The sequence below is a fragment of the Phyllobates terribilis genome, unplaced genomic scaffold (assembly GCF_046119375.1).
Source record: "Phyllobates terribilis strain yellow unplaced genomic scaffold, ASM4611937v1 Scaffold_2__4_contigs__length_985480577, whole genome shotgun sequence".
Lineage (NCBI taxonomy): Eukaryota > Metazoa > Chordata > Amphibia > Anura > Dendrobatidae > Phyllobates > Phyllobates terribilis.
This window is the reverse complement of record NW_027362762.1, coordinates 319,588,986-319,661,074: the sequence shown is the minus strand read 5'-3', so window position 1 is coordinate 319,661,074 and position 72,089 is coordinate 319,588,986.

Below are 72,089 nucleotides of genomic sequence, written 5' to 3'. Positions count from 1 at the left end.
AGGCGTGCTGCACAAAGTCTCCTCTTAACAGTTGTTGAAGAGATGTGTCTGCTGCTAGAACTCTGTGTGGCATTGACCTGGTCTCTAATCTTAGCTGCTGTTCACCTGCGATTTCTGAGGCTGGTGACTCAGATAAACTTATCCTCAGAAGCAGAGGTGACTCTTGGTCTTCCTTTCCTGGGGCGGTCCTCATGTGAGCCAGTTTCTTTGTAGCACTTGATGGTTTTTGCAACTGCACTTGGGGACACTTTCAAAGTTTTCCCAATTTTTCGGACTGACTGACCTTAATTTCTTAAAGTAATGATGACCACTTGTTTTTCTTAACTTAGCTGATTTTTTCTTGCCATAATACAAATTCTAACAGTCTATTCAGTAGGACTATCAGCTGTGTATCCGCCAGACTTCTGCACAACACAACTGATGGTCGCAACCCCATTTATAAGGCAAGAAATCCCACTTATTAAACCTGACAGGGCACACCTGTGAAGTGAAAACCATTTCCGGTGACTACCTCTTGAAGCTCATCAAGAGAATGCCAAGAGTGTGCAAAGCAGTCACCAAAGCAAAAGGTGGCTACTTTGAAGAACCTAGTATATAAGACATATTTTCAGTTGTTTCACACTTTTTTGTTAAGTATATAATTCCACATGTGTTAATTCATAGTTTTGATGCCTTCAGTGTGAATGTACAATTTTCATAGTCATGAAAATACAGAAAAATCTTTAAATGAGAAGGTGTGTCCAAACTTTTGGTCTGTACTGTATATAGTTACTAAGCTTTCACCACTGTCTCAGAATTGGTCAGATTGACCAATTAAGACGAATGTAGAGGACGACATTCAAAAAGGAGGGAAGAGTGTGACATGCAGAAGTAGTGCTGTTGCTTCCAAAGCATCCAGCAACTAGAGGGGTTAACAGAGTCACAGGAGACAGGGAGTATTTTAGCAGAGCCCCAGGGGGATTATGGGGAGCTTCTTATTGTATTCTGACAGCAGCCAAAGGGAGGAGTGGTGTGTGTGATCTGTATCTCACAGAAATGCAGAAAAGAGAACAGGATTCAAGTGCAAAGTGAAGCTCATCACAGTTCAGATACCCTGCACAGTTAGTTCAGGAAGTTTATCTTCGGGCAGGAAGATAAGGACTGGAATGAATTGTGTCACAGGGATCATCTCCCTCATAAAACCCTCCCCCTCTCCATCTCCATGCAGGATAAAGATTGCTGTGTACTATTGTGTCCTTGTGAAGGAAAAGCCTGTGGTTGTGCATGCATAGAAGTGTGCTGCTAAGAGATCTAATCTATGCTGAATTATGCTACTGAAGAGACTGTAATACTGTGCCTTATGAAGAAACTACTGTATTGTTACTGGAGCCGGTTGCTCAAGGAACTCAGACTGTACTGTAATGAAGATTGTTGCTGTAATATCCCTGAATTGCACTGGCCATGCTTTATATTAAACTCCACTGTTAAACTGTTGAAAAAGACTCATGTCAGATGTGTCTGGTCAGCAATTGAATCTATCGTGTGCCTGAGAGAAGCAGCAGCGTATGGTCGCCCAGAGTAACGGTACTCCCAGGATTCCAAAGAATTCAAGAAACCCGTCTCGTCCTATCTGAACCTAGCGGCGTGCGCGTAACACTTTCTTTATGCTAAAAAGTCCCGAACCTGTTCTACATGTCTTTTCACTTGTTTGTCTATCTCTAAGTGCTCTTGGACATACAGTACATATCCATTGACTTCTTTATTGACTTTCTATCAGGGTGTAAAACTGTGATCTTGGTGGCTATAGACTTTTTTAGCAAACTCTCATTTTGCTCCATGGTCCAAACTACCCAGATCCCAGAATTTGTTCATTATATTCGTAATTCGTAATGGGCGAGCACTAAAATGCTCGGGTGATCGATGCTCGGGTCGAGCAAATTGAAATGCTTGGGAGCTTGACCCGAGCAACGAGCCCAATGTAAGTCTATGGGAAACTCGAGCAATTTTCAAGCGGCTACCCCCGGCGGTCTGCAGAGGGCCTAAAAATTGCCCAAATTGATGGGAACAATGCTCAAATGACATGGGAACAGCATGGGGAATACCCCAAGAAGCATTCTGACTCCCGGGTCACTGCTGTCAACAACATTGTCAGAGGTATTTCGTCACTTTTAAGGACTCACAATAAAATGTACAAAAACGAAACGAAAAATGGATTTTCCTGGGAAATATGTTAAGGAACATCCTTTCAAGGGTAATTGTAACATACCTGGCGGCGTCCTTGCATGGTGGTCCATTTCCCAAGAGGGCGCACTTGATCTCCTGTCCAGAGTGTCTCTCTGGCTTCCCTCCATGCTGTCTGTTTGTGTCTGTCTTTGCTGCTTAAGGGCGGCGCCCGATCACTTCCTGCTTTTTGTACCTGCTGTGGGTCACACCCCTTGTGCGTCCTCAGCCTATTGCTGTCTTTCACTTGGTATATAGCTCAGCAGCTCCCTTCTATCCCTGCCTGAGCATAGTGTTTTCCTTCAGTGTGTGCTTGCACTCTGAAGGTGCCAGGTCTCGTCTTTGTTTCCTTGTCTGCCTTTCCTGGAGGCTGTATTTCCAGGCCTGTCTGAACTTAGTCCTGTATGTCTCCTGCTTTGCGGTATTAGTTCCCGTGTCTGAACTAAGTCCTGTATGTCTCCTGCTTTTTGTATCAGTTCCCGTGTCTGAACTGAGTCCTGTATTTCTCCTGCTTTGCGGTATCAGCTCCCGTGTCTGAACTGTGTCCTGTATGTCTCCTGCTTTGCGGTATTAGTTCCCGTGTCTGAACTAAGTCCTGTATGTCTCCTGCTTTGCGGTATTAGTTCCCATGTCTGAACTAAGTCCTGTATGTCTCCTGCTTTGCGGTATTAGTTCCCGTGTCTGAACTAAGTCCTGTATGTCTCCTGCTTTTTGTATCAGTTCCCGTGTCTGAACTGAGTCCTGTATTTCTCCTGCTTTGCGGTATCAGCTCCCGTGTCTGAACTGTGTCCTGTATGTCTCCTGCTTTGCGGTATTAGTTCCCGTGTCTGAACTAAGTCCTGTATGTCTCCTGCTTTGCGGTATTAGTTCCCGTGTCTGAACTAAGTCCTGTATGTCTCCTGCTTTGCGGTATTAGTTCCCGTGTCTGAACTGAGTCCTTTCTGTGTATCTTGTCTGTCCTGTCTGAACACGCTCCTTGCCTGTTCGTCCCGCCTCTCTGGGGGCAGTATTCCCAGACCCGCTCCTGTATCCCGCTGCAGTGTCGGTCTCCTCCGTACACTCAGTTCCAGTCTGAACTCTCTCCTATCCTTTACCTGTTTTGCCTCTATGTCCGTTCCCTTCCTTTTTCTGCAGAGTCTGAACTCGTACCTATCTCCTGCTTGTTGTCTCTGCAAGTACTGTGTGTGTATCTGGCTCTGTCTTTCCCTTCCTGTCTGTTCCGTGTGAACAGAGTCCTGTCCTGCCCTGCTTCTGCCCGCTGCTCCGGCATTCCTGTCCTGCCCTGCTTCTGCCCGCTGCTCTGGCAGTCCTGTCCTGCCCTGCTTCTGCCCGCTGCTCCGGCAGTCCTGTCCTGCCCTGCTTCTGCCCGCTGCTCCGGCAGTCCTGTCCTGCCCTGCTTCTGCCCGCTGCTCCGGCAGTCCTGTCCTGCCCTGCCTGTACCCCTCTGCCTGTAATGTTCCTGAGTCCCAGTGTGTACTGGGCCCTATCCCGCCTGTGTTCCTACCTGCTAGTGCCTCCCTGTCTGCACTCTAGCTGTGCTTGCCTTTACCCCCCTGCCTGCATACCCGCCTGCCTGCATACCAGTCGTGCCTGCCTATACTCTCCAGTCTGTGTGCCAGCCTACCAGCCTGTTCCTGTATTCCCCTGTGTGGGTCAACAGCCGTGTCCGGGGTCTGTCCTGGAGTAGCACCTGGTCCCTCTGCTCGGTTCCTCCTTGGTGCACTGGCGTCGTATGCCGTCGTGCGACCCTGGTCGGATCGGGTGAATACTTAGTCACGCCCCTCCAGGCATTCACTCTCCGGCACGGTCCAGTGGAATCACTACCAATCACACGCACACGCCGCTTAGCCCGGGCGTGTGCATAACAGTAATGACTTGTACATAAGGCAAATAAATAACCAAAAACAAAAATACTCCTCCACACCTTGGACTATGTTCACGCATAGCGTTTTTGATGCATTTTTGCACTTTTGCATTGCTTTCAACCGTGACAAATGCATTCACCGGGAAGTGTCATTTTAACATTTTACAACCTTATCTGACCATGTGGTGTGTGAGACATGATCAGACACATCCTGTTTCATTTATGAAGGAGGGACTCTGAAAGTCACAAAGCCTATTTTTATAGGGCCATCAGTCGGCCCTCACTATTCTTAGAGAGCAATCAGCTGGCTAAGCTTTGTTGTTCCCATTGCTAAATAGACTTAGAGGAGGGCCTCCTGAAAAAAAATGTTCCCATTATTAGGAAGTAGGTCTCCCATTATGTGTGCCTATGCAGTGAATGCAAGGGTTGCCAAAAATTTGGAGGCACTCCAATACCCCTTGGAAAAGACGTGGAAGTCAGAGGGCCTCCTGAAAACAATGTTCCCATTATTAAGAAGTGGGTCTCCCATTCTTTTTGCCTATGCAGTGAATGCAAGGGTTGCCAAAAATTTGGAGGCACTTCAATGCGCCTTTGAAGAGACATGGAGGTCAGAGCGCCTCCTGAAAACAATATTCCGATTATTAGGAAGTGGGTCTCACATTGTGTTTGCCTTTGTAGTGAATGCAAGGGTTGCCAAAAATTTGGAGGCACTCCAATGCCCCTTGGAAGAGACGTGGAGGTCAGAGGGCCTCCTGAAAACAATGTTCCCATTATTTGGAAGTGGTTCTCCCATCGTGTTGGCCTATGCAGTGAATGCAAGTGCTGCCAAAAATTGGGAGGCACTCCAATGCCCCTTGGAAGAGATGTAGAGGGTCTCATGAAAAAATGTTCCCATTATTAGGAAATGTTGGCCTATGCAGTGAATGCAAGGGCTGCCAAAAATTGGGAGGCACTCCAATGCACCTTGGAAAAGACGTGGAGGAGGGCCTCATAAAAAATTGTTCCCATTAGAAAGGAACAGGTCTCCTATACTTGTAATGCCCATGCACTAAGTGTATGGGCTGACAAACATTTACCCCTGGGGTATACATGAACATACTGTATAAAAAAAATGTTTTACCGACATCATAAACACCCTTTAAAAAAATTATGTGGGTGTGGCATCACGGACCACGGTCACCCTCGTGATATGGTGGTGGAGGATAAGGATGAGGAGAAGGAGGAGGACAAGAGCAAACAGACAAAATCAGGAAGCGTATATCCATGTGTGGGTGTCAAAAGGTGCAAGGGAATACACTCCAAAAAAAGACACTGGATTTGAGTTTATATTACGCTGATATCATTCGGTGGTGTTGAGAAGTCTGGCCCAATCCAGCCCTTGTTCATTTTTATAAGAGTCAGCCTGTCAGCATCTTCAGTTGACAGGCGGATGCTCTTATCAGATATAATTCCACCAGCGGCACTAAAAACCCGCTCTGATAAAATTCCCTCAGCATCTTCTCAAACTTTGCACTCTTTGTGAGAGTATCCTCGCCTCAGGGCCTATGCGATGGGAGGGGCTGAGAAAACTCTCCCAGAACATTGACAATGTTCCCCTGCCTCTGCTGGATTGGAGTTGTGTCTCTCCTGGCTGTACTTTTTGGTTGTCCAAGAGCTGTGACCTCTGCCGCCAGTGTTTTCAGATGGGAATTTTTTTAATAGTTCCGCAACAAGGGCCTTCTAGTACTGCCCCATTTTAGTAGACCTGTCCGCCTCAGGAATAAAAGATATAAAGTTCTCCTTGTAGCATGGGTCTAGAAGTGTCACCAACCAGTAATAACTGTCACCCAAAATTTTGAGAACGCGAGGGTCACGGGAAAGGCTGCGTAACATAAACTCAGCCATGCGTGCCAGACTGCTAACAGGCAAGACTTCCGTGTCCTCACCAAGAGGACGACTGACCATGCTCTCCTCCTCCTCCCTGTCGTCAGGCCATTCACGCTGATCAAACGGTATGACAGTTGTGCAGGTAGTACCGTCTATAGCGTATGAAACTCCTGTTCTTCTTCCTCCCCCTCCTCTTCCTCATTGTCACCCAATCCATGTTGGGATGAGATGAGGCTGGGCTGTGTTATCACCCTGTATGTACCTCATTGTGCTCCGCCTGTAATGCATCCTCTTTGATTGTGAGCAGAGAGCATTTCAGAAGACAGAGAAGCGAGATGGTGATGCTAATTATGGCGTCATCGCCGCTCACCATCTTGGTGGAGTCTTCAAAGTTTTGGAGGATGGTAGATATGTCTGAAATCCATGTCCACTCCTGAGGTCTTATGTGTGGAGTCTGAACTGAATACCGATGGCCTTGTTGATGCTGGTAGTCAACAACTGCCCTCTTCTGTTCACAAATCCTTCCCAACATCTGCAGTGTAGAGTTCCATCTTGTGGGGACAATACTCATCAGTCTGTGAGCCGGAAGCTGCAAACACCGCTGAAGCACGGCAAGGGCGGCGGAAGCTGTAGCTGACTTTCTAAAATGGGCACACAGGCAGCAAACTTTGACAAGGAGATCCGGCAGCTCGGTGTAGCTTTTGAGAAACTGCTGAACCACGAGGTTAAGTACATGGGCCAGGCATGGTACATGTGTGAGCTCGCCTCGCCTAAGAGCCGCCTCCAGGTTCCGGCCATTGTCACACATGACCATGCCTGGCTGTAGGTTCAGCGGTGTGAGCCACAGATTTGCCTGCTCTTTTAGAGCTGTCCACAACTCTTCAGCATTATGCGGTTTGTCACCTAAGCATATTAGCTTCAGCACAACCTGTTGCTGCTTGGCTGAGGCAGTGCTGCAGTGCTTCCAGCTTGTGACTGATGTGGTCATTTCAGAGATGGAGGCTGAAGAGGAGGAGGAGGCTGAGGAGGATGAGGTGCAGGAGCTGTAGACTGTGGGGGCAACCCTGATTGATCTAGGGCACACAATCCTCGGCGTCGGAAGGATGTGGTCCCGGCTTCCACTATGTTAACCCAGTGTACTGTCAGCAAGATGTACCGTCCCTGCCCACAAGCACTCGTCCACGTGTCTGAGGTTAGGTGGACTTTCCCTGTAAGTGCATTATTGAGGGCATGGCTAATGTTGTGGGACACATGCTTGTGTAATGCGTGGACAGCACACTGGGAGAAATAGTAGCGGCTGGGGACAGAGTACCAAGGGACGGCCGCCGCCATTAAATTGCGGAAAGCTTCCATCTCCACGAGCCTAAAAGGCAACATTTTGAGCGCAAGCAGTCACGAAATGTGGGAATTTAGCAGTGTGGCCTGTGGGGCATTTCGGGCACTTTTGTGCTTGCATACTAAGGACTGGAATATGGACAACTGAACGCTGCGCTGGGACAAGGACATGCTTGTTGATGGTGCTAGTTGAGAGTGTTCAACGACAGATGTAGGGCAGGAGGAACCTTCACATGCCCTATAGACAGGGGATTGGCTTTCACGCTCAACAGCGGAAGACGCAGTGTTGTCACACGCTGACACTGTTCCTGGACCCTGGAGTTCGGCCTACAAAGTCGGGAGCTTTGCTGCCATATGCCTGATCATGCTGGTGGTGGTCAGACTTCTAGTTTTGCCACCCCTACTGATGCTGGCCTGGCAAGTGGTGCAAATGGCCCTTTTGGGGTTATCGGCAGAGTCTTTAAAAAACAACCGGACTCGGGAAGACATAACAGTTGTACTGGCAACTTCCGTCGTGTTGGTGTTACGTGGAACTGTTGCCCGCCTTCTGTCTGCGGCCAAAATACTGCTTCTTCCTGCCTGTTGGGGTGCTCTGCCTCCCTCCCCCTGTGTGCTGGGGTCCTCACTCATCATGACCTTCTGCCAGGTTGGGTCAGTTACTATATCATCCACCACCTCGTCTTCCACTTCAGCACCCTGGTCCTCCTCCTTACTTTCTGGCAATTGTGTCTCATCATCGTCCACTTCTTGTGACACTTTCCCACCGTCACCTTCGTATGACCGTGGCTGCTCAAATATTTGGGCATTGCTACGTGCGATCTCCTCTTGTCTCGCTTCAAGTGGACCAGGCAAGAGGCTTGAATCTATAAATGGAAAGTGAACAGCTCTTCGGAGTGTCCAAGTGTGGGATCAGTTGTTTCTGGGCACTCGGCATGGCGGGAAGAAGGAGGATTGGCCTCTGAATGCACCATCACCATCACGTCCAGTTCCCCGTCCCTTGCCGATTTTAAATGGAGGACAATATCTTCCACGCTCACTACAAATGGCTGAATTTGGAGTGAACTTATATGTGATCCGTGTGACAGACAAACCACAGTTTTAAATAGCTGGCCTGTAGGTAACTATTTTTAACAGCGCCGACCTCGTGTCAATAAGTTCAGTGACACACTGCAACAAAATTTCAATGGAGGCCAGAAATGGCAATATTTTCAGCGCAATTATATTTGATCCGTGTGATGAACAAACCACAGTTTTAAATAGTTGGCCTGTACGTAACTATTTTTAACAGCAAACTGGTGTCAATAACTTCACTGACACATTGAAACAAAATTCTAATGGAGGCCAGAAATGGCAGAATTTTCAGTGCAATTATATGTGATCCGTGTGACGGGCAAATCACAGTTTTAAATAGCTGGCCTCTAGGTAACTTGATTGGCCAGCAAACTCGCCTGACCTTAACCCCATAGAGAATCTATGGGGTATTGTCAAGAGGAATATGAGAGACACCAGACCCAACAATGCAGGCGAGCTGAAGGCTGCTATCAAAGCAACCTTGTCTTCCAGAACACCTCAGCAGTGCCTCAGGCTGATCGCCTCCATGCCACGCCACATTGATGCAGTAATTCATGCAAAAGGAGCCCCGACCAAGTATTAAGTGCATTTACTGAACATACATTTCAGTAGGCCAACATTTCTGATTTTAAAAACATTTTTCAAGCTGTTGTTATAAAGTATTCTAATTTACTGAGATAATGACTTTTGTGTTTTCATTGGCTGTAAGCCATAATCATCAACATTCCAAATTAAATAAAAAAGCGGTCTATAGGGCGCTAAACTAATGAACACTAGAGGTTAAAAATTTTTTAGAGCTAAAAAATAAATTTAATGAGCCCTTTCCACAACGTGTTTCGATAGTGAACTATCTTCCTCAGGTGGTGCAAGGGTATGAGCACAAACATAAAATATATATAGACAAAGATTCACAATGATTGGTTGATACTAATTATATATTTTATGTTTGTGCTCATACCCTTGTACCACCTGAGGAAGATAGTTCACTATCGAAACGCGTTGTGGAAAGGGCTCATTAAATTTATTTTTAGCCCTAAAAAATTTTTCACCTCTAGTGTTCATTCATTTAGCGCCCTATAGACCGCTTTTTATTTAATTTGGAACACTGTCAATCCCCCTTTGGGGGTTAGCGGCAGGAGCAGCTTCTAGTTAATCATCCTAAATCCCCCATTATAAATTTCCCCTTTGGCTGCTCAACTCAGGACCTGCGGTTGGGGGCTGCACTCTCCTAACTTTCAGGACCTGTGGTGATGCACATCTGATCCTGAGTCACGTGATCTGTGGGCGGACACGTGGCCTGCAATTTTGGAACCGGCAAGCAGTGAGCACGAGCGGCGGTCCGCAGCACACGGCATGTGGTGTGCCAAGCTACCTGTACCTTGCGGTGAGACGTGCCTGCTCCTTCCATCCTCACACTAACACCGGAGTTGTGCAGGGGTGCACAACTCCAACAGGTGAGTGGCCTTTTGGCTGTTTCCGTCACATCTACCTATCAGGTCCTTCACATAGCGCGCTTTTTCTCCCTTTCTCTTCCATAATCATCAACATTAACAGAAATAAACACATGAAATAGATCACTGTTTGCAATGATTCTATATAATATATGTTTCACTTTTTATATGTTTTAATGAACTGAAATAAATTAACTTTTTGATGATATTCTAATTTAGTGAGATGCATCTGTACCTTTTGTGAGATGCACCTGTACCTGCACCATGCACCTATAACTAAATGTCTTTTTGCTATTGTAGTTTTATTAAAAATTCATGTTTCAAAGTTTCATATACTTTTTTTTTAATATGTGACAACACAAATTCCTACAGCAAGCCTAAAAATGCACATTCTATGGACTATAAGGGCAGGAGATTCTAGATATGCTACCAGTATGCTGCCTGACTTGTTAAAAGTTAGAGCTAAAAGTTTCAGAGCAAAGAGTGCATGCTTTTCAAGAATTCATTACAGAAAAAATGAATGACATTTCTTGAATAAATGTATTTTCTTTTCAATCTAAAAAATATTGCAAGCTTTTTTTTGCTATGCAGGCTTCCCTCATAGCTTTTCATTCTGTCTGTAAAATAGTACCTGACAGTAATCACAGCTCGTAAGGATTTTCAATCTGATGTGTCCTATTTTATCATGGTAGTTAAATGCCTATTCTTGTTCGTTGTGATAAATGCTATAGCCGTTTAGCAGTACAAAAAAGAGCGATATGTTAAACCAAATATTGCTTCAGATTGTGTCTTTTATTCTCCTTTATCATCACATCTTAATTTATAGTATAATCATCATTATCACAACTGTCAGCCTCATTTAACCTTCCCTGATCTCCCATGATTCTTTGCTGTCAGGTCTGATTGCCTGCCTTCTGCTGACTGACTGATAATGGCTGACTGATTAGCCCTCCCCAAGAAGAAGACAATGATATATAGAGCAGTGTATCCTGCTGTATATATTAATGAGGAGCTGGCAAAGCTTTGATAAGGACTTGGAATGATCCATCAGCCAGGCAAGGAGCCTGTAAAATTGGTGGAATATTTTATGGAAACAACACCAGGGAAAAGTGTAATGACCCAATGCTTAAATACTTCTCAGCTGTCACCTTGTGTTGTAATGAACATCAGATAGCTGAACTGTGTTTAGCACCAAGAGTGGATCACATCCCAAATCCAGTTTGCACTCTCTTGCTCATGATTCCTGGGCTCAGCTTACAATGACGTTAGCAAGCATGCAATTAATTGTTCATTTTCTTTGGCTGCGAGAAATGTTTATCTTTTAAACCGGCTCTTATTGTATAGTATTACCTATAAAAGGAAAGAGCCATTGGCATTTTTGTACTGTGGTTGTTACTTACTCAGCAGAGGCCTGCTTCACCATTAGATACAATGCTTCTGATGGCTACTTGAGTTTGAATGCTCTGTTATTACAGGTATTACATGAAATTGCTTGTGTTATGTGAAGGGGATTATAGAGGTTCTGGATCAATAACTTCAGAGGATGTTGGGAGTGATTACAGTGCTATGTCAATTTTCCCATTTGGCTGTCACTACTGATTTATAAGAGCCCACCTTCTTTATTCACATGAAAATCACTCATTTTATTCGCAAATTCTGCACATCTCTATTTACTTAAAGAAGCTGATTTGTGTATAATACAATGACATCCTATCTCTTTGTGTGAAATAAATGCAATCGGAGATGCCGTAACTAAAATAAGCATATTCTGCAATGCATTTCCTAGTAAACAGACAGAATGCAATGCACATTTGGCAAAATATAACATCCCTGCACAGACTGTTTGCTGATTCAGTCAGAGCTTCACGAATCCTCACTACATGGAGAAAAGCTGTAGCATATTAAATATTAAGGCCACATGCACACGTTGAGTATTTGGTCAGTATTTTACACCAGAATGTGCACGTGGCCTTAAATAGACAACAGAAAGGCCACTCTGTTTGATTTCCAGACATATTTATATTCTTTTTCTATTCCTATATATTTAATTCCAGCAAGCTTTAATCATGTCACCAACAGATAGCAGTGGAGCAAAAAAAAGGGGAGTATTTTTGAAGATTGGCACAGGTATGCCACTTGGAATCCCAAGTAGTCAGCTGTTATCAATAGGGTAAACTCTAACTGTCAGTTCTACTACAGTGGTGACAGCAGAGAAAATGCAGCATTGCAAGCCTGCCTTACAAATTAGTAATCATGATTTATTGATGTGTCAGGTCGCTGGAGCAAAAGCTCCTCTTAGCATCTTCATACTCATATATATTGAGGTTCATGTATGAAGAATCACTCACCATTATGTCCATATATATTAGATAAGTGAATCTTTAGAAATTTCAATTCAAAATCTTCGACAAAATTCACCATGAAATTTGATTATCGGCTAATCGATTCACCATGAATCAAAATGACTGCAAAGTCTCCAATTGCCCTGAAAAGATGTGTATGACACTGTGAGATCTAGTAACACCATATCCATCCCCTTTGCTGCTCTTTAACACAAATATGGCCTTAGTCATGTCAAAGTGACCTCAACATACAAATTCATTCTTGAGGAGTGTAACACCAAGAAGAACAAATCAACCGTTATACGTTACGCAGAGAGACCCAGCAAGACTGGCACCAAACTAGCAAAGGCGCAGCCACAGACGCACTTGGTACAAGCCTCCCAGCTATGCAAGCACTTGAAGGCCGGGAATACTCTTTACTCAGCTCCTAGTAAATTGAAGTGGGACTTTGGCAGAGCCCTTCCCAGGCCCCCTGTCGCCGGACAGCTGGCGTCTGGTGACGCGGTCGGTGTCTAGTCAAGGACCAGGTGAGTACCTCTGCAAGAACCACAGGAAGTGTAACCAGAAGAGAAAATGAGAAAACCCCTGAAACGATAACAACACTAATGCTAGTACCACTCACCACCACAGCACATAGGAACTGCAATAAACAGCAAAGGACTGAGCAGGGAACAGGATTACAAATCCTGCTTAATGATCAAGTGTTGAATACCTTCCAAGCATCCCCAGACAAACACTTCCTGTTAGCTTGCACAGCAGAATGGACAACATCCCCCCACTGCCTAGTGCCAGACACAGCAGAGTCCTGCGTTGCCTGGTAACCAGGGACATCAATGAGAGACACGGCATCCCACGTCCTTACACATCCTACAACACTAGAATGCAATGCTCCATATGATTGTGATGGTTTCCCTGCACGCATAGTATGCAGGGGTCAGGACAATGGCAGCGCCTGTGACTGGAGTAGCATAACACCGGACCTGCTCCATTCCCAGGTGGGAGCACAAAACCACGATTCCTAACACCAACAATCGTGGATATGTAAATCTACAAAGTGGCAGGTGTTGTTAAGATTGCCAAATGATCACATTTAAAAGCTCTTATCTTAAATATGTGGCATGTAGAAGGGCATAAAAGACAGCTTGAAAGTAAACTTTATTTATCCACATGAAACCTGAAAAATCATATCAAGTCTTGTGGGATGATTTTGCAATGGCTCTTGTGTTTGATGTTCCTCTTTTGACCATTTGTCACAAACTTTGAGGAACATAATCATTGAACTTACAGACCTGGGTTTATCACACCAGTAGAATGCTATACACATAGGGTGAGATATTAGCAGTGTTCAAACACTGTATGTCTTATGTGTACTTTGCATGCACAGACAGATCATCAGCTTAGAAGAATGGAGCATAATGAACCATTCTGTATTGCAATTGAAATTGGATGTTGCAAACCAAGCTTAAGGCATCAACAGTGTCGGCACAAACAATAACAAGGCATTTGCACGACACTGGGCTATGATAAAGGCATCCAGCTATGGGGGTTCCATTGATCTCATACTACCACTCTGAAAGCCTATCAATGGTACAGAGCAAGATGCCTATGGCGGCTGGACTGGAGGTCTATCTTCTGCAATATTGAGTCGCACTTTTGTCATGGATTTAATGATAGCCAGGGTTAGGTCTGGAATCCACGAGGGCAACACCATAGAAAAGCTTTCATGAAGGGACATCACTAGAGATGAGCGTTGATCTACTCGAACTGTTCGCCAATCTCAAATTCGAGCTGTTTTGGGTGGTGTTCGAGCCGTTCGGCGAACACGAACAATTTGAGAAAAATTCGGCTGTTCGAGGTTATGTTGAATAACTGTTCGTGCACCAAAATCATAACTGGATTTTTTCTCAGTAATGATGAAAATTAATGTTAATACGCAGTTTGAGTGTACAGCGGGGTGGGGGGAGGGGCAGGGGATGGATCTCTGCAGGAACAATGAAGATCTCCATTTTTTTTTCTCTTTCCCGCATTTGCAGTGGGGAGGTGCAATCTGTCAGCCTATCAGCAGCGCACACACGGAGCGAAGTGCTTTTTTTCACACAAGCAAGGGCATGTGTCATTGGCAGTGTATGTCACATGTCCTTGCCCTATAAGACCAAGCCATTTTCCCCGTCGCCACCATTTTCTCACTGCTGCAGCTGCGTGTTAGACGGCACCGCTGTTGCTGTGTGCGCTATACCTTGTTAATTTCAAGCCAATTTTCGCACAAATATACAGATAGCTTGGGAGTAGGGAATAGTTGTGATTGCAGTCCTTTTAAGGACTAGGTTACAGCATTTCCTACGACTTTTATCAGGGAAGTCTGTGCTCTTAAATAGATAGGTTGTGGGAGTAAAGACTAATTGTAATTGGAGTCCTTTTCAGGACTAGGTTACATGAGTTCCTATCAGTTGTTGCCAGGCAGGTCTGTGCCAGTGCTGTGCAAGTTTTTTTCACAGCATTTGGCTGAATCTAGCAAAGCTAATCCTTTTTGGCCTATTGCAGAGTGTGTTAGTCAGTGGAGTAGCCTATCTGTGTTGCAAGATATAACACCTGTGTATAGAATACCAATTTTTTTACTGCACCTAGTGAAGTAAAATCTTTTGGGCATAGCATCATTCTATTAGTCCATCTATACTGACCTCCATCAGGTTGCAAACGGAATATAATTTTTTTCTGCATCTAGCTCTGAAAAAATATTTGGGCTTCTAGCAGTGTGTGGGACTTGGTCTATTAGTCCATCTATACTGACCTCCATCAGGTTGCAAATTAAAAATAATTTTTTTCTTCATTTAGCTCTGAAAAAATATTTGGGCTTCTAGCAGTGTGTGGGACTTGTTCTATTAGTCCTTCTATACTGACCTCCAGCAGGTTGCAAATTGAATATAATTTTTTTCTGCATCTAGCTCTGAAAAAATAGTTGGGCTTCTAGCGGTGTGTGGGACTTGGTCTATTAGTCCATCTATACTGACCTCCATCAGGTTGCAAATTAAAAATAATTTTTTTCTGCATCTAGCTCTGAAAAAATATTTGGGCTTCTAGCAGTGTGTGGGACTTGGTCTATTAGTCCATCTATACTGACCTCCATCAGGTTGCAAATTAAAAATAATTTTTTTCTGCATCTAGCTCTGAAAAAATATTTGGGCTTCTAGCAGTGTGTGGGACTTGGTCTATTAGTCCATCTATACTGACCTCCATCAGGTTGCAAATTAAAAATATTTTTTTTCTGCATCTAGCTCTGAAAAAATATTTGGGCTTCTAGCAGTGTGTGGGACTTGGTCTATTAGTCCATCTATATTGACCTCCATCAGGTTGCAAATTAAAAATAATTTTTTTCTTCATTTAGCTCTGAAAAAATATTTGGGCTTCTAGCAGTGTGTGGGACTTGTTCTATTAGTCCTTCTATACTGACCTCCAGCAGGTTGCAAATTGAATATAATTTTTTTCTGCATCTAGCTCTGAAAAAATAGTTGGGCTTCTAGCGGTGTGTGGGACTTGGTCTATTAGTCCATCTATACTGACCTCCATCAGGTTGCAAATTAAAAATAATTTTTTTCTGCATCTAGCTCTGAAAAAATATTTGGGCTTCTAGCAGTGTGTGGGACTTGGTCTATTAGTCCATCTATACTGACCTCCATCAGGTTGCAAATTAAAAATAATTTTTTTCTGCATCTAGCTCTGAAAAAATATTTGGGCTTCTAGCGGTGTGTGGGACTTGGTCTATTAGTCCATCTATACTGACCTCCATCAGGTTGCAAATTAAAAATAATTTTTTTCTGCATCTAGCTCTGAAAAAATATTTGGGCTTCTAGCAGTGTGTGGGACTTGGTCTATTAGTCCATCTATACTGACCTCCATCAGGTTGCAAATTAAAAATAATTTTTTTCTGCATCCAGCTCTGAAAAAATATTTGGGCTTCTAGCGGTGTGTGGGACTTGGTCTATTAGTCCATCTATACTGACCTCCATCAGGTTGCAAATTAAAAATAATTTTTTTCTGCATCTAGCTCTGAAAAAATATTTGGGCTTCTAGCAGTGTGTGGGACTTGGTCTATTAGTCCATCTATACTGACCTCCATCAGGTTGCAAATTAAAAATAATTTTTTTCTTCATTTAGCTCTGAAAAAATATTTGGGCTTCTAGCAGTGTGTGGGACTTGTTCTGTTAGTCCTTCTATACTGACCTCCAGCAGGTTGCAAATTGAATATAATTTTTTTCTGCATCTAGCTCTGAAAAAATAGTTGGGCTTCTAGCGGTGTGTGGGACTTGGTCTATTAGTCCATCTATACTGACCTCCATCAGGTTGCAAATTAAAAATAATTTTTTTCTGCATCTAGCTCTGAAAAAATATTTGGGCTTCTAGCAGTATGTGGGACTTGGTCTATTAGTCCATCTATACTGACCTCCATCAGGTTGCAAATTAAAAATAATTTTTTTCTGCATCTAGCTCTGAAAAAATATTTGGGCTTCTAGCGGTGTGTGGGATTGGTCTATTAGTCCATCTATACTGACCTCCATCAGGTTGCAAATTAAAAATAATTTTTTTCTGCATCTAGCTCTGAAAAAATATTTGGGCTTCTAGCAGTGTGTGGGACTTGGTCTATTAGTCCATCTATACTGACCTCCATCAGGTTGCAAATTAAAAATAATTTTTTTCTGCATCTAGCTCTGAAAAAATATTTGGGCTTCTAGCGGTGTGTGGGACTTGGTCTATTAGTCCATCTATACTGACCTCCATCAGGTTGCAAATTAAAAATATTTTTTTTCTGCATCTAGCTCTGAAAAAATATTTGGGCTTCTAGCGGTGTGTGGGACTTGGTCTATTAGTCCATCTATACTGACCTCCATCAGGTTGCAAATTAAAAATAATTTTTTTCTGCATCTAGCTCTGAAAAAATATTTGGGCTTCTAGCAGTGTGTGGGACTTGGTCTATTAGTCCATCTATACTGACCTCCATCAGGTTGCAAATTAAAAATATTTTTTTTCTGCATCTAGCTCTGAAAAAATATTTGGGCTTCTAGCAGTGTGTGGGACTTGGTCTATTAGTCCATCTATACTGACCTCCATCAGGTTGCAAATTAAAAATAATTTTTATCTGCATCTAGCTCTGAAAAAATATTTGGCCTTCTAGCAGTGTGTGGGACTTTCTCTATTAGTCCATCTATACTGACCTCCATCAGGTTGCAAATTGAATATAATTTTTTTCTGCATCTAACCCAGCCACTAGTTTTGGCCTAATACCACAGTTTGGCCACTCAGCTCTGCTCACTTCCCATCCATTGTTTTTTTGTGCAAACAACTCCAGAGTTGTTAATTAGTTAACCACCAAAATGAGTGGAAAAAGGCCTGCTGCTGGTGGAAAGGGGAATAGGCGTGTTGGGAAGGGGAAAAAAGGTTGTGTCCGTGGGGTAGGTGTTAAAGCAACAGTAACATCTGCAGAAGAAAGACCATCTTCCAGCCAAACTAAAATGTCTACTTCTTTTAGCGGACAATGTGAGAAGATCCCTTTCTTACGGCCACGCCAATCGCTACAAATTCCAGATTAGGCACAAAAACAACAGGTGCTTCAACGGATATCAAGTGCTCCTTTAAGTGGGCTCTCCTCCACATCAACTTCAACATTACAAATACTCCATTCCTCAAAGGTGTCACCCAAATCGCACTTGCTTCCTCACAGCTCCCAAATCTCCAGCTGCCCGTCTGAGTATGAGGTAGAACAGATGGTTGAGTCTGCAGAGCTGTTTACTCATACTATAGCCTGGGAATCAGAGGTCGACTCCAGCGCTTCTGTGAATCCAGACGAGGAAATGATCTGCACTGATGCCCAGAATCTTTATGAGTCGGATCCAGGACCAGACGCAGAAGGTTCTGACCATAATGTAGACCCTCATTCCCAAACTGTAACTCCTGTTGGTGGAGACAATGAGGAAGACGATGATAAGACTCAAATACCTGATTGGAGCGACAACTTTAGTTTTTTGTCAGGGCAGGAACAGGTTGGCTCTGAGGACGACGGGTGTGATAACGCACAGGGTGATGATGATGAGGTCGGAGATCCCACTTACTGTCAACCCACAGTCAGCCAAGAGATGAGGTCAGCAGAGGAGGTGGAGGAAGATGCTAGTGACGACGAGGTCAGGTTGCGCCTTCCTGGACAGAGACGTAGTACTGGAAGCACATCAACAACTGCATCCTCAAACACAACTCTGCCTCTCACCACAAGTCGTGGTGGCTCTTCAGGTCGCATGGGTGCTAAGCCTTGCATAGCCTGGGCATTTTTTAAGATCGATAAAGATGACCCAACTCGTGTTATCTGTAACATTTGTCAGCAAAAGCTAAGTAGAGGCCAAAAAATACATAGTTTGAGTACTTCATGCATGAACCGGCACATGGACATGAAGCATAAGTTGCAGTGGGAAGCTCAGTGTGCTACAATGCGGCCTAGCCGGCCGGGCCAATCGCCGTCTGCCATATCTTGTGCATCCGCGGCCTCTTCATCCTCTGTGACTGGGGGGACAGCAGTCATACCTGTTTTGGGGCGCAGACCTGCCACCTCTTTACCCGCAACAGCCAGCGTGATTGGCAGGTCATCATTTTCTTTGGAGGTGGTAACACCAGCTGGTGTTGAGCGCTGTCCGACATCGATAGCACCACCTTTGGATCAAGGCAACCTAACATGTCCGCCTGCATCTTCCTCACAGACCGGCAGTTTGCCGGGGACACCCTTATCAACCCCGTCTAAGCACAATAGCCAGCCCTCGGTCCCTCAGATGTGGACAAGTAAAAGACCATTTCCTCCTAGCCATGAGAAAGCTAAGAGGTTGAATTTCACCATCTGCAAGCTCTTGGCTACAGAAATGCTGCCTTTCCGCCTGGTGGACACAGAGGATTTTCGAGACCTTATGTCCGTCGCAGTGCCCCAGTACCAGATGCCCAGTCGGCACTACTTCTCAAAGAAAGGTGTGCCTGCGCTCCACCAGCATGTCGCACACAACATCACCGCTTCTTTGAGAAACTCTGTGTGTGACAGGGTTCATTTCACCACAGACACTTGGACGAGTAGGCATGGACAGGGGCGTTACATGTCGCTGACTGGGCACTGGGTAACTATGGTGACAGCAGGACAAGGGGCTGCTGTCCAAGTCTTGCCGTCCCCACGAGTTGTGCGTCAATCCTCTTTATGTCAAAGTTCCTCCACTGCTTCTGCCTCCTCAACCTCCTCTCGGTCTTCCACCTGCACCCAAAGCCTGTCTGGTCATGCCACAAGCTTTCTAACTGCGCAGAAGGGATCCTGCACACCTCCTTACTATGCTGGCAGTAGGGCTCAACGTCATCAGGCGGTTTTTACATTGAAATGTCTGGGAAATGTGAGTCACACAGCTGAGGAGTTGTGGTCAGCTCTGGAGAACCAATTTCATGAATGGTTGTCTCCACTGGACCTGAAACCAGGGAAGGCCGTGTGCGACAATGCTGCAAACCTGGGTGCGGCCCTTCGCCGGGGCAATGTCACACACGTGCCTTGTATGGCTCACGTGTTGAACCTGGTTGTCCAGCAATTTTTAGCCCACTATCCCAGACTAGATGGCCTTCTGCAGAGGGCACGGTCGCTGTGTGCTCACTTCCGCCGTTCGCATCCCGCAGCTCAGCGACTTACATCTCTACAGAAGTCGTTGGGCCTGCCACTTCACCGGCTAAAATGCGATGTGCCTACCCGGTGGAATTCAACTCTGCACATGTTGCAGCGACTGTGGCAGCACCGACAAGCCCTGGTGCAATACGTTCTGACGTATAGCCTGGGCCAACGAGATTCAGAGGTGGGGCAAATCACGCTGGAGGAGTGGTCTCAGATCAGGGACCTATGCACCCTTCTGCACAGTTTTGAAATGGCGACGAAGATGTTTAGTGCTGACGATGCCATTATCAGCATGACTATTCCGGTGATTTACATGCTGGAGCACATGTTAAACAGAATTCGCAGTCAGGTGGTGGCACAAGAGGAGGTGGAGGAAGTAGAGGAGGAGGAGTTGTATGCGGAAGGGCTAACATCTGCAAGGTCCAGACGGTCGGCAGCACCAAGGCGGCAGGCATGTGAGGGTGGGGGAGATGGTTTTACCAGGGCGCATGGTAGCAGCCAAACTAGTGAGGAAGGTGCAGGAGCCCAGGAAGAAGTGGAGGACGAACTGATGGAAGACTCATCAGATGAGGGAGACCTTGATCACATTTCTGTTGTGCGAGGTTGGGGGGAGAGGACAGAGGAAGGAAGCATGATTGTTACCTCGCCACCAACACAACAGGGACTTGGTGCTCCTGGATGCGCAACACACATGAGTGCCTTCTTGCTGCACTACCTGCAACATGACCCTCGAATTGTGAGAATTAGAAATAATCCTGACTACTGGGTTGCCACACTGTTAGATCCCCGGTACAAAAGTAAATTTGCAGAAATTATTCCTGCCATAGAAAGGGATGCACGCATGCAGGAGTATCAGCAGAGACTGTTGCAGAATCTTACATGTGCTTTTCCACAAAATACCAGTGGTGCACGTAGTGAATCTCACAGTTCCAACTTGCAAACCGTGGGACCGTCAAGTGTTCAGCACTCAAACCGTAACAGAACCACAGTATCTGCTGGTAACATCAATTTTGCGGAATCATTTCACCACTTTTTTAGCCCATCCTTTGCAAGGCCACAGGAGACAAGAAGTCTGACACATAGTCAACGCCTAGAGACGATGGTACAGGAGTATCTCCAAGTAAACATTGAAGCCACGACTGTGTCACTGGACCCTTGCTCTTTTTGGGCTTCCAATCTGGATAAATGGCCGGAGCTAGCCACTTACGCCTTGGAGATCTTGTCATGCCCCGCAGCCAGCGTTCTGTCTGAACGTGTGTTCAGCGCTGCTGGTGGTGTGCTGACAGATAAGCGCACGCGGCTCTCCACTGATAATGTAGACAGACTCACGTTCATAAAGATGAACAAATCATGGATCCGAAACGACTTTTCTACCCCTGTGTCATCCTGGGGAGAGTAAAAGCTTGATGATTGGTTAAAATCACCCTACCAACCGTTTTAAGCTTTCAAATTACTAATCATGTTTATCTGTATCTTGACTGGAAAATAATTTGGGCTTTGTAGCAGTGTGCAGCACTGATCCTATTAGGCCATCTATACTAAAGCTTCACCAGATTTAAAATTAAAAATAATTTTTAGCTGCATCTAGCCCGGAAAATAATTTTGGGGCTCCGAGATGCGCAAGGCACATAAGTACCTTCTTGCTGCACTACCTGCAGCATGACCCTCATATTGTCAGAATTCGAAGTAATCATGACTACTGGGTTGCCACACTCTTAGATCCCCCAAACTTTTCGATCAACCTTTTCATTTTAATAAAGACCAAAAAAATGGTCATTTTTGAAATTATAAGCATTAGCAGGTTGTTAGAAACTGAAATCAAACAGTTTTCAACTCAAAACTTTATTCTAGGTGATGTTACATTTTCACATAGGACCCCTTGTTCGAAAGGAGCTTCTGAACTCTCTCGTCCATTGAATTTGTCAGGTTTTGGATGGTTTCTGCTTCAATTGTTTTGCATGAAGACAGAATACCCTCCCAGAGCTGTTGCTTAGATGTGAACTGCCTCCCGCCATCATAGACACTCCTTTTAATGATGCTCCAAAGGTTCTGAATGGGGTAGAGGTCAGGGGAGCATGGGGGTCACACCATAAGTTTGTCCCCTTTTATGCCCATATCAGCCAGAGATGCAGATGTTTTATGTGCAGCATGAGATGGTGCATTATCATGCAGAAAAATGATCTTGCTGTGAAATACACGGTTCTTCTTCTTGAACCATGGCAGGAAGTGCTGTTTGAGAAAATCCACATACATTATGGAGTTCATCTTTAGCGCCTTCAGGGATCCTAAAGGGGCCGACAATCTCTCTCCCCATGATTCCAGCCCAAAACATTACTCCACCTCCTCCTTGTTGGCGCTGTAGCCGTGTTTGCGTGGGGTGTCCATCAACCAGCCATCCTCCACTCCATCCATCTGGACCATCGAGCGCTGCACGGCACTCATCCGTGAACAAAACAGTTTTGAAATCAGTCTTCATGTAATGTTTGGCCCACTGGAGCCGTTTCTGCTTGTGTGAAGTGGATAGAGGAGGTCGACAGGATGGCGCATGCACAGCTGCAAACCTCTGAAGGACCCTGCATCTTGTTGTTCGGGGGACGTTGGAGGCACAAGCAGCTTCAAAAACTTGTCTGCTGCTATGACAAGGCTTTTTTGCCGCTGCTCTTTCAACCTGACGTAATTGCCTGTAGGAAAGAGTCCTCAATTTGCCCTTATCAGCACGCACACGTGTGTACTGTGAATCAGCTACATACTTCTTGATTGCCAAGACACTTCATCCTGATCATCGCACAATGTTGATTGTAGTCATGCCTTGACCTAAACACTCCACAATTTGTTACTTCTCAGCAGCCGACACATCCTTTTTCTTTCCCATTTTGGCAGAAAATGTAGGCTGCTTAATAATGTGAGAGAGCCTTCTTAAGTAGTCTTGCCTTTCATTGGACACACCTGCCAAACTAATTAGCACAGGTGTCTGCAATTGCTTACAGTGATATAAAGAGCCCTGACACACATCACCATCAATGAGTTTAACTGACAAACAAACAAATTCTTCCCTTATCACTCCTAAACACTTTTTGTATAATAATTTGGAACGCAGTGTACATGTGCTTTTCCACAAAACACCAGTGGTTCACGTAGTGAATCTTACAGTTCTAACTTGCCAACCGTGGTCTGTATGGAGTTGTTCAATAAAGGGCCCAAAATTAAGATAACATAGATGGGAGAGGTCTCTATGAATAGGAATTCCTAAGTATTTGATACCCTGTGAGGGCCAGGCAAAGGGAAAGTTGGACTGGATGGAATCCTATATGGATTTGGGGAGGGAGACATCGAGGGCCTCAGACTTCGCTGCATTGATTTTAAAATTTTACCATGTAACAAAGTGATCTATTTCAGCCATAACAGCATGGATGGATATATGTGATTGAGTGATATATACTAGGACATCATCAGCAAATAGAGAGCACTTGTACTCGGTGCCTCCCACCTCAATCCACCTAATATTGGGGTTATGGCGAATTGATGAGAGCAGGTGCTCCGTCACTAGGATGTATAAGAGAGGGTACAGAGGACATCACTGCCTTGTCCCATTGGTGATTGTGAAAGGTGATGAAAATGTTCTGACGCACCCCCTGGGCCTTGGGACACCCGGAGCCGGACCCTTTTTGGTGGATGCTGGTGGTTGTAGTCTTCGTGGCGGCGACCCAGTTCCGTGGCTCAGGGCGGTCAAACCAGTGGCGGAACTATTTATGTGGTTTTCATGTTTAAATGTCCGACTACGCCACCCGTGGATTGCGGTCAGAGTGAACCGCCGCTACAGGGCAGACCACTGAGGCTGGTGTTGTGGGTGCAGCAGAGCGTAGCATAACTCCCCACGGGAGGAGTATAGCCTCAGGGCAGTGTATGCGGAGGATGGGGGTGATGGTGCAGGGCAGCAGCAGTAACGACACGGAGTCAGTGATGCAGTTCAGGGCCTTTACTCACAGTTCTTATTATCCAGACCACGTCTGCAGGTAACGGCTGCCCACGTCGTACTGTGCTCACCAGGTGAGGGGCTCAGACAACTCCCAGATAACTTTGGAGCACTTCACAGGACCCCCTTTGTGTGTCCTTTGTCTGGCCTTTCTTACCAACCCTTCTGTCCGGCTGCCTCGGGCCTCCTCTTGGTAAACTTGGCGCCAGTTTCCCTGACCCTATGTGGTGCCTTCCTAGCGGGTGTAGCGAGGGGCTGCGCCACATAAAATGTCAGAGCCTCCGGTTTCTAGCTGAGGGTCGTTTCCTGCCTCCACTAGTTCGGGGACCGGTCTCCCCCTTTGGCCTGACCCCTCCACGCAGGTGGATTCGGGCGTGCGGTGGCGACTCGCCCGTCCGCACCCCTGGGATCCCTTCTAGTGTTGAGCCACCCCCGTAGTGTTCGAGTTCGGTTCGGTTCGTCGAACACCCGTGTGTTCGCCGAACTGTTCGTCGAACTGTTCGTCGAACACCTTCGAACACCGTTAAAACCAATGGCAGGCAAACAAAAACACATAGAAACACATAGAAAACTCCTTCAAAGGTGTCCAAAAGCTGACAAACTGCTCAGAAGACACAACTAACACATGGAAAAGTGACAAGTACATATAGTCATGCGAAAAGAAAAGAGGAGGAGGAGTAAAAGGAGGGGGAGATACAGATATAGGCATGTCATGCCCTTCTAAAATCCAAAAAGTGAGAAGCCGAGACGGCCAGTCCGCTCCTGCCCGTGCCACCTCCGTGTCGCCGGGTTTGTGCCAGAGCCGCGGTGAACCCTGACGGCCAGCCCCCCTCTCCCAATACTGGTGCCTGTCCGCTGGTGGGTCGAGAGAGCCCCCCTGTGGTGGAGGCAGCTCTAAGCTTTTTAATTTAAATTGTCCCTCTAATTTGAATGAATACACTTTAAATCCATTTACAAGGATCTATTGGAGGGCAAGTCTCATGCCAGCAGCCGCGTAATTCCAGCTCCAGTAGCATCCACTAAAGCTGCTGCAGTTAAAAAGCTTTTATAAGGATCGAGCTCGGCTGTCCACCGCAAGGCATCCTAGTGCCAGTCCCAGCCCCTATGCCTTGGGGTGCCTCCTGATGCTCTTCACTAAGTATCCCGTGGTCCCGAAGCATTTCCTTTGAAAAAATTAAGTGTCCAAACTACAGGTGGTGTAGCTTGCTTAACAGCCGGGAAAATCCGCTGACTAGCAGACACTGCTACTAGGCACAAAGTATTTCCTGGGCTAGATGCAGTTAAAAATTTGTAAGTAGATACTCTCGTTGGATGCTGAGAAAGCATTCCATAGAGTCTCCTGGCACGCCATATATGATTCTCTTAAAAAGCTTGGGGTAGGGGTCTAGGGGACCCTTTTATAGCCAAAATCACGGCCCTGTATCACAATACGTCACCTAGGCTGAAGATAAATGGAACTGTAGCACCGAGGGCTCGGTTGCTACAGACGTATTGCACCTCACCCAGAGGTGTGATATCTCACTCTCAGATAAGGATGGAGTGTGGATCAGGACCCGACACCTGCATGTATTACACCACATTGCCGTGGGGCAGGGCGACCAATATGCCCCTGAGATGGGCACGACAGTCCCTGTCCCTGGCTGGAGTGGGGGGAGGGAACACTGAGGAAGGGGAACCCTGCAGTGCAGGAGCAGGGAGGAAGCAGTTCCTGGGTGCATTGAGAAGGGAGTATAAAAGGTGGGCACCATCTTAGTTCAGTGCAGAGAAGTCTGAGCAGAAGTGGCAGGGAGCAGGGGCTCTGCATGAGCTCTGCTCCGGAGGCGGGCCTAGTAACAGAGGCCCAGGCCTGCAAGAGGGAGAAGGAAGGAAGAGGAGCGGAGAAGGCTCCAGGAACGAGGAATGAAGGGATCCCAGGGGTGCGGACGGGCGAGTCGCCACCGCACGCCCGAATCCACCTGCGTGGAGGGGTCAGGCCAAAGGGGGAGACCGGTCCCCGAACTAGTGGAGTCAGGAAACGACCCTCAGCTAGAAACCGGAGGCTCTGACATTTTATGTGGCGCAGCCCCTTGCTCCACCCGCTAGGAAGGCACCACATAGGGTCAGGGAAACTGGCGCCAAGTTTACCAAGAGGAGGCCCGAGGCAGCCGGACAGAAGTGTTGGTAAGAAAGGCCAGACAAAGGACACACAAAGGGGGTCCTATGAAGCGCTCCAAAGTTATCTGGGAGTTGTCTGAGCCCCTCACCTGGTGAGCACAGTACGACGTGGGCAGCCGTTACCTGCAGACGTGGTCTGGATAATAAGAACTGTGAGTAAAGGCCCTGAACTGCATCACTGACTCCGTGTCGTTACTGCTGCTGCCCTGCACCATCACCCCCATCCTCCGCATACACTGCCCTGAGGCTATACTCCTCCCGTGGGGAGTTATGCTACGCTCTGCTGCACCCACAACACCAGCCTTAGCGGTCTGCCCTGTAGCGGCGGTTCACTCTGACCGCAATCCACGGGTGGCGTAGTCGGACATTTAAACATCAAAACCACATAAATAGTTCCGCCACTGGTTTGACCGCCCTGAGCCACGGAACCGGATCGCCGCCACGAAGACTACAACCACCAGCATCCACCAAAAAGGGTCCGGCTCCGGGTGTCCCAAGGCCCAGGGGGTGCGTCAGAACATTTTCATCACCTTTCACAATCACCAATGGGACAAGGCAGGGATGTCCTCTGTCCCCTCTCTTATACATCCTAGTGACGGACCACCTGCTCTCATCAATTCGCCATAACCCCAATATTAGGTGGATTGAGGTGGGAGGCACCGAGTACAAGTGCTCTCTATTTGCTGATGATGTCCTAGTATATATCACTCAATCACATATATCCATCCCTGCTGTTATGGCTGAAATAGATCACTTTGTTACATGGTAAAATTTTAAAATCAATGCAGCGAAGTCTGAGGCCCTCGATGTCTCCCTCCCTAAATCCATATAGGATTCCATCCTGTCCAACTTTCCCTTTGCCTGGCCCTCACAGGGTATCAAATACTTAGGAATTCCTATTCATAGAGACCTCTCCCATCTATGTTATCTTAATTTTGGGCCCTTTATTGAACAATTCTATACAGACCACGGTTGGCAAGTTAGAACTGTAAGATTCACTACGTGAACCACTGGTGTTTTGTGGAAAAGCACATGTACACCGCGTTCCAAATTATTATGCAAAAAGTGTTTAGGAGTGATAAGGGAAGAATTTGTTTGTTTGTCAGTTAAACTCATTGATGGTGATGTGTGTCAGGGCTCTTTATATCACTGTAAGCAATTGCAGACACCTGTGCTAATTAGTTTGGCAGGTGTGTCCAATGAAAGGCAAGACTACTTAAGAAGGCTCTCTCACATTATTAAGCAGCCTACATTTTCTGCCAAAATGGGAAAGAAAAAGGATGTGTCGGCTGCTGAGAAGCAACAAATTGTGGAGTGTTTAGGTCAAGGCATGACTACAATCAACATTGTGCGATGATCAGGATGAAGTGTCTTGGCAATCAAGAAGTATGTAGCTGATTCACAGTACACACGTGTGCGTGCTGATAAGGGCAAATTGAGGACTCTTTCCTACAGGCAATTACGTCAGGTTGAAAGAGCAGCGGCAAAAAAGCCTTGTCATAGCAGCAGACAAGTTTTTGAAGCTGCTTGTGCCTCCAACGTCCCCCGAACAACAAGATGCAGGGTCCTTCAGAGGTTTGCAGCTGTGCATACGCCATCCTGTCGACCTCCTCTATCCACTTCACACAAGCAGAAACGGCTCCAGTGGGCCAAACATTACATGAAGACTGATTTCAAAACTGTTTTGTTCACGGATGAGTGCCGTGCAGCGCTCGATGGTCCAGATGAATGGAGTGGAGGATGGCTGGTTGATGGACACCCCACGCAAACACGGCTACAGCGCCAACAAGGAGGAGGTGGAGTAATGTTTTGGGCTGGAATCATGGGGAGAGAGATTGTCGGCCCCTTTAGGATCCCTGAAGGCGCTAAAGATGAACTCCATAATGTATGTGGATTTTCTCAAACAGCACTTCCTGCCATGGTTCAAGAAGAAGAACCGTGTATTTCACAGCAAGATCATTTTTCTGCATGATAATGCACCATCTCATGCTGCACATAAAACATCTGCATCTCTGGCTGATATGGGCATAAAAGGGGACAAACTTATGGTGTGACCCCCATGCTCCCCTGACCTCTACCCCATTCAGAACCTTTGGAGCATCATTAAAAGGAGTGTCTATGATGGCGGGAGGCAGTTCACATCTAAGCAACAGCTCTGGGAGGGTATTCTGTCCTCATGCAAAACAATTGAAGCAGAAACCATCCAAAACCTGACAAATTCAATGGACGAGAGAGTTCAGAAGCTCCTTTCGAACAAGGGGTCCTATGTGAAAATGTAACATCACCTAGAATAAAGTTTTGAGTTGAAAACTGTTTGATTTCAGTTTCTAACAACCTGCTAATGCTTATAATTTCAAAAATGACCATTTTTTTGGTCTTTATTAAAATGAAAAGGTTGATCGAAAAGTTTGGGGGATCTAAGAGTGTGGCAACCCAGTAGTCATGATTACTTCGAATTCTGACAATATGAGGGTCATGCTGCAGGTAGTGCAGCAAGAAGGCACTTATGTGTCTTGCGCATCTCGGAGCCCCAAAATTATTTTCCGGGCTAGATGCAGCTAAAAATTATTTTTAATTTTAAATCTGGTGAAGCTTATTATAGATGGCCTAATAGGATCAGTGCTGCACACTGCTACAAAGCCCAAATTATTTTCCAGTCAAGATACAGATAAACATGATTAGTAATTTGAAAGCTTAAAACGGTTGGTAGGGTGATTTTAACCAATCATCAAGCTTTTACTCTCCCCAGGATGACACAGGGGTAGAAAAGTCGTTTCGGATTCATGATTTGTTCATCTTTATGAACGTGAGTCTGTCTACATTATCAGTGGAGAGCCGCGTGCGCTTATCTGTCAGCACACCACCAGCAGCGCTGAACACACGTTCAGACAGAACGCTGGCTGCGGGGCATGACAAGATCTCCAAGGCGTAAGTGGCTAGCTCCGGCCATTTATCCAGATTGGAAGCCCAAAAAGAGCAAGGGTCCAGTGACACAGTCGTGGCTTCAATGTTTACTTGGAGATACTCCTGTACCATCGTCTCTAGGCGTTGACTATGTGTCAGACTTCTTGTCTCCTGTGGCCTTGCAAAGGATGGGCTAAAAAAGTGGTGAAATGATTCCGCAAAATTGATGTTACCAGCAGATACTGTGGTTCTGTTACGGTTTGAGTGCTGAACACTTGACGGTCCCACGGTTGGCAAGTTGGAACTGTGAGATTCACTACGTGCACCACTGGTATTTTGTGGAAAAGCACATGTAAGATTCTGCAACAGTCTCTGCTGATAATCCTGCATGCGTGCATCCCTTTCTATGGCAGGAATAATTTCTGCAAATTTACTTTTGTACCGGGGATCTAACAGTGTGGCAACCCAGTAGTCAGGATTATTTCTAATTCTCACAATTCGAGGGTCATGTTGCAGGTAGTGCAGCAAGAAGGCACTCATGTGTGTTGCGCATCCAGGAGCACCAAGTCCCTGTTGTGTTGGTGGCGAGGTAACAATCATGCTTCCTTCCTCTGTCCTCTCCCCCCAACCTCGCACAACAGAAATGTGATCAAGGTCTCCCTCATCTGATGAGTCTTCCATCAGTTCGTCCTCCACTTTTTCCTGGGCTCCTGCACCTTCCTCACTAGTTTGGCTGCTACCATGCGCCCTGGTAAAATCATCTCCCCCACCCTCACATGCCTGCCGCCCTGGTGCTGCCGACCGTCTGGACCTTGCAGATGTTAGCCCTTCCGCATACAACTCCTCCTCCTCTACTTCCTCGACCTCCTCTTGTGCCACCACCTGACTCCGAATTCTGTTTAACATGTGCTCCAGCATGTAAATCACCGGAATAGTCATGCTGATAATGGCATCGTCAGCACTAAACATCTTCGTCGCCATTTCAAAACTGTGCAGAAGGGTGCATAGGTCCCTGATCTGAGACCACTCCTCCAGCGTGATTTGCCCCACCTCTGAATCTCGTTGGCCCAGGCTATACGTCAGAACGTATTGCACCAGGGCTTGTCGGTGCTGCCACAGTCGCTGCAACATGTGCAGAGTTGAATTCCACCGGGTAGGCACATCGCATTTTAGCCGGTGAAGTGGCAGGCCCAACGACTTCTGTAGAGATGTAAGTCGCTGAGCTGCGGGATGCGAACGGCGGAAGTGAGCACACAGCGACCGTGCCCTCTGCAGAAGGCCATCTAGTCTGGGATAGTGGGCTAAAAATTGCTGGACAACCAGGTTCAACACGTGAGCCATACAAGGCACGTGTGTGACATTGCCCCGGCGAAGGGCCGCACCCAGGTTTGCAGCATTGTCGCACACGGCCTTCCCTGGTTTCAGGTCCAGTGGAGACAACCATTCATGAAATTGGTTCTCCAGAGCTGACCACAACTCCTCAGCTGTGTGACTCACATTTCCCAGACATTTCAATGTAAAAACCGCCTGATGACGTTGAGCCCTACTGCCAGCATAGTAAGGAGGTGTGCAGGATCCCTTCTGCGCAGTTAGAAAGCTTGTGGCATGACCAGACAGGCTTTGGGTGCAGGTGGAAGACCGAGAGGAGGTTGAGGAGGCAGAAGCAGTGGAGGAAAAATGACATAAAGAGGATTGACGCACAACTCGTGGGGACGGCAAGACTTGGACAGCAGCCCCTTGTCCTGCTGTCACCATAGTTACCCAGTGCCCAGTCAGCGACATGTAACGCCCCTGTCCATGCCTACTCGTCCAAGTGTCTGTGGTGAAATGCACCCTGTCACACACAGAGTTTCTCATAGAAGCGGTGATGTTGTGTGCGACATGCTGGTGGAGCGCAGGCACACCTTTCTTTGAGAAGTAGTGCCGACTGGGCATCTGGTACTGGGGCACTGCGACGGACATAAGGTCTCGAAAATCCTCTGTGTCCACCAGGTGGAAAGGCAGCATTTCTGTAGCCAAGAGCTTGCAGATGGTGAAATTCAACCTCTTAGCTTTCTCATGGCTAGGAGGAAATGGTCTTTTACTTGTCCACATCTGAGGGACCGAGGGCTGGCTATTGTGCTTAGACGGGGTTGATAAGGGTGTCCCCGGCAAACTGCCGGTCTGTGAGGAAGATGCAGGCGGACATGTTAGGTTGCCTTGATCTAAAGGTGGTGCTATCGATGTCGGACAGCGCTCAAGACCAGCTGGTGTTACCACCTCCAAAGAAAATGATGACCTGCCAATCACGCTGGCTGTTGCGGGTAAAGAGGTGGCAGGTCTGCGCCCCAAAACAGGTGTGACTGCTGTCCCCCCAGTCACAGAGGATGAAGAGGCCGCGGATGCACAAGATATGGCAGACGGTGGTTGGCCCGGCCGGCTAGACCGCATTGTAGCACACTGAGCTTCCCACTGCAACTTATGCTTCATGTCCATGTGCCGGTTCATGCATGAAGTACTCAAACTATGTATTTTTTGGCCTCTACTTAGCTTTTGCTGACAAATGTTACAGATAACACGAGTTGGGTCATCTTTATCGATCTGAAAAAATGCCCAGGCTATGCAAGGCTTAGCACCCATGCGACCTGAAGAGCCACCACGACTTGTGGTGAGAGGCAGAGTTGTGTTTGAGGATGCAGTTGTTGACGTGCTTCCAGTACTACGTCTCTGTCCAGGAAGGCGCAACCTGACCTCGTCGTCACTAGCATCTTCCTCCACCTCCTCTGCTGACCTCATCTCTTGGCTGACTGTGGGTTGACAGTAAGTGGGATCTCCGACCTCATCATCATCACCCTGTGCGTTATCACACCCGTCGTCCTCAGAGCCAACCTGTTCCTGCCCTGACAAAAAACTAAAGTTGTCGCTCCAATCAGGTATTTGAGTCTTATCATCGTCTTCCTCATTGTCTCCACCAACAGGAGTTACAGTTTGGGAATGAGGGTCTACATTATGGTCAGAACCTTCTGCGTCTGGTCCTGGATCCGACTCATAAAGATTCTGGGCATCAGTGCAGATCATTTCCTCGTCTGGATTCACAGAAGCGCTGGAGTCGACCTCTGATTCCCAGGCTATAGTATGAGTAAACAGCTCTGCAGACTCAACCATCTGTTCTACCTCATACTCAGACGGGCAGCTGGAGATTTGGGAGCTGTGAGGAAGCAAGTGCGATTTGGGTGACACCTTTGAGGACTGGAGTATTTGTGATGTTGAAGTTGATGTGGAGGAGAGCCCACTTAAAGGAGCACTTGATATCCGTTGAAGCACCTGCTGTTTTTGTGCCTCATCTGGAATTTGTAGCGATTGGCGTGGCCGTAAGAAAGGGATCTTATCACATTGTCCGCTAAAAGAAGTAGACATTTTAGTTTGGCTGGAAGATGGTCTTTCTTCTGCACCTACCCCACGGACACAACCTTTTTTCCCCTTCCCAACACGCCTATTCCCCTTTCCACCAGCAGCAGGCCTTTTTCCACTCATTTTGGTGGTTAACTAATTCACAACTCTGGAGTTGTTTGCACAAAAAAACAATGGATGGTAACCGAGCAGAGCTGAGTGGCCAAACTGTGGTATTAGGCCAAAACTATTGGCTGGGTTAGATGCAGAAAAAAATTATTTTTAATTTGCAACCTGATGGAGGTCAGTATAGATGGACTAATAGACCAAGTCCCACACACCGCTAGAAGCCCAAATATTTTTTCAGAGCTAGATGCAGAAATTTTTTTTATTCAATTTGCAACCTGATGGAGGTCAGTATAGATGGACTAATAGACCAAGTCCCACACACTGCTAGAAGCCCAAATATTTTTTCAGAGCTAGATGCAGAAAAAAAATATTTTTAATTTGCAACCTGATGGAGGTCAGTATAGATGGACTAATAGACCAAGTCCCACACACCGCTAGAAGCCCAAATATTTTTTCAGAGCTAGATGCAGAAAAAAATTATTTTTAATTTGCAACCTGATGGAGGTCAGTATAGATTGACTAATAGACCAAGTCCCACACACCGCTAGAAGCCCAAATATTTTTTCAGAGCTAGATGCAGAAATAAATTATATTCAATTTGCAACCTGCTGGAGGTCAGTATAGAAGGACTAATAGAACAAGTCCCACACACTGCTAGAAGCCCAAATATTTTTTCAGAGCTAAATGAAGAAAAAAATTATTTTTAATTTGCAACCTGATGGAGGTCAGTATAGATAGACTAATAGACCAAGTCCCACACACTGCTAGAAGCCCAAATATTTTTTCAGAGCTAGATGCAGAAAAAAATTATTTTTAATTTGCAACCTGATGGAGGTCAGTATAGATGGACTAATAGACCAAGTCCCACACACTGCTAGAAGCCCAAATATTTTTTCAGAGCTAGATGCAGAAAAAAATTATTTTTAATTTGCAACCTGATGGAGGTCAGTATAGATGGACTAATAGACCAAGTCCCACACACCGCTAGAAGCCCAAATATTTTTTCAGAGCTAGATGCAGAAAAAAATTATATTCAATTTGCAACCTGCTGGACGTCAGTATAGAAGGACTAATAGAACAAGTCCCACACACTGCTAGAAGCCCAAATATTTTTTCAGAGCTAAATGAAGAAAAAAATTATTTTTAATTTGCAACCTGATGGAGGTCAGTATAGATGGACTAATAGACCAAGTCCCACACACTGCTAGAAGCCCAAATATTTTTTCAGAGCTAGATGCAGAAAAAAATTATTTTTAATTTGCAACCTGATGGAGGTCAGTATAGATGGACTAATAGACCAAGTCCCACACACCGCTAGAAGCCCAAATATTTTTTCAGAGCTAGATGCAGAAAATTTTTTTATTCAATTTGCAACCTGATGGAGGTCAGTATAGATGGACTAATAGACCAAGTCCCACACACTGCTAGAAGCCCAAATATTTTTTCAGAGCTAGATGCAGAAAAAAATTATTTTTAATTTGCAACCTGATGGAGGTCAGTATAGATGGACTAATAGACCAAGTCCCACACACTGCTAGAAGCCCAAATATTGTTTCAGAGCTAGATGCAGAAAAAAATTATTTTTAATTTGCAATCTGATGGAGGTCAGTATAGATGGACTAATAGAACAAGTCCCACACGCTGCTAGAAGCCCAAATATTTTTTCAGAGATAAATGAAGAAAAAAATTATTTTTAATTTGCAACCTGATGGAGGTCAGTATAGATGGACTAATAGACCAAGTCCCACACACTGCTAGAAGCCCAAATATTTTTTCAGAGCTAGATGCAGAAGAAAATTATTTTTAATTTGCAACCTGATGGAGGTCAGTATAGATGGACTAATAGACCAAGTCCCACACACCGCTAGAAGCCCAAATATTTTTTCAGAGCTAGATGCAGAAAAAAATTATATTCAATTTGCAACCTGCTGGAGGTCAGTATAGAAGGACTAATAGAACAAGTCCCACACACTGCTAGAAGCCCAAATATTTTTTCAGAGCTAAATGAAGAAAAAAATTATTTTTCATTTGCAACCTGATGGAGGTCAGTATAGATGGACTAATAGACCAAGTCCCACACACTGCTAGAAGCCCAAATATTTTTTCAGAGCTAGATGCAGAAAAAAATTATATTCAGTTTGCAACCTGATGGAGGTCAGTATAGATGGACTAATAGAATGATGCTATGCCCAAAAGATTTTACTTCACTAGGTGCAGTAAAAAAATTGGTATTCTATACACAGGTGGTATATTTTGCAACACAGATAGGCTACTCCACTGACTAACACACTCTGCAATAGGCCAAAAAGGATTAGCTTTGCTAGATTCAGCCAAATGCTGTGAAAAAAACTTGCACAGCACTGGCACAGACCTGCCTGGCAAAAACTGATAGGAACTGATGTAACCTAGTCCTGAAAAGGACTCCAATTACAATTAGTCTTTACTCCCACAATCTATCTATTTAAGAGCACAGACCTGCCTGATAAAAGTCGTAGGAAATGCTGTAACCTAGTCCTTAAAAGGACTGCAATCACAACTATTCCCTACTCCCAAGCTATCTGTATATTTGTGCGAAAATTGGCTTGAAATTAACAAGGTATAGCGCACACAGCAACAGCGGTGCCGTCTAACACGCAGCTGCAGCAGTGAGAAAATGGTGGCGACGGGGAAAATGGCTTGGTCTTATAGGGCAAGGACATGTGACATACACTGCCAATCACACTTGCCCTTGCTTGTGTGAAAAAAAGCACTTCGCTCCGTGTGTGCGCTGCTGATAGGCTGACAGATTGCACCTCCCCACTGCAAATGCGGGAAAGAGAAAAAAAAATGGAGATCTTCATTGTTCCTGCAGAGATCCATCCCCTGCCCCTCCCCCCGCCCCGCTGTACACTCAAACTGCGTATTAACATTAATTTTCATCATTACTGAGAAAAAATCCAGTTATGATTTTGGTGCACGAACAGTTATCGAACATAACCTCGAACAGCCGAATTTTTCTCAAATTGTTCGTGTTCGCCGACCGGCTCGAACACCGCCCAAAACAGCTCGAATTTGAGATTGGCGAACAGTTCGAGTAGAACAACGCTCATCTCTAATCCCTTCATTCCTCGTTTCTGGAGCCTTCTCCGCTCCTCTTCCTTCCTTCTCCCTCTTCCAGGCCTGGGCCTCTGTTACTAGGCCCGCCTCCGGAGCAGAGCTCATGCAGAGCCCCTGCTCCCTGCCACTTCTGCTCAGACTTCTCTGCACTGAACTAAGATGGTGCCCACCTTTTGTACTCCCTTCTCAATGCACCCAGGAACTGCTTCCTCCCTGCTCCTGCACTACAGGGTTCCCCTTCCTCAGTGTTCCCTCCCCCCACTCCAGCCAGGGACAGGGACTGTCGTGCCCATCTCAGGGGCATATTGGTCGCCCTGCCCCACGGCAATGTGGTGTAATGCATGCAGGTGTCGGGTCCTGATCCAGACTCCATCCTTACCTGAGAGTGAGATATCACACCTCTGGGTGAGGTGCAATACGTCTGTAGCAACCGAGCCCTCAGGGTGCTACAGTTCCATTTATCTTCAGCCTAGGTGACGTATTGCGATACAGGGCCGTGATTTTGGCTATAAAAGGGTCCCCTAGACCCCTACCCCAAGCTTTTTAAGAGAATCATATATGGCGTGCCAGGAGACTCTATGGAATGCTTTCTCAGCATCCAACGAGAGTATCTAATTACAAATTTTTAACTGCATCTAGCCCAGGAAATACTTTGTGCCTAGTAGCAGTGTCTGCTAGTGAGCGGATTATCCCGGCTGTTAAGCAAGCTGCACCACCTGTAGTTTAGACACTTAATTTTTTCAAAGGAAATGCTTCGGGACCATGGGATACTTAGTGAAGAGCATCAGTAGGCACCCCAAGGCATAGGGGCTGGGACTGGCAGTAGGATGCCTTGCGGTGGACAGCCGAGCTCGATCCTTATAAAAGCTTTTTAACTGCAGCAGCTTTAGTGGACGCTACTGGAGCTGGAATTACCGCGGCTGCTGGCATGAGACTTGCCCTCCAATAGATCCTTGTAAATGGATTTAAAGTGTATTCATTCAAATTAGAGAGACAATTTAAATTAAAAAGCTTAGAGCTGCCTCCACCACAGGGGGGCTCGCTCGACCCACCAGCGGACAGGCACCAGTATTGGGAGAGGGGGGCTGGCCGTCAGGGTTCACCGCGGCTCTGGCACAAACCCGGCGACACGGAGGTGGCACGGGCAGGAGCGGACTGGCCGTGTCGGCTTCTCACTTTTTGGATTTTAGAAGGGCATGACATGCCTATATCTGTGTCTCCCCCTCCTTTTACTCCTCCACCTCTTTTATTTTCGCATGACTATATGTACTTGTCACTTTTCCATGTGTTAGTTATGTCTTCTGAGCAGTTTGTCAGCTTTTGGACACCTTTGAAGGTGTTTTCTATGTGTTTCTATGTGTTTTTGTTTGCCTGCCATTGGTTTTAACGGTGTTCGAAGGTGTTCGACGAACAGTTCGACGAACAGTTCGGCGAACACACGGGTGTTCGACGAACCGAACCGAACTCGAACACTACGGGGGTGGCTCAACACTAGACATCACTCTGGTCCTACTCCCAAGATTACATTGTGGCATACTGAAAAGTATCTGGTAACTAGGGATGAGCAAATGTGCTCGGTGATACAAGGATATCACTCGATTATCTGGGTGCTCGGTTGTGCTCGGCACTTGATAATCATTAGGTGGTGCATGGATTTGAAGCTCAAATCCATGCCTCTCATGTTTGGCGCCTGTTACACAGCCAATAAACACGCGGTGATTGCAGCCAATGTAATGCTGTAGCCATCTTGGTAGTGGCATTACTGTGACTAGCTGGCCGTACTACATCATCAGGGGATATAAAAGAACAGGCGCCGCCATGTTCGGCACACTGACGCCATTGCACAACTCAGGGACAGTTCTTAATGGAGGGAGAGAGTGCTTTTCCAGACCTGCGTGTGCACAGTTTAACTAATCAGAGTCCTATCCTGTTCATACTGGTGATGATGCTAAAACATCATACTAACACTAAGGACTAATCTTGTGCTTTACTGTTTGTATCAGATACATTCTGCATTTAGCCTAGGGAGGGACAGTTGCAGGAGCAGGGAGAGTGGCAGAATACAGCCTCTAGGCAGGGCTTAGGGCTTTGCAGTAAGTATATATCTGTTGCACGTGACCACATTCTTTTTATTGGGTGAAAAAATTGACAATATTGTCATCCATAGAGTATTATGTGCTTTGTTTTACATTTCAGTGGTACATAACACTCCAAAAAGGCGTTCAAAATTTTTAATGGATTCAATTAGCCATCCATAGAGTACTACGTACATTGTCATACTTTTCGGTGGTATATAACACTCCAAAAAAGCATTCAAACACGTTTCTGAATTGAATTAGTAATCCATACAGTGTAACGTGCTTAGTGGGCGACAAGGTGGCAAAGAGGGTTGAATCCGGTGAGACTCCCTAGGGAGCGCCCGGAGGAATATCGGAGCCAGACCAAGCTGGCGTGACAGCGGAGGTGGCAGGAGCCTGTGCTCTGGTACTGGCCGTTTTCCCGGAACCACCAAAACCCGAAACCAGGCTGCAGCTTTTACTGCTGGGGTTCTGCGGACTGCGGATGGGAGAGCCAGGATCCAGCAACTGGTGAGCAGACTGCAGGGCCAAGGCTAGTTGGAAGAGAGAAGGAGGCGAGCCGGGACCAAGGCTCTAGACATGCTAGTGGACCCGCTAGCCGCAAGGTACCGACAGTTGGCATCCCGGGCAGAGGTTGTTACGTACCACTGGCAGCGGGTCACTTACAGCCCAGGCACCTGGGAATCGGGCTCGAGGAAGCAGGTGGAGAATGTCCCACCAGCCCCTTGAGGAAGGAGAATAAGTAGCAGACACGTGAAGAGGATTACAGTATTACCCTCCTTATAATTTCTTCCTGGCTTTGCACTTTGTGCAAAGCCATTATGAGTGAAGAAGTACAGTACATCAACTACACTTTCAAAAAAAAGCTAAAACATTTTTTGGATTGAATTTGTCATCCATAGAGTATTACGTTCCTTGCACTACATTACTGTGGTATAGAACACTCCAAAAAAATTCAACATTTTTTTTTTGGATTCAATAAGTCATTAATGTGCTTAGTGTTACATTACGGTGTTATCTAAAACTTAAAAAAATACTTCTACATTTTTTTCAGGATTCAGTTAGTCATCCTCACAGTTTAACATGCTTTGTTTAATTTTTTTTTTAAAAACGCTTGGCCTTGTATAGTTCACAAAACATTTTTGTTCCAAAAATTTATTATTGTCATATATACTGTAGATCTTGGTTTGTGTGAAATTTCATTGGTTTGAAATAAAAAACAAAAATGGCCTGCTTATGGTGTACAAATTTGGCTTATCAAAAATTGACCATTGTCATATATATTGTAGAACTTGATTTGTGTGAAATTTCATTGCTTTGAAATAAAAACAATAATTGGCCTGATACAGGTGTACAAATTTAGTGCCTCGATACTTAGTCCACAGCTGCCACTATTTCTCCCACCTCCCAGTGTGTCGTCCCCACCTGTACCAGCACGTGTCCAGGAACCTCACCTGTACCCTTACCAAGGCAATTACTAGGATTGTCCACTTAACAACCAACATGCGGACAAGTGCTTGTGCCCAGGGACGCTACATTTTCCTGATGGAACACTGGGTGAACATTGTGGTGACCGTGGCTGCGTCCCACCCTGGCACGGTAAATGAGTTACCAATGCAGAGGATTGCTGGCCCTACTCCTAGCAGGGTTTCTTCCACCTCCCACACCAGTTCCTGCACCCTCTCCTGCTCCTCCTCATCCTCTATCTTTGATGTGCAATCTCAGAGCACTTTGTCTACATCAGCCGCAAGCTGGAAGCTCTACAGCACTGCCTCAGTGAAGCGGAAACAGGCTCTGCTGAAGCTAATTTGTCTAGGAGACAAACCTCACACTGTGGCAGAATAATTAAAAGGAATAACGGACCAGACAGATATGTGGCCCTCGCTACTGAACCTACAATCAAGCATGATTGTGTGTGATAATGGCCGTAACCTAGTGGCAGCTGTGAAGTTTGGCAAGCTCATGCACATACCATGCTTGGCCCACGTACTCAACTTTGTAGTTCAGCGGCTTCTGAAAACCTACCCAGATTTACCAGAGCTTCTGGTCAAGGTATGCCACGTCAGCGCCCATCACTGCAAGCTACAGCAGCCGCCACTCTGGCGGTGTTGCAGCAGTGCATGCAAATGCCAGCTCACCGACTGGTGTGCGACGTCACCATGCACTGGAACTCCACACTGCACATGCTAGCAAGGCTTTGTGAGTAGCAGAGGTCAGTTGTGGAATACCAGCTCCAACACTCCCGTCTGTATTCTGGTCAGCCTCCGCACATAGCAACTGAAGAGTGGGCAAGGATGTCTAACATTTGTGCAGTTGTCCAAGACTTTGAGGACTCCACAAAGATGGTGAGCGGCGATGAAGCCATCATCAGCACAGTGATCCTACCTGCTTAAACAGTCGCTGCTGACAATTAAATATGAAGCTTTGCATGCGGACCAGGAGATGGAGGAAGACATGAGACAGGGAGATACTACACAACCCATACTCATCTCATGTGCTCAGCGTGGATTGGTTAACAATGAGGAGATAGAGTCTGAGGTAAAGGAGGAGGAACAGGAGCTGGCTAGCGCAACAGATGCTAGTACTCACACAAGCTTTGTACCGTCTCTCCTACGTGGATGGGCTGAGGAGGGGAATGAGGAGGAAGAGATGTAGGAGGTGCAGGAGGAGATGGAGAGTAGACATCATGGTAGACACAGGGAAGTTTTGGTTGTAAGGATCTTGGCACATATGGCAGACTTTATGTATCTCTCCCGTGACCCTCACGTTACATTTATCTTGGCCAAAAAAAGAGTACTGACTGTTCACCCTGCTATACCCCCACTACAAGGAGTACCTTGCATCTCTCCTTCCTGTGACGGAGCGGTCTACTAAAATGGTGCTATACCAGAAGGCTTTTCTGGAAAATATGTTGAAAAAATTCCCATCAGACAATGCTAGCGGCAGGGGTCAAGCTTCCTTGCCCAACCAAGGAGGAGAGACGTGTGAGATACACACCAGATACGGTAGAGGCAGGGGTACACTGTCAAAGGCCTGGGCCAATTTCATGACACCCTCCCAGCTTCCAGGTCCTGATGACTGGGTATTTTTGACAAGCAGGGAAAAGTTTTTAAAGACGGTCAAGCAATACCTGGTCGACAAAACCAGAGTACTCCCTAATTACTCAGTGACCTTCAGCTATTGCGGCTCAAAGCTAGACACTTGGCATGAGCTTTCCCTCTATACCTTGGAGGTGTTCTGTTGTCCTGCCACTAGCGTCTTCTCTGAGTGGGGTTTTAGTGCTGCCAGGGTAGTCATAATAGACAGGCACTTTCGCATGTCAACAGAAAATGCTGACTGACTCACTCTGATAAAAATGAACAAAGCCTGGATTACCCCCGACATTTCCACACCACCAGATGACAGCAGCACATAAAGTGTTTTTAGTCTTCAATATTTGAATGAGACCTGCCAGTTGTTGCCTTCAAGGGTCTACGAATGACTGGATGACCCTCCTTATAATTTTTCTTGGCTTTGCACTGTGTGCAAAGTTTTTATACAGTACAGACCAAAAGTTTGGACACACCTTCTCATTTAAAGATTTTTCTGTATTTTCAAGACTATGAAAATTGTACATTCACACTGAAGGCATCAAAACTATGAATTAACACATGTGGAATTATATACTTAACAAAAAAGTGTGAAACAACTGAAAATATATCTTATATTCTAGGTTCTTCAAAGTAGCCACCTTTTACTTTGATGACTGCTTTGCACACTCTTGGCATTCTCTTGATGAGCTTCAAGAGGTAGTCACTGGAAAAGGTCTTCCAACAATCTTGAAGGAGTTCCCAGAGATGCTTAGCACTTGTTGGCCCTTTTGGCTTCACTCTGCGGTCCAGCTCACCCCAAACCATCTCGATTGGGTTCAGGTCTGAAGACTGTGGAGGCCAGGTTATCCGGCATCACCCTCCTTCTTGGTCAAATAGCCCTTACACAGCCTGGAGGTGTGTTTGGGGTCATTGTCCTGTTGAAAAATAAATGATGGTCCAACTAAGCGCAAACCGGATGGAATAGCATGCTGCTGCAAGATGCAGTGGTAGCCATGCTGGTTCAGTATGCCTTCAATTTTGAATAAATCCCCAACAGTGTCACCAGCAAAGCACCCCCACACCATCACACCTCCTCCTCTACGCTTCATGGTGGGAACCAGGCATGTAGAGTCCATCCGTTCACCTTTTCTGCGTCGCACAAAGACACTGTGGCTGGAACCAAAGATCTCAAATTTGGACTCATTAGACCAAAGCACAGATTTCCACTGGTCTAATGTCCATTACTTGTGTTCTTAAGCCCAAACAAGTCTCTTCTGCTTGTTGCCTGTCCTTAGCAGTGGTTTCCTAGCAGCTATTTTACCATGAAAGCCTGCTGCACAAAGTCTCCTCTTAACAGTTGTTGAAGAGATGTGTCTGCTGCTAGAACTCTGTGTGGCATTGACCTGGTCTCTAATGTGAGCTGCTGTTAACCTGCGATTTCTGAGGCTGGTGACTCGGATAAACTTATCCTCAGAAGCAGAGGTGACTCTTGGTCTTCCTTTCCTGGGGAGGTCCTCATGTGAGCCAGTTTCTTTGTAGCACTTGATGGTGTTTGCAACTGCACTTGGGGACACTTTCAAAGTTTTTCCAATTTTTCACACTGACTGACCTTCATTTCTTAAAGTAATGATGGCCATTCGTTTTTCTTTACTAACGTTAGGTCCAAATATATTTGGACAGAGACAACATTTTTCTAATTTTGGTTCTAGACATTACCACAATGAATTTTAAACAAAACAATTCAGATGCAGTTGAAGTTCAGACTTTCACCTTTCATTTGAGGGTATCCACATTAAAATTGGATGAAGGGTTTAGGAGTTTCAGCTCCTTAACATGTGCCACCCTGTTTTTAAAGGGACCAAAAGTAATTGGACAATTGACTCCAAGGCTATTTCATGGACAGGTGTGGGCAATCCCTTCGTTATGTCTGTCTCAATTAAGCAGATAAAAGGCCTGGAGTTGATTTGAGGTGTGGTGCTTGCATTTGGAAGGTTTTGCTGTGAAGTAAACATGCGGTCAAAGGAGCTCTCCATGCAGGTGAAAAAAAGCCAGCCTTAACCTGCAAAAACAGAAAAAAAACATCCGAGAAATTGCTACAATATTAGGAGTGGCAAAATCTATAGTTTGGTACATTCTGAGAAAGAAAGAAAGCACTGGTGAACTCATCAATGCAAAAAGACCTGGGCGCCCACGGAAGACAACAGTGGTGGATGATCGTAGAATAATCTCCATGGTGAAGAGAAACCCCTTCATAACAGCCAAGCAAGTGAACAACACTCTCCAGGAGGTAGGCGTATCAATATCCAAATCTACCATAAAGAGAAGATTGCATGAAAGTAAATAGAGAGGGTTCACTGCACGGTGCAAGCCACTCATAAGCATCAAGAATAAAAAGGCTAGACTGGACTTTGCTAAAAAACATCTAAAAAAGCCAGCACAGTTCTGGAAGAACATTCTTTGGACAGATGAAACCAAGATCAACCTCTACCAGAATGATGGAAAGAGAAAAGTATGGCGAAGGCATGGTACAGCTCATGATCCAAAGCATACCACATCATCTGTAAAACACGGCGGAGGCAGTGTGATGGCTTGGGCATGCATGGCTGCCAGTAGCACTGGGTCACTAGTGTTTATCGATGATGTGACACAGGACAGAAGCAGCCGAATGAATTCTGATGTATTCAGAGCCATACTGTGTGCTCAGATCCAGCCAAATTCAGCCAAACTGATTGGTCGTCATTTCATACTACAGATGGACAATGACCCAAAACATAAAGCCAAAGCAACCCAGGAGTTTAATTAAAGCAAAGATGTGGAATATTCTTGAATGGCCAAGTCAGTCACCTGATCTCAACCCAATTGAGCATGCATTTCACTTGTTAAAGACTAAACTTCAGACAGAAATACCCACAAACAAACAGCAACTGAAAACCACCGCAGTGAAGGCCTGGCAAGGCATCAAAAAGGAGGAAACACAGCGTCTGGTGATGTCCATGAGTTCAAGACTTCATGCAGTCATTGCCAACAAAGGGTTTTCAACCAAGTACTAGAAATGAACATTTTATTTACAATTATTTAATCTGTCCAATTACTTTTGGTCCCTTTAAAAACAGGGTGGCACATGTTAAGGAGCTGAAACTCTTAAACCCTTCATCCAATTTTAATGTGGATACCCTCAAATGAAAGCTGAAAGTCTGAACTTCAGCTGCATCTGAATTGTTTTGTTTAAAATTCATTGTGGTAATGTCTAGAACCAAAATTAGAAAAATGTTGTCTCTGTCCAAATATATATGAACTTAACTGTAGCTGCTTTTTTCTTGCCATAATACAAATTCTAACAGTCTATTCAGTAGGACTACCAGCTGTGAATCCACCAGACTTCTGCACAACACAACTGATGGTCCCAACCCCATTTATAAGGCAAGAAATCCCTCTTATTAAACCTGACAGGGCACACCTGTGAAGTGAAAACCATTTCTGGTGACTACCACTTGAAGCTCATCAAGAGAATGCCAAGAGTGTGCAAAGCAGTCATCAAAGCAAAAGGTGGCTACTTTGAAGAACCTAGAATATAAGACATGTTTTCAGTTGTTTCACACTTTTTTTGTTAAGTATATAATTCCACATGTGTTATTTCATAGTTTTGATGCCTTCAGTGTGAATGTACAATTTTCATAGTCATGAAAATACAGAAAAATCTTTAATTGAGAAGGTGTGTCCAGACTTTTGGTCTGTACTGTAGGTGTAGAAGTACCCAAATACACTTTTTTATTTTTTTATGAGCCACTCCAGTTAGTGCCTTGTAGGGTTTATGGTTGACCCTGCTTGTAATTTTTGTCAGGCTTTGCACTGTGTGCTGACCTTTTGTGAGTGTAGAAGTACCACAACTACACTTTATTCACAATATTTGTATGAGGTACTACAGTTGCTACTTTCAAGGAACTATGGATGACCCTGCTTGTAATTTTTGGCAGGCTTTGCACTGTGTGCATAGTCTTTATGAGTCTAGGAGTACCACAGCATGACAGTTTGAACAGAATGTGTAGGAGGCCCTCCTTTATAATAATAGTAATAATAATAATTTTATTCTTAAGGCAGCAACATATTCCACAGCTCTTTACATTTTAGAGGGGACTTGTAAAGACAATAAAAGACATTAAAGAATAACAATAATCACAAAAATCAACAGATATGAAGAGGAGCGAGGGCCCTGCTCGCAAGCTTACAATCTATGAGGAAATAGGGGAGACCCAAAAGGTGGATGGTAACAATTGCTTGTATTGTACGGTCCAACCATCAATATAATAAATAGGGTGCTCACTTAATACTGCACGAACTGGTCACCAATCATTATGTTTACGGAAACACAGGGCTAATAAGTGCATGTAGGGTGTGTGAACAGATGATATGAGGGTCCTGGTTTTGAAAAAAATTGTGTATGGGCAAAACAGGAAAAGATAAGTATGTTGAGGCAATAGGCCAGTCTTTATGTCTAATACAAGGTGTATCTGAGTCCCTCTGAGTCCCTAATTTTTGGCATTTCTTGTTTCTTTCATAAATTACACTGAAATTTCCTTTTTTTTTAATAAAACTTCAATTTTGGTTTACTTAAATATTGTTTTTAAATTCTTTTTAAATGTTGCTCTATATACATGCCATTATACAGGAGAAAATGTTTATTAATATTTTTTTTTTCCTGTAAACTCCATGTTCTCTTCGATTTTAAATGTTTTATTGTCAGCCCTTAAAGTGGAGTAAAAGTGTGACACAAATGTTCTCAGCAGCGATCTATGAGTCAGAGATGCTTCCAGGGGTCTTTATCATGCTGTTCTCCTGCCATTCAGCACTTTTTCCATCCATTTCAACATTTTCACTGCCCCTCAGGCCTCCTTGTAGGGTCTGCTGGAAAAATGCTCAGTGTTCCCATTGACTCCCATTATACTCGAAACAAGCATCGTATCATTATGAATTTCTCTGTTCGAGTAACGAGCATCCGAGCATTTCAGTGCTTGCTCATCCCTACTGGTTACCTATAGTCTTCATTCTAAGCACATTAACAGATCGACGTTACATTGATTTGGCATAGAACCAATGGTATGGCCATTTCTTAAAAGTGTCTCAAGAGACATTTTTAAGCATGACAATACCAGGTCATGTTGCTCATGCTACTGTCAGCAGTCTGTATGGCCTAAACATGCTACCATGGCCTGCAGGGTCACCTTATTTGTCTCCCATAACATTCTTCAGTCAACCATTAATAAACTCATTGACAGCATGCCAATGCATCTAAGCACATGTATTTCTGTAAGTGATGCTCATATTCGATACTAAATTAATTGATACTGGATCGAGATTTTTTGAAAGATTCTTTACTATTTTTTCATCATTTGCATATTATTACCATGTCTTTCGATCCTGTGTTTTCCATAAGTCCACAACTTTTGCTTCTAGGTATTGCAATTTCAATGTTGAGGTTTTGCTTTTGAAAATTAAATACATTCCAAAAACTGAAAATGCCTGCTGTGCTGGTACTTTTACACATGCAGTGTATGCGGAAGAAGTCATGGCTTTTTAACAAGCGGTCCAAATATTATTTATTTTTGGGAAATGTCAGCAAGTTAGGTGTTTGAAAACTGAAACAGCAGGCTTGGTTTCTTTTAGCAGTCAAAAAATTATTAGATATTTTTGTGTAGAGTAGCATCATATGTGATGTTTGTCCAATGAAGAAGCAATCGGAAACTCTAGTCCAGACAGTAAGGCTATTTCAGCAGTAGCCCTTTGATTAAATATTTTTTGGGAGTAGATGGGACAGCAGTTTATAGAGCTGAGAATTGATTCAATGAAAATTTAATGTTTTAATGTTCCTTATTATTCTATGGGGTCTCACAAGACTTAAGAGCATAATAAATGTAGGGTGTAAAAAAAAAAAAGAATTAATACTCATCTTGACGCTCACCCTTCTTGTTACCGCAGCAACCTGCTGTTCTGTGTTTAATACCATTCGGCCTCGTCTTTATCCCTTCCCCTGTTGCACAATGGTCTTCTTCACTCTTCAGCCTTTTTCACTTTTTGCACGTTGTCATGTCACGCTGCATAATGTGATGCCACAACGTCAAGACATGTGCCACGGGGCTTACAGTTATGAGGCTTTTGACATCACGGCACACATTCAGATGCAAAGTATTAGTAGCTCATTTTAGCCAGCCTGTAAACACTTTAAAAATAAAAACATTTTACTGGCAGCATTTGGTGTCACTAAAATAATGAAAAAAAACCTTGTGATTGGGTTTTAGTGTGTGAAGCAAAATGTTGAAAAAAACATGGCTTATTTCTCAAGAAAAAAACTCGAACATTTTAAGGCAGCAAAGACGTTTGCGCTGTAAAAATTGTAAAGTATTGTGCTGTTTTACATATAAAATATGACTCAAAAAGAATTTATCAATATTAACAAACTATCCAAATGAAATGTCACCTTTTTTAACGGAGCAACATGTTTGTTGCTTGGAAACTTAAAAAATAATGGATTTTTAAACAGCATTCCAAAAATTATCCCTTTATTTTGATGAGCAATAGGTTTTCTGTTTAGAAAATAAAGAAGCAATGGCTTTTTAATAAGTCATCTAAAATTATTCCTTTTTTGAATCAGTGACAGTTTTTTTTTGTTTATAAAAAGGGAAGAAGGAGTGGCTTTTTAAAGCTGTTCAAAAAATTATCCCATTATCTGAAGTAGTTTCTGATTTTTTATATTTACTTTGTGATGAGTAAGGTTTCCAGCAGATGCAGACCCTGGCATATTGGTAGAACATGAAGGAGAGGCAGAAGTTGCCTGGCTTCATAGGAACATCAGAACGGGCGACACCAGAAGAACAATACAAAACATAATGGAGAGGCAGACACTTGCTACATCAAATTTAATCATTGCTATTAACTGTAGGTAAATGAACCTTGAAACTGATACATGCCTGATTCATTTTCACAAAAGTATGGTTTTCCATACTTTTGGAGGACAATCTGGTCAGCTTGGGTATGACAAAGTCACCAGCTGAATACTTATTCTAACAGTACAATGGAGGCTAGACAACACAGCACATCCATAGGAAAAGTGGCAACAACTGGCCCAGTTTTATATCTGTTGACCCAGAAGTCTATGTTGGCAGAGCTCGATGTATCCATTGGAGAACTTAAACAGTCCAAGTACAACTGAACCTGGATATTCAGGCAGTGTGCTTTTGTTTGATGAGTGTGTCAGAATGGCATAGTGTTTTATAAAGCATCTGTGATATCCACCATAGCCATGCTATCATACAGTGCCATGAAAAAGTATTCATGCCCCATGAACTTTTTCACACTTTTTCATGTTACACTGACAAACTTAAATGTATTTTATGTCATATCCCAACACAAATTAGAAAGTATTTGTGAAGTATAAAGGAAATGATGCAAGGTTTTCTAAATGCTTTGCTTTAAAAACATAATTCTGAAAATTTTGACGTGCATTTGTTTTCAGCCCTCTGAAGTTGGACATCCCTAAATAAAATCCAGATTGACCAATTGCCTCCAGATGTCACATAATTAGGAAATTGAGTCTATCTGCATGTAATTTATTCTCAAGCTGCAGCATAAAAACCAAAGAACACACCAGACAGGTCAGGGATAAAGTTGTGGAGAAGAGTAAAGCAGGTTTAGGTTATAAAAAATGCCCCATGCTCTGAACATCTCATGGAGCATTGTTAGCATTGTTCGATGTATCATTCAAAAATGGAAGGAATGTGGCACAACTGCAAACCTGCCAAGTCATGGACGTCCACCTAAACTGACATCCAAAGCAAGGAGTGCACTAATTAGAAAAGCAGCCAAGATGCCCATGGTCACTATGGAGTAGCTGTAGAGAGCCACAGCTCAGGTGGGAGATGTTGTCCACAGGACACCTATTCGTTGTATAGTCAAAAAATCTGGCCTTTAGGGAAGAGTGGCAAGAATAAAGGCATTTTTAAAAAGCCATGAAAAGTCCCATTTGTAGTTTGCAAAAAGTCATGTAAGGGACACAGTTAGCATACAAAAGAAAGTGCAGAGATTAGATAAAAGTAGACATTTTTGGGCTAAATGCAAAATGCTATATATGGCAGAAAACTAACACTGCACATTATCCTGAAAGCACCATCCCCACTGTCAAAAATGGTGGTTACAGCGGCATGCTGTGGAGAAATTTTTGTTCAGTAGGGACAGGGAAGTTTGTTTATGGGAAGATGTATTGAGCTACAGTACAGACCAAAAGTTTTGACACACCTTCTCATTTAAAGATTTTTCTGTATTTTCTTGACTATGAAAATTTTACATTCACACTGAAAGCATCAAAACTATGAATTAACACATGTGGAATTATATACTTAACAAAAAAGTGTGAAACAACTGAAAATATGTCTTATATTCTAGGTTCTTCAAAGTAGCCACCTTTTTCTTTGATGACTACTTTGCACACTCTTGGCATTCTCTTGATGAGCTTCAAGAGGTAGTCACTAGAGATGAGCGTTGTTCTACTCGAACTGTTCGCCAATCTCAAATTCGAGCTGTTTTGGGCGGTGTTCGAGCCGGTCGGCGAACACGAACAATTTGAGAAAAATTCGGCTGTTCGAGGTTATGTTCGATAACTGTTCGTGCACCAAAATCATAACTGGATTTTTTCTCAGTAATGATGAAAATTAATGTTAATACGCAGTTTGAGTGTACAGCGGGGCGGGGGGAGGGGCAGGGGATGGATCTCTGCAGGAACAATGAAGATCTCCATTTTTTTTTCTCTTTCCCGCATTTGCAGTGGGGAGGTGCAATCTGTCAGCCTATCAGCAGCGCACACACGGAGCGAAGTGCTTTTTTTCACACAAGCAAGGGAATGTGTGATTGGCAGTGTATGTCACATGTCCTTGCCCTATAAGACCAAGCCATTTTCCCCGTCGCCACCATTTTCTCACTGCTGCAGCTGCGTGTTAGACGGCACCGCTGTTGCTGTGTGCGCTATACCTTGTTAATTTCAAGCCAATTTTCGCACAAATATACAGATAGCTTGGGAGTAGAGAATAGTTGTGATTGCAGTCCTTTTAAGGACTAGGTTACAGCATTTCCTACGACTTTTATCAGGCAGGTCTGTGCTCTTAAATAGATAGATTGTGGGAGTAAAGACTAATTGTAATTGGAGTCCTTTTCAGGACTAGGTTACATCAGTTCCTATCAGTTTTTGCCAGGCAGGTCTGTGCCAGTGCTGTGCAAGTTTTTTTCACAGCATTTGGCTGAATCTAGCAAAGCTAATCCTTTTTGGCCTATTGCAGAGTGTGTTAGTCAGTGGAGTAGCCTATCTGTGTTGCAAGATATACCACCTGTGTATAGAATACCAATTTTTTTACTGCACCTAGTGAAGTAAAATCTTTTGGGCATAGCATCAATCTATTAGTCCATCTATACTAACCTCCATCAGGTTGCAAACTGAATATAATTTTTTTCTGCATCTAGCTCTGAAAAAATATTTGGGCTTCTAGCAGTGTGTGGGACTTGGTCTATTAGTCCATCTATACTGACCTCCATCAGGTTGCAAATTAAAAATAATTTTTTTCTTCATTTAGCTCTGAAAAAATATTTGGGCTTCTAGCAGTGTGTGGGACTTGTTCTATTAGTCCTTCTATACTGACCTCCAGCAGGTTGCAAATTGAATATAATTTTTTTCTGCATCTAGCTCTGAAAAAATATTTGGGCTTCTAGCGGTGTGTGGAACTTGGTCTATTAGTCCATCTATACTGACCTCCATCAGGTTGCAAATTAAAAATAATTTTTTTCTGCATCTAGCTCTGAAAAAATATTTGGGCTTCTAGCAGTGTGTGGGACTTGGTCTATTGGTCCATCTATACTGACCTCCATCAGGTTGCAAATTAAAAATAATTTTTTTCTTCATTTATCTCTGAAAAAATATTTGGGCTTCTAGCAGCGTGTGGGACTTGTTCTATTAGTCCATCTATACTGACCTCCATCAGGTTGCAAATTAAAAATAATTTTTTTCTGCATCTAGCTCTGAAAAAATATTTGGGCTTCTAGCAGTGTGTGGGACTTGGTCTATTAGTCCATCTATACTGACCTCCATCAGGTTGCAAATTAAAAATAATTTTTTTCTGCATCTAGCTCTGAAAAAATATTTGGGCTTCTAGCAGTGTGTGGGACTTGGTCTATTAGTCCATCTATACTGACCTCCATCAGGTTGCAAATTGAATAAAAAAATTTTCTGCATCTAGCTCTGAAAAAATATTTGGGCTTCTAGCGGTGTGTGGGACTTGGTCTATTAGTCCATCTATACTGACCTCCATCAGGTTGCAAATTAAAAATATTTTTCTTCTGCATCTAGCTCTGAAAAAATATTTGGGCTTCTAGCAGTGTGTGGGACTTGGTCTATTAGTCCATCTATACTGACCTCCATCAGGTTGCAAATTAAAAATATTTTTTTTCTTCATTTAGCTCTGAAAAAATATTTGGGCTTCTAGCAGTGTGTGGGACTTGTTCTATTAGTACTTCTATACTGACGTCCAGCAGGTTGCAAATTGAATATAATTTTTTTCTGCATCTAGCTCTGAAAAAATATTTGGGCTTCTAGCGGTGTGTGGGACTTGGTCTATTAGTCCATCTATACTGACCTCCATCAGGTTGCAAATTAAAAATAATTTTTTTCTGCATCTAGCTCTGAAAAAATATTTGGGCTTCTAGCAGTGTGTGGGACTTGGTCTATTAGTCCATCTATACTGACCTCCATCAGGTTGCAAATTAAAAATAATTTTTTTCTTCATTTAGCTCTGAAAAAATATTTGGGCTTCTAGCAGTGTGTGGGACTTGTTCTATTAGTCCTTCTATACTGACCTCCAGCAGGTTGCAAATTGAATATAATTTTTTTCTGCATCTAGCTCTGAAAAAATATTTGGGCTTCTAGCGGTGTGTGGGACTTGGTCTATTAGTCCATCTATACTGACCTCCATCAGGTTGCAAATTAAAAATAATTTTTTTCTGCATCTAGCTCTGAAAAAATATTTGGGCTTCTAGCGGTGTGTGGGACTTGGTCTATTAGTCCATCTATACTGACCTCCATCAGGTTGCAAATTAAAAATAATTTTTTTCTGCATCTAGCTCTGAAAAAATATTTGGGCTTCTAGCAGTGTGTGGGACTTGGTCTATTAGTCCATCTATACTGACCTCCATCAGGTTGCAAATTGAATAAAAAAATTTTCTGCATCTAGCTCTGAAAAAATATTTGGGCTTCTAGCGGTGTGTGGGACTTGGTCTATTAGTCCATCTATACTGACCTCCATCAGGTTGCAAATTAAAAATAATTTTTTTCTGCATCTAACCCAGCCAATAGTTTTGGCCTAATACCACAGTTTGGCCACTCAGCTCTGCTCGGTTACCATCCCTTGTTTTTTTGTGCAAACAACTCCAGAGTTGTGAATTAGTTAACCACCAAAATGAGTGGAAAAAGGCCTGCTGCTGGTGGAAAGGGGAATAGGCGTGTTGGGAAGGGGAAAAAAGGTTGTGTCCGTGGGGTAGGTGCAGAAGAAAGACCATCTTCCAGCCAAACTAAAATGTCTACTTCTTTTAGCGGACAATGTGATAAGATCCCTTTCTTACGGCCACGCCAATCGCTACAAATTCCAGATGAGGCACAAAAACAGCAGGTGCTTCAACGGATATCAAGTGCTCCTTTAAGTGGGCTCTCCTCCACATCAACTTCAACATCACAAATACTCCAGTCCTCAAAGGTGTCACCCAAATCGCACTTGCTTCCTCACAGCTCCCAAATCTCCAGCTGCCCGTCTGAGTATGAGGTAGAACAGATGGTTGAGTCTGCAGAGCTGTTTACTCATACTATAGCCTGGGAATCAGAGGTCGACTCCAGCGCTTCTGTGAATCCAGACGAGGAAATGATCTGCACTGATGCCCAGAATCTTTATGAGTCGGATCCAGGACCAGACGCAGAAGGTTCTGACCATAATGTAGACCCTCATTCCCAAACTGTAACTCCTGTTGGTGGAGACAATGAGGAAGACGATGATAAGACTCAAATACCTGATTGGAGCGACAACTTTAGTTTTTTGTCAGGGCAGGAACAGGTTGGCTCTGAGGACGACGGGTGTGATAACGCACAGGGTGATGATGATGAGGTCGGAGATCCCACTTACTGTCAACCCACAGTCAGCCAAGAGATGAGGTCAGCAGAGGAGGTGGAGGAAGATGCTAGTGACGACGAGGTCAGGTTGCGCCTTCCTGGACAGAGACGTAGTACTGGAAGCACGTCAACAACTGCATCCTCAAACACAACTCTGCCTCTCACCACAAGTCGTGGTGGCTCTTCAGGTCGCATGGGTGCTAAGCCTTGCATAGCCTGGGCATTTTTTCAGATCGATAAAGATGACCCAACTCGTGTTATCTGTAACATTTGTCAGCAAAAGCTAAGTAGAGGCCAAAAAATACATTGTTTGAGTACTTCATGCATGAACCGGCACATGGACATGAAGCATAAGTTGCAGTGGGAAGCTCAGTGTGCTACAATGCGGTCTAGCCGGCCGGGCCAACCACCGTCTGCCATATCTTGTGCATCCGCGGCCTCTTCATCCTCTGTGACTGGGGGGACAGCAGTCACACCTGTTTTGGGGCGCAGACCTGCCACCTCTTTACCCGCAACAGCCAGCGTGATTGGCAGGTCATCATTTTCTTTGGAGGTGGTAACACCAGCTGGTCTTGAGCGCTGTCCGACATCGATAGCACCACCTTTGGATCAAGGCAACCTAACATGTCCGCCTGCATCTTCCTCACAGACCGGCAGTTTGCCGGGGACACCCTTATCAACCCCGTCTAAGCACAATAGCCAGCCCTCGGTCCCTCAGATGTGGACAAGTAAAAGACCATTTCCTCCTAGCCATGAGAAAGCTAAGAGGTTGAATTTCACCATCTGCAAGCTCTTGGCTACAGAAATGCTGCGTTTCCGCCTGGTGGACACAGAGGATTTTCGAGACCTTATGTCCGTCGCAGTGCCCCAGTACCAGATGCCCAGTCGGCACTACTTCTCAAAGAAAGGTGTGCCTGCGCTCCACCAGCATGTCGCACACAACATCACCGCTTCTTTGAGAAACTCTGTGTGTGACAGGGTGCATTTCACCACAGACACTTGGACGAGTAGTCATGGACAGGGGCGTTACATGTCGCTGACTGGGCACTGGGTAACTATGGTGACAGCAGGACAAGGGGCTGCTGTCCAAGTCTTGCCGTCCCCACGAGTTGTGCGTCAATCCTCTTTATGTCATTTTTCCTCCACTGCTTCTGCCTCCTCAACCTCCTCTCGGTCTTCCACCTGCACCCAAAGCCTGTCTGGTCATGCCACAAGCTTTCTAACTGCGCAGAAGGGATCCTGCACACCTCCTTACTATGCTGGCAGTAGGGCTCAACGTCATCAGGCGGTTTTTACATTGAAATGTCTGGGAAATGTGAGTCACACAGCTGAGGAGTTGTGGTCAGCTCTGGAGAACCAATTTCATGAATGGTTGTCTCCACTGGACCTGAAACCAGGGAAGGCCGTGTGCGACAATGCTGCAAACCTGGGTGCGGCCCTTCGCCGGGGCAATGTCACACACGTGCCTTGTATGGCTCACGTGTTGAACCTGGTTGTCCAGCAATTTTTAGCCCACTATCCCAGACTAGATGGCCTTCTGCAGAGGGCACGGTCGCTGTGTGCTCACTTCCGCCGTTCGCATCCCGCAGCTCAGCGACTTACATCTCTACAGAAGTCGTTGGGCCTGCCACTTCACCGGCTAAAATGCGATGTGCCTACCCGGTGGAATTCAACTATGCACATGTTGCAGCGACTGTGGCAGCACCGACAAGCCCTGGTGCAATACGTTCTGACGTATAGCCTGGGCCAACGAGATTCAGAGGTGGGGCAAATCACGCTGGAGGAGTGGTCTCAGATCAGGGACCTATGCACCCTTCTGCACAGTTTTGAAATGGCGACGAAGATGTTTAGTGCTGACGATGCCATTATCAGCATGACTATTCTGGTGATTTACATGCTGGAGCACATGTTAAACAGAATTCGGAGTCAGGTGGTGGCACAAGAGGAGGTGGAGGAAGTAGAGGAGGAGGAGTTGTATGCGGAAGGGCTAACATCTGCAAGGTCCAGACGGTCGGCAGCACCAGGGCGGCAGGCATGTGAGGGTGGGGGAGATGATTTTACCAGGGCGCATGGTAGCAGCCAAACTAGTGAGGAAGGTGCAGGAGCCCAGGAAGAAGTGGAGGACGAACTGATGGAAGACTCATCAGATGAGGGAGACCTTGATCACATTTCTGTTGTGCGAGGTTGGGGGGAGAGGACAGAGGAAGGAAGCATGATTGTTACCTCGCCACCAACACAACAGGGACTTGGTGCTCCTGGATGCGCAACACACATGAGTGCCTTCTTGCTGCACTACCTGCAACATGACCCTCGAATTGTGAGAATTAGAAATAATCCTGACTACTGGGTTGCCACACTGTTAGATCCCCGGTACAAAAGTAAATTTGCAGAAATTATTCCTGCCATAGAAAGGGATGCACGCATGCAGGAGTATCAGCAGAGACTGTTGCAGAATCTTACATGTGCTTTTCCACAAAATACCAGTGGTGCACGTAGTGAATCTCACAGTTCCAACTTGCCAACCGTGGTCTGTATGGAATTGTTCAATAAAGGGCCCAAAATTAAGATAACATAGATGGGAGAGGTCTCTATGAATAGGAATTCCTAAGTATTTGATACCCTGTGAGGGCCAGGCAAAGGGAAAGTTGGACTGGATGGAATCCTATATGGATTTAGGGAGGGAGACATCGAGGGCCTCAGACTTCGCTGCATTGATTTTAAAATTTTACCATGTAACAAAGTGATCTATTTCAGCCATAACAGCAGGGATGGATATATGTGATTGAGTGATATATACTAGGACATCATCAGCAAATAGAGAGCACTTGTACTCGGTGCCTCCCACCTCAATCCACCTAATATTGGGGTTATGGCGAATTGATGAGAGCAGGTGCTCCGTCACTAGGATGTATAAGAGAGGGGACAGAGGACATCCCTGCCTTGTCCCATTGGTGATTGTGAAAGGTGATGAAAATGTTCTGACGCACCCCGTGGGCCTTGGGACACCCGGAGCCGGACCCTTTTTGGTGGATGCTGGTGGTTGTAGTCTTCGTGGCGGCGATCCGGTTCCGTGGCTCAGGGCGGTCAAACCAGTGGCGGAACTATTTATGTGGTTTTGATGTTTAAATGTCCGACTACGCCACCCGTGGATTGCGGTCAGAGTGAACCGCCGCTACAGGGCAGACCGCTAAGGCTGGTGTTGTGGGTGCAGCAGAGCGTAGCATAACTCCCCACGGGAGGAGTATAGCCTCAGGGCAGTGTATGCGGAGGATGGGGGTGATGGTGCAGGGCAGCAGCAGTAACGACACGGAGTCAGTGATGCAGTTCAGGGCCTTTACTCACAGTTCTTATTATCCAGACCACGTCTGCAGGTAACGGCTGCCCACGTCGTACTGTGCTCAACAGGTGAGGGGCTCAGACAACTCCCAGATAACTTTGGAGCGCTTCACAGGACCCCCTTTGTGTGTCCTTTGTCTGGCCTTTCTTACCAACACTTCTGTCCGGCTGCCTCGGGCCTCCTCTTGGTAAACTTGGCGCCAGTTTCCCTGACCCTATGTGGTGCCTTCCTAGCGGGTGGAGCAAGGGGCTGCGCCACATAAAATGTCAGAGCCTCCGGTTTCTAGCTGAGGGTCGTTTCCTGCCTCCACTAGTTCGGGGACCGGTCTCCCCCTTTGGCCTGACCCCTCCACGCAGGTGGATTCGGGCGTGCGGTGGCGACTCGCCCGTCCGCACCCCTGGGATCCCTTCATTCCTCGTTCCTGGAGCCTTCTCCGCTCCTCTTCCTTCCTTCTCCCTCTTGCAGGCCTGGGCCTCTGTTACTATACCCGCCTCCGGAGCAGAGCTCATGCAGAGCCCCTGCTCCCTGCCACTTCTGCTCAGATTTCTCTGCACTGAACTAAGATGGTGCCCACCTTTTATACTCCCTTCTCAATGCACCCAGGAACTGCTTCCTCCCTGCTCCTGCACTGCAGGGTTCCCCTTCCTCAGTGTTCCCTCCCCCCACTCCAGCCAGGGACAGGGACTGTCGTGCCCATCTCAGGGGCATATTGGTCTCCCTGCCCCACGGCAATGTGGTGTAATGCATGCAGGTGTCGGGTCCTGATCCACACTCCATCCTTATCTGAGAGTGAGATATCACACCTCTGGGTGAGGTGCAATACGTCTGTAGCAACCGAGCCCTCGGTGCTACAGTTCCATTTATCTTCAGCCTAGGTGACGTATTGTGATACAGGGCCGTGATTTTGGCTATAAAAGGGTCCCCTAGACCCCTACCCCAAGCTTTTTAAGAGAATCATATATGGCGTGCCAGGAGACTCTATGGAATGCTTTCTCAGCATCCAACGAGAGTATCTACTTACAAATTTTTAACTGCATCTAGCCCAGGAAATACTTTGTGCCTAGTAGCAGTGTCTGCTAGTCAGCGGATTATCCCGGCTGTTAAGCAAGCTACACCACCTGTAGTTTGGACACTTAATTTTTTCAAAGGAAATGCTTCGGGACCACGGGATACTTAGTGAAGAGCATCAGGAGGCACCCCAAGGCATAGGGGCTGGGACTGGCACTAGGATGCCTTGCGGTGGACAGCCGAGCTCGATCCTTATAAAAGCTTTTTAACTGCAGCAGCTTTAGTGGACGCTACTGGAGCTGGAATTACGCGGCTGCTGGCATGAGACTTGCCCTCCAATAGATCCTTGTAAATGGATTTAAAGTGTATTCATTCAAATTAGAGGGACAATTTAAATTAAAAAGCTTAGAGCTGCCTCCACCACAGGGGGGCTCTCTCGACCCACCAGCGGACAGGCACCAGTATTGGGAGAGGGGGGCTGGCCGTCAGGGTTCACCGCGGCTCTGGCACAAACCCGGCGACACGGAGGTGGCACGGGCAGGAGCGGACTGGCCGTCTCGGCTTCTCACTTTTTGGATTTTAGAAGGGCATGACATGCCTATATCTGTGTCTCCCCCTCCTTTTACTCCTCCACCTCTTTTCTTTTCGCATGACTATATGTACTTGTCACTTTTCCATGTGTTAGTTGTGTCTTCTGAGCAGTTTGTCAGCTTTTGGACACCTTTGAAGGTGTTTTCTATGTGTTTCTATGTGTTTTTGTTTGCCTGCCATTGGTTTTAACGGTGTTCGAAGGTGTTCGACGAACAGTTCGACGAACAGTTCGGCGAACACACGGGTGTTCGACGAACCGAACCGAACTCGAACACTACGGGGGTGGCTCAACACTAGTAGTCACTTGAAATGGTCTTCCAACAATCTTGAAGGAGTTCCCAGAGATGCTTAGCACTTGTTGGTCCTTTTGCCGTCACTCTGCGGTCCAGCTCACCCCAAACCATCTCAATTGGGTTCAGGTCTGGTGACTGTGGAGGCCAGGTCATCTGGCGTAGCACCCCATCACTCTCCTTCTTGGTCAAATAGCCCTTACACAGCCTGGAGGTGTGTTTGGGGTCATTGTCCTGTTGAAAAATAAATGATGGTCCAACTAAACGTAAACCGGATGGGATAGCATGCCGCTGCAAGATGCTGTGGTAGCCATGCTGGTTCAGTATGCCTTCAATTTTGAATAAATCCCCAACAGTGTCAACAGCAAAGCACCCCCACACCATCACACCTCCTCCTCCATGCTTCACGGTGGGAACCAGGCATGTAGAGTCCATCCGTTCACCTTTTCTGCGTCGCACAAAGACACGGTGGTTGGAACCAAAGATCTCAAATTTGGACTCATAAGACCAAAGCACAGATTTCCACTGGTCTAATGTCCATTCCTTGTGTTCTTTAGCCCAAACAAGCCTCTTCTGCTTGTTGCCTGTCCTTAGCAGTGGTTTCCTAGCATCTATTTTACCATGAAGGCCTGCTGCACAAAGTCTCCTCTTAACAGTTGTTGTAGAGATGTGTCTGCTGCTAGAACTCTGTGTGGCATTGACCTGGTCTCTTATCTGAGCTGCTGTTAACCTGCGATTTCTGAGGCTGGTGACTCGGATAAACTTATCCTCAGAAGCAGAGGTGACTTTTGGTCTTCCTTTCCTGGGGAGGTCCTCATGTGAGCCAGTTTCTTTGTAGCGCTTGATGGTTTTTGCAATTGCACTTGGGGACACTTTCAAAGTTTTCCCAATTTTTTGGACAGACTGACCTTCATTTCTTAAAGTAATGATGGCCACTCGTTTTTCTTTACTTAGCTGCTTTCTTCTTGCCATAATACAAATTCTAACAGTCTATTCAGTAGGACTATTAGCTGTGTATCCACCTGACTTCTGAACAACACAAGTGATGGTCCCAACCCCATTTATAAGGCAAGAAATCCCACTTATTAAACCTGACAGGGCACACCTGTGAAGTGAAAACCATTTACGGTGACTACCTCTTGAAGCTCATCAAGAGAATGCTAAGAGTGTCCAAAGCATTCATCAAAGCAAAAGGTGGCTACTTTGAAGAACCTAGAATATAAGACATATTTTCAGTTGTTTCACACTTTTTTGTTAAGTATATAATTCCACATGTGTTAATTCATAGTTTTGATGCCTTCAGTGTGAATGTACAATTTTCATAGTCATGAAAATACAGAAAAATCTTTAAATGAGAAGGTGTGTCCAAACTTTTGGTCTGTCTGTATATCTTAAAACAAAACCTGTTAGAGGCTGCAAAAGACTTGAGATTGAGGCATAAGTTTACTTTCCAGTAGGACAACAACCATAAACTTCCGATCTACATTGGAATAGTTTAGATCAAAGTATTTTCATGTGTTTGAATGAACTAGTCAAAGTCCTTTTAATAATATGTGGCACGACTGGAAAATTGCTGTTCACAGATGCTCTCCACCCAATCTTACTGATTGGGTCTTATACCACCTGGTGGTGCATGTGGATTAGTGGACCCACTGTGCCACAGGGCCGGGTCTGCCTAGGTTGGGGCGTAGCTAAGTGGCTACCTGGTGTTCACTGCATCTTCAGGTGGTAGAGACAGGCTGGGCTTCAGTTTGGCACCAGGTGCCACTCCTAGGCAGATGCTGGTACTGCAGCAGCTGACCCCAGGAGTCACGTAGCTGACATAGACTAGGACTCCATTCAGACTAACAGAATAAGTTCAGGTTTACTGCAGAACAGTTACTGACATGGAGATTCAGGCGGATACTTCTGGGATAAGGAAATGCTCACACACTGGCTGCACCAGAGCCAGGGGACAATTTTCGGGGCACTGGCTGCACCAGGACCAGGGAACAATGTTTAGGGAGCTTGCCGCACTAGGACCAGGGGACAATGTTTGGGAAACTGGCCGCACCAGGACCAGGGGTCTTCGGAAACAGGACTGACCGCTTTGGGACAAGGTGACAATGTTCGGGGCCCTGTCCACACCAAGACCAGGGATTAAGGTTCACGCTGAGGAGCAGAGGAGAATGACTTGCTCCAGCGAGTGAGACCCTGCTCTGCGCTTAGCTCACTGAGTGACAGGACACCACTTGGTGAGCTTAGCGGAGGACAGAGGCCTGCTCACTGTACTGAGTCATTTTCCCCGGCTCCTGGGTGTGAGCGGTCAGATGGATTACAGCGGGGGACACTTAGTACAGGCGAGTATAAGGATTTTTTTGTTTTATTCTTATTTTTACAGATTTTGGACACAATGGGAGCAGACTACTACTCTCAACATTGTCCCCTGCTGGCAATGATCACAGCACCGGCAGGGGACAATGATGAGGGTAGAGTTTAGCAACAGGTGCTTGGGAACAGCACAAACTGTAATGCTGATTCCCAGGAGCCGGTATGTATGATCCTGATGCGGCACACTGGTGGCACGTGGTTGCCACACTTGAGCCTCATGTATCATACACACATACTCACAGACACGGATATCTCCGGTACTGTTTTTTCCAGTACCAGAAATATTCGGATGTGTGAAAGAGAACTTACTGACTTGATCTTTTTTGTCTCTCTCCTTATCAACTACATCTGTAATAGTCTTTATTCCACACTAAACATCTTCACTGCTATGCTGCCACATATACTGTCTGTACAATATGTTCAGTGTTTTCTGATTTTCCTTCCCTATCCCAGTGGCTAAGCTACAGTTTGTGACATCTTAATTATAGTTTCTTCTGATTCTCTGTGCTTTACCAAAGTGATGTGATAGCTATAAGGCATTCTGAGGAAACTGCCCAGCTCAAGGTCAAGTGATCCTTCCCTGGCTGATGCAGTTTTCTGAAATATGTAACATTTGGCCTCTTGTCTTAAAATATATTTGTTCTTTCTCTTCAGTTGTATAATATGTCATCTCTGTCCTTGCTCAGTTCATGTTTCAGTTGTATAAAACAGTATACAGTACACAAATCTTGTCAAAAATAATAATGGTAATGTTACAGAGCAGAGAAAAGTGGAAAAATTCTTTCTTTAGACATATTTTCATACTTTCCTCAGCTGAATCAGGTCCAGATAATGGTAGGGATTAGAGATGAGCAAACCCCAACTTTAATGTTGGGGGTTCGTACCGAACAGTTAGTGTTCGGTGCTAAACAACGAACACCGACATCTCCTGGAAGTTCATTGCAATATTCAGAGTTCCGGGGACAGTCTATTGCAGTGAGAGAGAGATTTTGCAGCTCAAAAGTTCAGGTCCCCATTGTTTTCTATGGGGTTCATGTTCTGGTTCAAGTTTGGGTACAATTCTGGTACCCGAACCAAACTTTGGAATAAAGTTTGGGTCGGGTACCAGAACCTTAACTTCCACGGGTCTGCTCATCCCTAGTAGGGATGATCATACTTTTTTGAAATGAAAATTTTCCAACATTTGATTGGCTATGCTATACCATGTGAAGTGATACCTGCAGGGCACTATGGGGTAGACTGCTCTGTAACTGTTCAGCAGTGTGAGCACCAGGCATTTTTTTCGTGGTCAAATCAAATTGCAAGCTCTTCTAATTTGGAGGGACCTTTGATTTTTCAAGAAATAATAAAATTAGATTCTCTGTGGACCAATTCCGTCATCTCTAGTTAAAGAATCATAGTTTTTATCCTCTTAATATATTGCAGTTATCATATTATATAACACTGTGTATTTACAATTTCTAATTTTTCCTTACTACCTAGTTAATTCTTCTCTTTTCTCTGCTCTATGTAGAAACAGGAAGTCTCATGTCCCTGCATAAATCCTTCCCCCCCTTTTCAACTCCTGACCCAGCTGCTCCCTCCTCCCCCCTGCCATGGACTTTTGCAATAACTCATGAGTCATGCAGGGAATTTACATTTCCTGTTTCTACACAAAGCTTAGAGGGATTTAGCTAGTAAGTTGTTAATCACATTACGTCATAGACCTAATGGAAAACTGATGAATTAGCTGGGTAGAAAGGCAAAATGAGCAATTGTAATATAATATAATACAATTGTAATATAATATGATGATTGCAATATACCAAGAGGATAAAATGGATGATAGGAGTGCTTCTTTAATAGCAAGAAAAGGATTAACAAAAACAATTTTTTAAAATTCCAATGTGGCAAGCTACCTGCTGAAATACAGTATATAATTTGGTGGAAGTGGAGAAGTAGTGATAAGCGAGCATGCTCGCTACTGCTCGGTGCTCACCCGAGCATCTCACTGCTCGAGATGTTCGGCGCACGCCGAGTATTTCTGGGGTTGCTTGACGGGAGCTCAGGTCCCCTCCCTGCATGTTTGGTGCTCTTTACAGAGCCAATGAACATGCAGGGATTGTCTGCCAATCACTGTAATGCTGTAGCCATGTTAGTTGTGGCATTACAGTGATTGGCTGGCCGCACAGCATTATCAGGTCTATATCAGACCTGGCGCCGCTGTGCTCGTCACAGTCACTCCGGAATCAGACAGTGTAGGAAGAGGTGCTGAGCTAGGGAGTGATTTGCTTGTTTCTAGTTACTGTAGGTATACCAAACTGTAATAGAGACACATATCCATCTCAACAAACTGTCCTTCTGAGGACTAATCCATCTGCAGAGATATATCAGCCAGGCAGTGTATATAGCAGACTGCAGTGCATATAGCACAAGAGGCTCCATTCCAGTTTTGTCTGCTGCTGCTGTTAGATATTTCTAGACATAAACTCAGGTCTCAGGGGCTCGGAATAATTTTTTTGGGGATCTTAATCCTCATTATTTGCTTGAAAAGCAATCCAGAGAACATAGTTTTTCTGCGCCATTTGCTTGTTGGCACTGCAGAATACAGCCAGGTCCTTTCCATATTACAGCGCTAAAAATCAAGCTATTTAAAACTATGGTTTGTCCATCACATATAATTGCGCTGAAAATATTGCCATTTCTGGCCTCCATTGAAATTTTGTTTCAGTGTTTCAGTGAAGCTATTGACACCAGTTTGCTGTTCAAAATAGTTATCTACAGGCCAGCTATTTAAAACTGTGGTTTATCCGTCACACGGATCACATATAAGTTCGCTCCAAATTCAGCCATTTGTAGTGAGCGTGGAAGATATTGTCCTCCATTTAAAATGGGCAAGGCATCTGGCAAGGGACCGGGAACTGGACTTGATGGTGATGATGCATGCAGAGGCCGAGGCCATGGGCAAGCTGCAATTGTGCCACAACAAACACTCACATTTTCTCGCCCAACCTTCCTGTCCCAATTCCTAGGGGACAGCAGCACACCACTATTGAAGACAGAGCAGTGTGAAAAGGTTATTTGTTAGATAGCAGATAATGCTTCCAGTCACTTAGCCACCACCACCACCACCACCCTGTCTTCCACATGGTCAAGTCTCAGTAGCCGTAAGTCTGGGCCGCATAATCCTCACCCTGAACCTCCTTCCTCCCACCATGCCGAGTGCCCAGAGACAACTGATCCCAACCTTGGACACTCTGAAGAGCTGTTCACTTTTCCATTTATAGATTCGGGCCTCTCGCCTGGTCCACTTGAAGCGGGGCAAGAGGAGATCGCGTGTAGCGATGCCCAAATATTTGAGCAGCCGTGGTTACACAAAGGCGACAGTGAGAAAGTGTCACAAGAGGTGGACGATGATGAGACACAGTTGCTAGAAAGTCAGGAGGAGGACCAGGGTGCGTAAGTGAAAGATGAGGTGGTGGATGATAACAGGGGGAGGGAGGCAGAGCACCCCAACAGGCAGGAAGAAGCAGTGTGGTGGCTTCAGACAGAAGGCAGGCAACCATTCCCCGGAACACCAACATGAAGGAAGTTGCCAGTACAACTGTTAGGTCTTCCTGAGTCTGGTTGTTTTTTAAAGACTCTGCCGATAACCCCAAAAAGGCCATTTGCACCACCTGCCAGGCCAGCATCAGCAGGGGTGGCAAAACTACCAGCCTGACTACCACCAGCATGATCAGGCACATGGCAGCAAAGCAACCGACTTTGTGGGCCGAACCCCAGGCTCGAGGAACATGTCTGTGGGTGGCACCACTGCTTCTTCCAATGTTGTGTATGCAAGCCAATCTCCTGTCCTTGGTGCATGCGAAGATGCCTCCTGCCCTGCACCTGTGATTGCACAATCTCAACTAGCAGCATCAAGAAGAACGTCCACGTCCTTGTCCCAGCGCAGTGTTCAGTTGTCCATACCCCTGTCCTTGGAATGCAAGCGCAAATGCGCAGCCAACACCCAACAGGCCACACTACTAAATTCCCACATTTCGCGACTGTTTGCGCTCGATATGTTGCCTTTTCAGCTCGTGGAGACGGAAGCATTCCGCAACCTGATGGCGGCGGCCGTCCCTCGGTACTCGGTCCCCAGCTGCCACAATTTCTCCCAGTGTGCCATCCCCGCATTACACAAGCACGTGTCCCAAAACATTACCCGTTCCCTCAACAATGCAGTTACAGGGAAATTCCACCTAACCACGGACAAATGGACAAGTGCTTGTGGGCAGGGACGGTACATCTCGCTGATGGCACACTGGGTTAACACATTAGTGGTAATAAACTTCAGCTGTTTTCAGAGTAAAAAAAAACATTTTTCATGTTGCTAGCCATAGCCAACCAAATATATTTTTGTGTGGCAAATGTGATACACTTTCCTAAGAGACACCTATTATCTTAGTGGCGATGAAACTCAGCTGTTTTCAGAGTAAAAAATAGATTTCTTTGTCTTGCTAGGTAGAGTCTACCTAACCACGGACACGTGGACAAGTGCTTGTGGGCAGGGACGGTATATCTCGCTGACAGCACACTGGGTTAACATAGTGTGTTGCCCCCACAGTCTACAGCTCCTGCACCTCATCCTCCTCAAACTCCTCCTCCTATCCAGCCTCCATCTCCGAAATGACCACATCAGTCACAAGCTGGAAGCACTGCAGCACTGCCTTGGCCAAGCTGCAACAGACTGTGCTGAAGCTAATATGCTTAGGTGACAAACCGCACAATGTTGAAGAGTTGTGGACAGCTCTGTAAGAGCAGGCAGATCTGTGGCTCACACCGCTGAACCCACAGCCAGGCATGGTCGTGTGTGACAATGGCCGGAACCTGGTGGCGGCTCTGAGGCGAACTCACGCACGTACCATACCTGGCCCATGTGCTTAACCTCGTGGTTCAGTGGTTTCTCAAATCCTACCCGGAGCTGCCAGATCTGCTTGTTAAAGTATGCCTCCTGCTATATGTCAGCTACTACATTAGTGGCGGTGAATCTCAGCTGTTTTCAGAGTAAAAATTTTTATTTTTTTGTCTTGCTAGGCAGAGTCCACCAAAGATTTTTTTGTGTGGCAAACGTCATACTCTCTGCTATATGTCAGCTACTACATTAGTGGCAATAAACTTCAGCTGTTTTCAGAGTAAAAAAAAATATTTTTCATGTTGCTAGCCATAGCCCACCAAAGATTTTTTTGTGTGGCAAACGTGATACACTTTCCTAAAAGACACCTACTATCTTAGTGGCGATGAAACTCAGCTGTTTTCAGAGTAAAAAATAGATTTCTTTGTCTTGCTAGGCAGAGTCTACCTAACCACGGACACGTGGACAAGTGCTTGTGGTCAGGAACGGTACATCTCGCTGATGGCATACTGGGTTAACATAGTGGAAGCCGGGACCCAGTCGGACCTTGGGACGGAACACATCCTCCTGATGCCAAGGATTGCAGGCCCTAGGTCAATCAGGGTTGCCCCCACAGTCTACAGCTCCTGCACCTCATCCTCCTCAAACTCCTCCTCCTCTTCAGCCTCCATATCCAAAATGACCACATCAGTCACATGCTGGAAGCAATGCAGCACTGTCTTGGCCAAGCTGCAACAGGCTGTGCTGAAGCTAATATGCTTAGCACAATGCTGAAGAGTTGTGGACAGCTCTGAAAGAGCAGGCAGATCTGTGGCTCACACCGCTGAACCTACAGCCAGGCATGGTCGTGTGTGACAATGGCCGGAACCTGGTAGTGGCTCTGAGGCGAGCTCACACACGTACCATACCTGGCCCATGTGCTTAACCTCGTGGTTCAGTGGTTTCTCAAATCCTACCCGGAGCTGCAAGATCTGCTTGTTAAAGTACGCTGCCTGCTATATGTCAGCTACTACATTAGTGTGGGTGAATCTCAGGTGTTTTCAGAGTAAAAGAAAATATTTTTTTGGCTTGGTAGGCAGAGTCCACCAAAGATTTTTTTTCATGGCAAACGTCATAAACTCTGCTATACAGTACGTCAGCTACTACGTTAGTGGCGGTGAATCTCAGCTGTTTTCAGAGTAAAAAAATGTATTTGTTTTGTCTGGCTAGGCAGAGTCCACCATAGATTTTTTTTCTGTGGCAAACGTCATACACTCTGCTATATGTCAGCTACTACATTAGTGGCTGTGAACTTCAGCTGTTTTCAGAGTAAAAAAAACATTTTTCCATTTTTCCTGTTGCTAGCCACAGTCCACCAAAGATTTTTTTTGTGTGGCAAACGTGATACACTCTGCTAAAAGACACCTACTATCTTAATGGCGGTGAACCTCAGCTGTTTTTAGAGTGAAAAATAGATTTTTTTGTCTTGTTAGGCAGAGTTCATCAAAGATATTTTTGTGTGGCAAACGTCATACACTCTGCTATAAGTCAGCTATTACCTGAGTGGCGGTGAACTTCAGCTGTTTTCAGAGCAAAAAAATATATTTTTCATGTTGCTAGCCACAGTTCACCAAAGATTTTTTTGAGTGGCAAACGTGATACACTCTGCTAAAAGACACCTACTATCTTAGTGGCGGTAAACCTCAGCTGTTTTCAAAGTAAAAAAAATAGATTTTTTTTCTTGTTAGGCAGAGTCCACCAAAGATTTTTTTGAGTGGCAAACGTCATACACTCTGCTATACGTCAGCTACTACATTAGTGGCGGTAAACCTCAGCTGTTTTGAGGGTAAAACAAAATATTTTTCTATTTTCCCTGTTGCTAGCCACAGTCCACCAAAGATTTTTTTGCGTGGTAAACGTGATACACTCTGCTAAAAGACACCTACTATCTTAGCGGGGAACCTTAGCTGTTTTCAGAGTAAAAAAATTGATTTTTTTGTCTTGCTAGGCAGAGTCCACCAAAGATTTTTTTGTGTGGCAAACGTGATACACTCTGCTAAAAGACACCTACTATCTTAGTGACAGTAAATTTAAGCTGTTTTCAAAGTAAAAAAATAGATTTTTTGTCTTGCTAGGCAGAGTCCACCAAAGATTTCTTTGAGTAGTAAAAGTCATACACTCTGCTATACGTCAGCTACTACCTTAGTGGCGGTGAACTTCAGCTGTTTTCAGAGTAAAAAAAATATATTTTTCCTGTTGCTAGCAACAGTCCATCAAAGATTTTTGTGTGGCAAACGTGATACAGTCTGCTAAAAGACACCTACTATCTTAATGGAAGTAAACCTCAGCTGTGAACTCATTCATGCACTTGTGGAAAAATACTCACCGCGCATGCGCTGATCTCATTTGCCGACACTACACTGAGCGTCAGTGTATTGCCGGCAAATGAACAGAATAGTCACATTTTCAATGTGGCCTTTCTGTTCATGAGATCGTCATGGTACCCTCGCTATTTGGACTGTGGTGGACAGGTGAGGATGAGGTTTCTTTATTATTTTACCTTTACGGTATTACAGGTGATCATGGGCTTTAGGGATTAGCTGTATGGTGAGTATATGGTGTTTTTTTATTTTTTATTTTTTTGCAGGGGTGGAGAACATCGGGGACAAGGTGTAGGTGAGTATAATGTGTTTTATTTTTGTTTTAATTTTTTTTAGTAATTTTAAGTTTTTTTTACTTTCAGCAGAGCACAGGTGCTGGTGGATGGGAGACTACTGCTCCTATCCAGCGGTGCCTGCCCTCGCTGTTTCCTTTAGCAGTTGGTGCCGGGTGATGGTGGTAGTAGTACCATCAGCCGGTGCCTATGACCCGCAGTAAGCTTTTCACCACGGTTCACTGTCACAGCTGTGGCATCATGCTGACACCTTTCATCATGATATCACAGAACTCTGACTGCGGTAATGCTATTACCGCCGATCAGAGCCAGTGTTTCCTGCATTGTCATGCAAGTGACAGTGTGGGAAACACCCGAAACCGAACATTAACATGGACTTCCTGAGGAGTCCATGTTCAGGGTCTGTGCCAAAACAGTAGGTGTTCGGTATAGACCCTGAACTTTAGTGTTTGGGTTCGCCCATCACCAGCAGGGACATCTCAGTTTGAAATAGTTTGGAGAATATCTCCTATGTTAGTCCACAGAGGTGGCACACCAATTAACCTTGCTTCCCCACACGTTACAGCTGTCCAACTGACTGTAGCAAACCACAGATGGGTGAGTCTGTAAAGCTGTTCACCCATTCTATACCATGGGCATCAGAAGTGTACTCCAAATATTCACATATTCAAGAGGAGGAGGAAGGCATGTGCACCGATGCCCCAAATTTTTTTAGGTTGGATTCGGGGCAGGACGGAGTAGGGTCTGAGCAGGTTCTTGACCCTTGTCACCAGACATTAACCACCGGGGAGGTGATCCTTATAAGACTCAGATACCTGAAGCTCATGTGGACTGTACTGTGCTGTCAGGGCAACAAGAGGAGTAGGGTCACTCTGAGGGTGAAGAATGGGATAACACATTGGATGATGAAGAGGTTGAAGATCCTACTTGGTGTGAACCCAGAGTCACGCAGCCGAGTAGCTCATCTGAGGAGGTGGAGGAGGAAGATGAGGTTACCTTTCACCTTACGGTGCAGACACGGAGTGCTGCAAGCATGAGCAGCACTTCATCCTTAGCCACAACTGTGGCTGTGGTCAGCAGCGGTCACGGGTCTGCAGCTCACAGGGGTCAGCAAGGGTTGCCTACCCTGGGCCATTTTTCTTACCACAAAGGATGAGCCAACTCACGTTATCTACAAACTTTACGATAAAAAGTAGAGGGAAAAACTGCAATAATTTGATTACTACATGTATGAACGTTCACATGTGCAAACAACATGCATTACGCTGGGAATCTCACCACGCTGAAATTTTGGAATCCTTAAGGCTTGCAGAACAAACCTCTCTATTTCCCACTTCCTCCTCTGCTTCTGCTTCCTCCACCTCCTCTAGGGCCTCCACCTGCACAGTCAACCTCTGCCTTAACGAGACATGCGTTCCAACAGTACAGAGCGAATCCACACCACCTCCGTACTGCGCAGCCAGGACTCACCACAATCAGGCAGTCTTCAAATTAATATGCCTTGGAGATCGCAGTCATACAGCTGAAGAGTTGTGGACAGCTCTCCATGCTCAGCTTGAGCAATGGCTGTCTCCGCTGAACCAGGAGCCAGGGAAGGCCGTGTGCGATAATGCTGCAAACCTGTTGGTGGCCCTATGCCGAGGCGAGCTCACAGACGTGCCTTGCATGGCTCATGTCTTCAACCTGGTGGTACAGCATTTTCTCCACTACTATCCTGGCCTGGATGAGCTGCTTCAGAAAGTATGGAAACTGTATGCTCACTTCTGCCGTTCGCACCCTTCATGTAACATAGTAACATAGTAACAGGTTGAATAAAGACCTAGGTCCATCAAGTTCAACCTTCCTCCCCTAATTGTACTCCCCATACCAACACTACACTAGCTTACTGGAACTAGTCCTCACAAATGAATTACCATTTTTATTATTACTGCGCTATTACAATTACAAATAAACCAGTTTATAATATTTTAATTAGTTTTATATTTGTATTATTGTTATGATATTACTAAAATCCCTGTACCTAAATCTGTTGATCCAGAAGAAGGCAAAAACCCCAGGATACATTCAACTAATTTGCATCACGGGGAAAAATTCCTTCTTGACCCTGAGAAAGGCGATCAGTACAAGAACCCTGGATCAAAAGTACTACTATAGGTGTAACATTTTGGCTAATTTAACTGTAGCCCACAATGTTGTGTATCGAGGAAATCTTCCAGCCCTTTTTTGAACGCTGTTATAGTATCTGCCATTACTAACTCTTGTGGTAGGGCATTCCACAGCCTGACTGCTCTGACTGTAAAGAACTCTTTCCTATTTAGGTGCCGGAATTGCCTTTCTTTCACCCGTAATGAGTGCCCCCTGGTCCTTTGTATAGTCTTTGGAAGGAATAAGTCATGGGCTAGACCTTTGTACTGACCACACACATATTTATACATGTAAAAGAGATCCCCTCTGAGGCGTCATTTTTCTAAGCTACACAAGCTCAACTTTTTCAACCTCTCATCATATGAAAGACCTTCCATGATTTCCATTCTTTGTAATATTCTAGTTGCCCGCCTTTTAACTGACTCTATCTTCTGAATATCTTTTTTAAAATGTGGAGTCCAAAACTGGATTCCATATTCTAGATGTGGCCTCACCAGTGATTTATAAAGGGGTAACAATATGTTTGTATCACAATATTTTATTTCTCTTTTTATACACCCTAAAATCTTCTTTGCTTTTACGGCAGCTGCTTGGCATTGAGTACTGCTGCTCAGCTTAGTCATAACCAGAATACCCAAATGCTTCTCCTGTTCTGTATTCCCGAGTATACTCCCATTTAATGTATATGTAGCAATAAGATTATCCCATCCTTGGTGCATTACTCTACATTTATCTACATTAAACCTCATCTGCCAAGTGTTTCCCCATTCAGTCAGTCATCTTATCCAGATCGTTCTGCAATATCGTAATGTCAAGATCAGATTTTAATATCCTACATAGTTTGGTATCGTCAGCAAAAACTGACACTTTGCTCACAATCACATCCCCCAAGTCATTAATAAAGAGGTTAAAGAGAATTGGTCCTACCACAGATCCCTGCAGCGCCCTACTGTGGCTATGTCCCATTTAGAGAACTTACCATTTATGACGACCCTTTGTTTCCTATCATTTAGCCAATTCCTTACCCATCTACATATAGTTCCCCCAAGTCCTTGCTTCTGTAGCTTCAGTATAAGGCTGTTATTTGGTACAGTATCAAATGCCTTCTCAAAGTCCAGATAAATCACATCAGCTGCATTACCAGCATCCAGATTTGCACTAGCCTCCTCATAGAACCTCAACATGTTTGTTAAACACGACCTATTCTTCATGAATCCGTGCTGATTATCATTTATTATATTATTCTCTGCAATATAACTCTGCAAGTTATTCCTTATGATGCCCTCAAAAACTTTGCACACTACTGATGTCAGACTTAACGGATGGTAGTTCCCTATATCCACCTTCTTACCTTTCTTAAAAATCGGTACAACATTGGCTATTCTCCAATCCAGTGGCACTAGCCTTGTTACAAGAGAGTCTAAGAATATGAGATCCAGCGGTTTATCAATTACTGAGCTCAATTCCCTCAGTATCCGTGGATGAATACCATCTGGTCCCGGGGATTTGTCAACGTTTAATGTGTTCAGATGCAGGCGTACTTCTTTTTGTGTTAAACTAGTTATATCATGCGGTGAACTTTGATTTTTGTCCTGTTGAAAGATCCCTGGAACAGACTGTTGGTGAACACTGATGAAATGTGTCTGTTTAATATCTCAGCCTTTTCTTTGTCTTCTAGAATTATGTTATTATTATCGTCTTTTAAGGGGCCGATACCATCTGATTTTCTCTTTCTGGCATTGATGTATGCATAACATTTTTTGGGATTTAATTTAATGTCCCTGGTGATTTGTTGCTCTGTAGATAATTTTGTTAGCTTGATTTTACATTTTTTATTTAGGTCTTTATACTCCTGAAATGCTCTTTCTGTATTCTCTGTCTTCAAGATTTTGAATGCCCTTTGTTTTTGTCTTATTAAACTTTGTACTGTCTTATTTATCCATAATGGTTTCTTTTTATTCCTGGACATTTTATTATCAAAGGGTATAAATTTTCTACAGGATTCTAGTAGTGTTCCTTAAACATGCCCCATTTACGTTCGGTATCCCCAGTTACCATGACATG